Source organism: Bubalus bubalis, chromosome X (genome assembly GCF_019923935.1).
Source record: "Bubalus bubalis isolate 160015118507 breed Murrah chromosome X, NDDB_SH_1, whole genome shotgun sequence".
NCBI classification, from domain to species: domain Eukaryota; kingdom Metazoa; phylum Chordata; class Mammalia; order Artiodactyla; family Bovidae; genus Bubalus; species Bubalus bubalis.
The window spans coordinates 34,796,337-34,868,425 of record NC_059181.1 but is presented as its reverse complement, the minus strand read 5'-3'; the positions used below and the strand labels follow the sequence as shown (position 1 = coordinate 34,868,425).

The following is a 72,089-nucleotide window of genomic DNA, read 5'->3' as shown; positions in this document are numbered from 1 at the left end:
CTAGTCAGTATGTCTGGGACAGGACACAAAAATCTTCATTTAACAAGCTCTCTAGGCAACTCACAGAATAATATCTGTAAGTACAACATGCTACTCAAAAGAGATAGAAATAAAGAATAACAATAAGGTCTCTCTTTCTCTCTCTCACACATACACACACATACATACACACAGGCTAAGCTTGTCAACCAGTACTAGGGCTTGTGTCTGTAGTTTTGTCTGGATAGTTCAAAATGCCCAGCTCTCCTCTTCTCCAACAAGTTCAACAAACTTATGTTGAACACGGGGCTCTTTCTTTCTGGCTTCTAATGTTCAGAAGAGATTTGAGTCACAGGAGGAAAAGGAAAAGAAACATCAAATGGTAGATCCAGTCAGAACCTGACAATTCGTGAATACTCACTAAATCAAAGTGGGGGTAAGGCTCTAACAGACCTCTCTTCTGCTACACAGTGTGCTCTTTACCTGTGTTTAATGAATTTTTACTATGATATTATGAGGTTGCTATGTCCATCCTGGTTGTACAGAGGAAGAATCTGGGGCTTAGAATGCCAAGTATCAAACGGATGTGAGGAAATATTTTTGAGGTCGTTGTTTTGTTCACTATCTGGACTGTGATAATGACTTTACGGATATACACATGTGCCCAAAATTATCGAACTGTATGTTGTAAACACATGCAGTTTATTATATGTCAATTACACCTTGCTAAAGCTGGAAAAAACAAACAGGATGCTACATAACATGTCTAAGACAGCACAAACAGAACAGTACTTCTACCGTCTCACCTCTGAAATCTGGGTTCTTACTCAGCAAGCCCTGCAGCAGAGCCCAGGGAAGGGGTGACAGCCCAGCTGGGATGAAGGGAGATAGAGGAAAGATGACAATGACCACGCATTCTGGTTTTCCTCAGAATATTAGGTGGTGTTGGAGAAGACTCTTGGGAGTCCCTTAGATTGCATGGAGATCAAACCAGTCCATCCTAAAGGAAATCAGTCCTGAATATTCATTGGAAGGACTGATGCTAAAGCTGAAACTCCAGTACTTTGGCCACCTCATGCGAAGAGTTGACTCATTGGAAAAGACTCTGATGCTGGGAGGGATTGGGGGCAGGAGGAGAAGGGGACAATAGAGGATGAGATGGCTGGATGGCATCACTGACTCGATGGAGGTGAGTCTGAGTGAACCCTGGGAGTTGGTGATGGACAGGGAGGCCTGGCGTGCTGTGATTCATGGGGTTGCAAAGAGTCAGACACGACTGAGCAACTGATCTGATCTGATCTGATCTGATGCTGAAGCTGAAGCTCCAATACTTTGGCCACTTGATGTGAAGAGCTGACTCATTAGAAAAAACCCTGATGCTGGTAAAGACTGAAGGTAGGAGGAGAAGGGGAGGACAGAGGATGAGATGGTTGGATGGCATAACCGACTCAATGGACATGAGTTTGAGCAAACTCCGAGAGTTGGTGACGGACTGGGAAGCCTGGTGTGCTGCAGTCCATGGGGTTGCAAAAAGTCAGACATGACTGAGCAACTGAACAAGAGGATATTAGGACCTCCTCCTGACGTGTAAACCAAATTCAGGAGAAAATGAAGCCCAAACTATGCTGTCTGGATTCCAAATTTCCAGGTAGATCTGCAGTGTCATTTGTTTTTGGGGTAGAGATGTTGGCATCCTTGGCCCGTTCACCCCCAGGAATATCTCTTCTCAAAGAGAAAATTCTCTGCCATAGCAGAGGACAGCTATTGTATTGGAGGCAGCTGTGAGCCCAAGGAGACAGGGATGACTATAGGCCTTGGAAAAGGGAGGAACAGTGCAATCTCAAAACTGCTGAGTGGAGATCTCTGTTGGGGCTCAGAGTGTGAATGTCGTATCACAGCTGTAACCCCTGGCTCATGTGGCAGAGGGTAGATGCTCAATAATTAATTTGAAATAAATGATCCAATGGATTTCCATCTCAAAAAAATGAAATCCTAATGGCTATTTTGTCATTAGATTTATGTGGAAATGTTACAACACTGTAGATACAGTACCATTTTTATTTTGAGAAAAGTAGAGATGAATATCTAAAATAAAGTGTGAAAATGATCTAAAGATTTCTATTACCTATGCTTCCCCTCTGAGCTGAAATCATATCATTTACATTATAATCAACTTTTCTCTGCAACTGCTTTTTGCAGTAAACCTCTGGGTTTCACTAGGAACAGGCTGATCTGTATTAGCAGACGAAATAACATCACATTAGTGTTTAGCTTGCTCTGCTTGTTTTCCTACAAAACTCAGCTCACCACAACTTCTCTAAAGAAATAAAACATTTCCATTTCTGTAAATATTCATAATTAGTCAATTTACATATTTATTGATGGGTAATGGATATTTTAGACAGTCTAACTATATTATACATTATAGGACACAAATCAAGTAAATCACAAGGTATGTGTGTGGAAGTAATTTCAAAAATGTAAAAAAATTTTATTTTTCACTATAAAATTGTTGGTTTAAATTAAAACAGGGATCATTTTATTCTTTAATAATGGAGACTTACAGAAATCAAAATGCCATTGCAAACTTGGCAATTGGCCCAAGTTTTTTCCTTGTCAGTTTCACAGGTCACACCATGCTTGTATGATGGATAATATGAATTCATTGCATTGGGAGGTCTGAGGCTGTTAGCTTTTAAAACCGCTCTTAGCAGACAAGTTCAATCAGCATAAAGAGCACAATGAGGCACGGAACTGTTACGTTGCATCAAGCAGGAAAGTAATTTATTCCTTGACACACCTGAAAATGAACAGATTCACTTCTGAGGCATGAGAACATGTATTCTACAATGTAGGCTAAGATTCCTTTAGTCTGACTGATAAAGTTTCAAAGTCATATTGGGAAGTATGCCTGTTTAGATGGTTTGGGTGTAAAGCTTATGATAATAGGAGGGGATAGAGAATACCAGAGACAAGGTAGCCAAAACAGATAGAAATCAGGGATTTCACAGTAAAGGAACCATTGCTATGAAACTGTTGAGACCCTTTTCTCTCCTGTCCATGCTTGGGACATTTTGCCATTCCATGAGTTACTGTTTAAAAATGTGCTTATGGTGGAATTTGAACTTTTGATTAAAAAAATCTAATTGGTTAATAAAAGTCATCAAATTGGCTCTATAATTCATTTGAAGAAAGAGTTAAACCTCTGTTTTCTTTGTTGTCTCTTTTGCATCATAACAACATTAGGCTTATTTTTTTCCTTTGCCATTTTCCTGCAGTGAGATTCTTTTCAATTTAATCCTCTTTCATCTGTAATTAGTAGTGGTTAACAACAGCTTGATATTCTCTCTCTCCCCCTTTCTCTCCCTCTTTTGCATAAACACAATGATGTGATTAGCAATAAGCATTTAGTAATCCATTTAGGAAAATGTGGAATGTGGAAGAATTTGGTTTATTGTCCTGTGTGGCTACCCTGTACTAGTCCTCCTAGCCCTTACCAAAGGGGGAAGATTAAGGCAGAGATAATTAACTTTTGCTACTGAAGGGGCCAGAAGGTGTGCTGTGGAATGCAGTTTTCGCCTTAAGTAGATCATATTTTTATGGATGAAGCCCACTGAGATAAGGAAGGGGAGACGAGCAAGGTGACGAGAAGCCATTTTTCTAGTGTTGAAAGTGACACCCCAGGAGCTAGAGTCACCAAGAGGCCACTGGACGATGTGGAATGGGAAGCAGATTTGCACTGCAGGTGATGCGGATTAGAGAATCAGCTAGAAAAGAGGTAATTACAGCCGAGAATGACAAGTTGACAAGCACAACTGAGAATGTGCAAATGCATAGACAGCAGCCAACTCAGAGCCTCCACAGGCTGTGGCCAGAGACTCCGAGGCTGTTCCCAGCATAAGCCTCTCCAGGCATGTTCTGAAGCCTCATCTTAGATCCTAACAACTTGCCACATCTCCATCTTTCCCTCTGGAATTCCTGCCACCACACTAAACACAGTCACACTTGATAAAAGCCGAGATGAGAGCCTCTTGCTGGACAGCTGACTTTACCTCTCACACATCCCTCTCAGTTGGCAGGTCCAACCAGCCACCAAATTAAAGACACCTGCCTGCAACACTCATGAGGGAGCCTCAGGGGCTCTGCCCCTTCCTTCTCAACATCTCAGCACATCATGCCCGTCTAGACTGGTGAGCACCACAGAAAACTGCATGTGTCTGCCAAGTGAGAAGGAATAATGAGGAAAGCTCCAGTTAGGGTGAAACGAGCCCTGTTTGCAGCATCAGACAAGTGAGAGGAGAAATCTGTATCCTGCCCCAGGGAGAACTTCCCACACTTACGTCACCGTCCGCTCCGACGTCCTCATTTCATCTGTGTCCCCAGGAGGGCTCCGCTGCACACCGCAGGCCTCTCTTGTGCTCCCACCCGTGATTTTCACAACATTTGAATATTAGCACTTCTAATAATGTGTTTAGTTAGCACACAGCTTAGAAATTCATAGCGTCGTTAACATTTAAAAGTCTAACACGGGTCTTTTCAAGATTCCAAATGTTTTCACTTGGCTTTCATTTCCTAGGGCAAAAATTGTCTGTTAAAAAAAGAATCACATCAAGTTTGTAAGATATATGTGAACTATAATATATGCATACACATCTTACATGAAGAAGATGTGTATGCATCTTACATGGTACACAAGATGCCTGTATGTTACAGAATACATAAATATGATATATTAAGTATTATACATGATATAGAGCAAATATATAGTAGATATGATAGATTTAGTATATGTGGGTAATACATGCAAATATTAAAGATATATATAAGATGTATGTACATATTATGTATGTACAAATATGTCTCAAATTTTGTCTGGGTGTGTACATAAATACTTGAGAATTATGTGACAGGGCAGTGTGAGTGATAACAATAACTACTGATTAGAAAGTACATATTTTTCTTTATAAATCACCTTTGCTTATTCACATATACATTGAAATACTGCCAACAGACAACCCTCTTCTTAAGGTGAATATTTTGTGAATTATTTCTCACTCTGTCTAACAAGAACAAGAAGCAAATCAAAATAGTCATCTGTCTCTTATAAATTGACGTAAAACCTCCTCAGTAAGCCCATCATTCCAGTAAACACAGACAATCTGCTCCTTTAGAGCAATCCTAACTACTGTCATAATTTCCAATCTTCATTTTGAAACGTCAGAACATATGAAAGACCCTAAAAAGAGAGGGTCTTACATCTTTGTGGGATGATGTAGTGTGTAGATCCCCACAGATTCCTATAAGAAGGTAGTGAGAATAAGGAAAGAGAGGAAACATTCTTCACTGTAGTCATGACAGCCTAGGAAAAGCCAAGAAGCCAAATGACTGGGACCCAGGGCTTAGAAGGAAGGGGCCGTCAGGGAGGGACCAAGTAAGTCACAGAGAGAGTTCTCACTCAGATGGCTCTGAGATTGTGTGTCCAGTTCAGCATTCTGAGAAGGGGTGACTCGCTCACGAATCAGGACCGTGATCTGCAGTGCATTGACTCAGGGAAGCCGATATGGAGCCACAGGAGAGATTGCTGCAGCCCTCATGTGCCTCATCCTCACAGATGGCAGGTAAGGCACCCCAAAGGAAAAGACGGTATCGCTACAGAAGGGAAGGGATGCAAGGAGTGAGAATGAAAGAATTATATATATATCAGTCGTGTCCAACTCTTTGCGACCTCATGGACTGTAGCACTCCAGGCCTCCCTGTCCTTCACCATCTCCTGGAGCTTGCTCAAACTCATGTCCATTGAGTCAGTGATGCCATCCAACCATCTCAACCGCTGTCATCCCCTTTTCCTCCTGCCTTCAGTCTTTCCCAGCATCAGGGTCTTTTCTAATGAGTTGGCTCTTTGCATCAGGTGGCCAAAGTATTGGATTTTCAGCTTCAGCATCAGTCCTTCCAATGAATATTCAGGATTGATTTCCTTTAGGACTGACTTCCTAAACGTGTGTGTGTGTGTGTGTGTGTGTGTGTGTGTGTGTATCTATAGTGCAAAACATGTTTAGGAAGCCTTTTTATTTTTCCAAATGAAAAGTTATTGTAAGAGCCGTCAAACTTATAAAACCAGGGCCTCTAAAATCTTTCTAGAAGAAAACCTACTTTTCACTTCAGTAAAGGGGAAAAGTCAGCACTAAGTATGAATGAGGTACAACGGCCATGCATAACCTGGAAGGGCATCAAAGGAGAGGAAGGCTGAGTTGACACTGTCCTGAGTCAGCTCACAGTCGCAAAGGCCGAGGACCAGCAGGTGGGAAACAGTGGTGGCTGTGGTCAGGTCTCCTGGAGCAACTCGATCTGCTTTAAAGAGTGAGCAAGTGGTCGTAACTAACCATTAGAAGGATGCATTGTAGAGGGAGTTTAAGTTACAGAAAAAAGAAGTCCTATTCTTATAGTATTCCAGGTAATCCATTTATATTTGAAATTTAATGAAGATTAGCAGGGAATAGTGACCATCTGACCCCTCCAAATCATACTATGATAGATTTTAAACATAATATATATTTTATAAAAGATATGAGATCTTTAATGTTTTTACTGTCGTCAAAGATACACAACATAAAATTGATCCTTTTAACCATTTTTTAGTGTGTACCTCAGTAGCACTGTTGGAGGAGGTCACTAAGAGGATGTAACCGCCAGTTGACCCACAAGCTGGATCCAAGCAACTGGAGGCTCCTCACCCCCTCTCCTGTCATCAGAATGTACATTTTAACCACCATTCCCATACCAGAAGCACTTTCAAGGGTGTAGCCTTGACACAGTATATTAAGTCCCCTGCTGCTGCTGCTAAGTCGCTTCAGTCGTGTCTGACTCTCTGCGACCCCATAGACGGCAGCCCACCAGGCTCCCCCATCCCTGGGATCCTCCAGGCAAGAACACTGGAGTGGGTTGCCATTTCCTTCTCCAATGTATGAAAGTGAAAAGTGAAAGGGAAGTCACTCAGTCATGCCCAACTCTTAGCGACCCCATGGACTAGAGCCTACCAGGCTCCTCCATCCATGGGATTTTCCAGGCAAGAGTACTGGAGTGGGGTGTCATTGCCTTCTCCATTAGGTCCCCTACATATGAACAAATTTCATTCCAAGAGTGCATTTATAAGTCCAATTTGTTTATAAGCTCAACAGTTAACCTAGTAAAATAACACAATCAGCTATATAGTATTATAGTATAATAGGTTTATAATACTTTGCTCACAGATAATACATTAAAAAAAAACAAAAAAATGAAGAAAACTTTTTAATCTTACAGTACAGTACCTTGAAAAGCACAGTAGTACAGTACAACAGCTGACATACAGGGGCTGGCATAGAGTGAACAGGGAGGAAGAGTTACTGACTGGAGGAGGCAGATGAGGTAGGAGATGAAGTGGAAGATGGTACAGCTGAAGGATGGTCAGCAATAGGAGATGGAGGGCAAGCTGCAATTTCACTCATGCCTGACATTGATGGAATGCATGTTTGCATTTTTGAAAGTTCGCAGCTTGAAGGTTTGTATGTGGAGGATTTACTCTACTGTGTTGTTGAGACTTCTGTTCTGGGTGTGTGACTAAATCAGGTTAAGTCCTTTACATAAATTTTATTAAGATTCTAGTGAGACCTCACACCAGCCAGAATGGCCGTCATCAAAAACTCTATAAACAATAAATTTTGGAGAGGGTGTGGAGAAAAGGGAACCCTCTTGCATTGCTGGTGGGAATGTAAACCGATACAACCACAATGGAAGACGGTATAGAGATTCCTTAAAAAACTAGAAATAAAACCACCATACGACCCAGCATATACTAGCATGTACCCATTACTAGGCATATACCCTGAGGAAAACAAAACTGAAAAAGACACATGTATCCCAATGTTCACTGCAGCACTATTTACATTAGCTAGAACATGGAAGCCACCTAGCTGTCCGTTGACAGATGAATGGATAAATAAGCTGTGGTACATATACTCAATGGAACATTACTCAGCCATAAAAAGGAATACATTTGAGTCAGTTCTAATGAGGTGGATGAACCTAGAGCCTACTATACAGAGTGAAGTAAGTCAGAAAGAGAAAGATAAATATCGTATACTGACGAATAAATATGGAATCTAGAAAGATGGTACTGATGAATTTATTTTCAGTGCAGCAATGGAGAAACAGACATAGAGAACAGACCTATGGACACGGCGGGAGGGGTGGAGGGAGAGGGTTAGATGTATGGAGAGAGTAACTTGGAAACTTACAATACCGTATGTAAAATAGAAAAAAAAAAAAGATTCTGGAGAGAGGGTGAGGAGATCTACTTGTTTTGTGGCTGCCTAAGATAAGTCTTGTATTTAAGTTTCTTTAATTTTTAATCTATACCTACTAATCAGAAGCGGTTTGGCTCTTTCTCTGATATCTCTTTGCCTTCCATGTTATGGGTGCCAGGTTGCAAACCAATAAGCATGAAACATTCACACAGTTGTGTAACATAACCTCCATTACCTCTAGAGCTTTTCATCTTCTCAAAGTGAAACTCCATACTCCCCATTTCTCCCTCCTCCCAGACCCTGGCAACTACCACTCTAATTTCTCTTCCTATGAATTTGACTACTCCAGGTACCTCAAGCAACTACAGTCATACAATTTTTGTCTTTTTGTGTTGGACTTAATTCGGTTAGCATAAAATACTACAGATTCATCTATACTGTAGCATGTATAAGAATTTCCTTCCTTTTTAAAGATGAATAATATTCCATTGTGTTTATAACCTGCATTTTGTTTATCTGTTCATCTGTTAATAGATATGTGGGCTATTTCTACCTTTTGGCTATTGTCAGTAATGCTACTATGAACACTCTTTCATTACCTTAAATATTAAACACAAATGAAAATACTGATTGGTCACACAAAATGACAAGATTGATGTAACTTTTCTTTGCTTGATTAATCACTATGATAATATTGATCAATTTGAATCTACCCTTTTAACATTCATACCACTGAGGGCATTAGGAACTTCTCTAAGAACACGTGTAATTGAGTCCTGTGTGTTAAGACTTTTTGTCTAAAGGGTTTTTTAAATTAACTTGTGATGTTTATATAAGAACAGATAATAAAAATACGCTTATTTCAAGATTCCATGTATAGTATTAGAACTCGACACTGACCACAGAGTTTCAGACTTAAATCACCCAATAGAAGATTACTCAGGAGTATTTTATTCCAGACATTTATAATTGTCCATCATATATAATAAAAAGCCAACTGAATTTTAGTTAATTTTGTTACTGTTTGTAAAGTCTCCACAGATGTTGTATCCCCTTAGTGCCAACACTCAGGATAGGCAGAATTCTCCCACAGCTGACCCTTGGTAAGTCTGCAGGATGGAAGTAGCTTTATTATTCAAGGTGGTCTCTGACATGGAAGCTAACATACTTTTCTAAATTTTACTCTCAAGGCTAAAAATGTTTTGCAAATGGAATTCTTATATTTTGGAGAGCTCTGCCCCCATGTTTGAAAACCGTATAAAATAAAATAAAAAAATTACCTGATATTTTTCTTCATCTGGTAAGAAATCATACAATTTGCCTTAAATATTTTCTAGACTGACAAACTCCAAGTAGAAAAGGCAGAAGACATAATCCATTCTTTTCCTCAGCTTTTGTTTTTCCTGGTGGACAATTTGTAGACTCTACTTTTGAGCTTGTTTATAATGTATGTTCCATATCAGATTTGTCCCTACTTTCTCCTCACCCCACTTAAATGTAGATAGATTAGAGGAAGGAAATACTACACATCCAGTCTACTGCACCTAACTTAACATCTCTCCTGCTAAGTGGCTTTGTTCTCACACAGAGAATTGATGTGACTAATTTACCAGTGGTTAACTAGACACTAAACAGCATTTTCTTTTCATTGGTGGATAAGCTTGATCAGGTTGGTAATGTTTCATTCATTACATGGCACACCCCTACAATTTTTGGATCCTTGCCCAGGAAGGTGGTTGATGTAGGTCACTCTCTACACTTTACCACTTTACTGATGACCTCTTCTTTTGATATTTTGAAAAATATCCACTATTTTTTGAGGTTGATGTAATGCCTACCATCATAACACGACTGAAAGTTAAAATTATTTGTAAATGATGCCTTATTCTGCCACTTTGAAAAAAAATTATAAAGATATAGACACATTATAAAATGAGATCCTTTTGGAAATTCAATATACTTCAGTAAAATTAAATATAAATGACAAGATTATGGAGAATTGAAATTAAAAGTGAGACCTACTACCCACAGAATGACTGATAATTAAGATGTAAGGTGACATATGTGATAAGATGATGAGGTATTGAATGCAGCAGTAAATTAAGAAGAGAATGAAAGGAATAACTAGGTCAGTGAAATCAATAAACAGATTTGAAATTTCCCAAACAACTGCTTTTAATCAGCATGTGTTTTTGTTCATTTTCTCTTCAGATATTATTTAAGCCCAGAACAACATATGAGCTAGCCATTTCTACATCAATTTTATGCTTTAAAAGGAGCTTCCCAATAGCTTTACTTGAACATGCTTTTTCCAGGAAAACATATGAAACAAAAACCTCAAGGGTCATGTACCTTAATTTTCTAGCATTTCAATCAACATCTTAAGGCTGGTTCTTCCTTTAAAAGAATGAAGACAATTGATATTTCACTGTGTTCGTGGTACTTCAAATAATCATACGTTGATAGATTTTCATACTTAACCACGTGGTTAAGGGAAGCTGAATAGAAATTAACAACACGTGGGGCTTTGTGAATACTCTATTACTTTTTAAAAAAGGAAAAATATATTTATTAAAAACTATTTTAGAAAACTCTGGGGAGCTAGTAGTGATAGAAGCACATTTTAGTTTTGATGATGTGACATTTTCCTTAAACTTCTGAGTTTTAAACTAAGCACTTAGTATAAGACACACTAACAAATACACGTAACCGTGGGACCCTGTGGAGGAGAAGGCAGGAGCTTTATCTTTGGGTACCAGACTACTCTCCTATTCCAATAGCTGATTTGATACATAATGTTACCAAATGACAGGCGATGAAAGAAGGAGTGGTGATTTTATCAAATACTGCATTAACCAGGTAATTAACACTGGATGTTACAACAAACCACCCCAAATCTCAATGGCCTAACCCACTGAAGATTTATTTTCAGTTCAATTCACAGGCTGATGGTAATATTTAAGGATCAGGACTTTGATAATTTCCATCTTGTAATGCCAGCATCTCCTAGAGATCCTCGGCATACTCTGGTGCATCCCAGTGCATCCAGACAGACAGACAATGAACAATGAAATTTTTCTTACCGCTGAGCCTGGTTATAGAGCATACCACCTCTGCCTGCATTACACTGTCCAGAACCTGGTTTTATGACCCTAGCCAAAGTGCAAAGGAGGCTGGGAAATGTAGTTTCCCAATGTACCTAGGAAAACGAGACAGTGAGCATACGCCCAATTTCTATCACAAAGAGCACTGCTAAAGGAAATTTCTGAAAAAGGATGAATAGCACAGAAAGATTAGTGGAAATATATTTATATACGTATTGCAGTTTACCAAAAAGTTAAATTTATGTCAATTGGTATTTCTTTTTTTTTTCCTGTTACACAACAATCATGTAAAATAGGCAATAGATTTCACAAATTAAGAAACCAAGATTCAAGGGGGGGGGGAACTCTTAAATTCATACACATTTAGTGTCATGAACAAAAGAAGTCAGATCCGTTCTCGGACACTCTACAGCATTCTCTGCAGAACCATGAGCCTCTCTGAAAGCCTAAAAACAACACTGGACGCAGAGCCTGTGGAGTGTCTCTATTTAGTGGACAACGCTTTTCTCTTTCTATTCCAAGTGAAAAAATTTTATGAATGTCATAGCCAGTTTCTAGGTTAAGAGCAAAGTAAATGTCTATACCTAGGAAATCTCTGCTCTGAGAAGAGGACTATTTGTCCCAGAGACAGAGTTGGTGCTGCAGTGGGTTAGATGGGCCAGGTAGAGGCCATGCCTCAGTCTGTTCTATCAAGGCTGCCCAAGGGAGAGACTAATCAAGGCTTTTGACTTAAAATAATAGAGAATTTGGGGTATCTGGGGATATTGATATTGTCAAATTAGCCATAGACCTGGAATTAATTTGAGTCAAACTGCCATCCTTTATCTATTGTGACTTTCAGTCTATTAGAATCTGTAAGCCTATTATTTCATTTGGAAACTGGATATCATGATGTGTCCTCTAAATAACTCATAGATATGATGAGAGAATAAATAAGTTAGTGGATGTAGAAACATGTTGATTATACAATTATATCCTGTGACTTGAATACAGAGCTGGCTGGTTTATTGAGGGAGCTCAACATGTTGGCATTACAAACACAAGAGGCTTTTATCACTGTTGTTATCATTACTTCAATACTGGTCTTAAAAATGTGCTCTTGAATCCTTTTCTTTAATCATATCTTGGGACACTTCCATCATTGCTGGTTACTATTGGTTATTAAAGCAGATTAATCCAATATAAAACTATAAATCTCATAACCTAGTCAGATTTCTCCCAGAAGTTTTCACTTGTAGATTCTACCTCTCCAAGAAAGTGGGAGTAAGGAAGATAGTAGTAGAGTAGAACAAGGGTTTCCATGTCTAACTTGGCTACATTTGTAACTCATCTCGTATTTTATTTTCTGATTTACTGGGTAACTCAAATGGGACCCTAGTGACCTCTTTTGGCCCTTTTAAAAAAATATGTGTTTTTTCATTGGGTTACTGAGAGAGACCTATAGGGCCTCCCCAATGCAGAAATCTCTGAGATATGAAAGATCTCACACAAACTCATTCTCCCCATCATTGCAGTCCCCATCAGCTCCCCACCAGCAGTTTCTTAAGGCTGGAGTCTTGTCTATCTTCAGGTATTTCTCTGAAGTAGAATGTGAACAAGATGACAAAAAAGTCAGCTATCATCCACGGTGTCCACTGAGCCCATTACAGCCTCATATAACCTTGCTACAACTGATGGTGAGAGCAGAGGCTAATTTACAACTGCATACATTCTCCATTCTGCAGCGCTCTGTTTTCAATTCTCTTCTTTCCTACCATATAGGTTGGAGACAAAGCAGCAAGTCCATTTCCTAAACACACAGCAAACTGAGGAGTTTATTTCTGACTCTCTTTATTACAGCTCTACACTCATAATTTCTACACTTTCCTTTATTTTAGGGAAGCACTGCCCTTCACCCTTCAGTACATCAGTGCTGGGAAACAACAGATTTTAGGCTGATCATCCTGGTCGAAGTGACCAGGGGAGTGTGACTTTTTTAGGCTGATCATCCTGGTCGAAGTGACCAGGGGAGTGTGACTTAATGATTAATTAATTGCACACAGTGACTATGACTATTTCATTTGTGACATATCTGCAAGGAAAAGGATCTAAGTGGAATCTCGGGTCCTTGAACACCAAGTTACTGAGCAGAAGACAGGCTGGTGAATTAACAGTGCATTTTTAACTCATCATTGGCTTTCGGGGACTGAGGTTCATATTTAACCCTGCTGGTTTGAGAAATGTGTAGCAGTGACTTCAGCAGGGAACAGAACGTACCTTTGTAGGATGTGGAGTGAGACTGATTTCTGCCTCCAGTGGAGAGAACTGGCCAAGTACACTGAGGAAAAGCAATATACTTAGGAACATTTATGTTTCTATTTATCTCTCTGAGATGCACCGGCTTTGGAGGCTCTTACTCAATCAACTCTTGGAGAAACCTTCCCTTAATCTGTGGCCCATTTTTTTTTTTAATTTTATTTTATTTTTAAACTTTACATAATTGGCCCATTTTATCCTATATCCAGCACTGGGCAAGAAATTAAGTTTATATGCAGTACAGTATTCTTCTGTTTTCCATCTCTTAAGCCCCTGGAATGGATGCACTGATGAGCCCCACCCATCACGTGGCTTCATCCCTTTATTGGATGGAACACACAGAAAATCATGATGGCCAGGTTCCCTAAGGGCAGGGCAGTTACCCATGCCTGGGATTTGGCATGGCAGGGTGAGCCTGGGCATCCACACTGATTCCCAGTGTGTGCTCTCCTCTTTCCCCAGATGCCCACAATTATCTTCGCAGATGACTAGAAAGTGGCTTAAGTTTCCTTCATGTGACTTCTCCTAGTGAACACCATGCATGTCCTTTAACACAATACCAAGTGAAAGCTAGGAGACTGTAATATATACTATTTAGCTCTTTCCACTCCTCCTTCCAAGAATGTTTTTATACCCATCCCTGACTGTTCCAAAGCACCAAAAAAATACCATATGCCAGACTTTCAGCCTTCCAAGCAAACTATAATAGTTTATTACTAAGACCATTGTGATTGCTCCCTCTTTGTCCTGCATGCGACTCTTTGTGACAGCATGGACTGTAGCCTGCCAGGCTCCTCTGTCCATGGGATTCTCCAGGCAAGAATACTAGAGTGGGTTGCCATGTCCTCCTCCAGGGGATCTTCTTGATCCAGGGATTGAACCTGCATCTCGTCTATCTCCTGCACTGGCAGGCAGATTCTTTACTACTAGTGCCACCTGGGAAGCCCTTTGTCCTAGCCTGATGTTATAATATTCTAGCCTATCCAAAGAGACCACAGTCTAGACAAACAGAGGTATTTGGATGAGTGTTCAAATAAATTAATAATAAATAAGTAAATAATAAATTAATATCGAGGTAATACTGAACATATTCCTCTATTTCTCTTAACAATTTTGAAAATAATTTCAGATCCTTGTACCTCCCCTGAGCAAATGCAATGGTTTATTGATGAGTCTTCCTTTGTACAATATTGTCAGTTTTCAACATCTTCTCCATATTGTTACTAAGCTGTATTTGCTAAAATACAAATATGATACTGCTGCATTTCTACTTAAAACATTTCATTTTCATCCATTATTCATAGATTCAGTGTCAACAGCATAAAGAACCAACCCTAGGGTCTGGTTTTCATTGGTCCTCAATGTCATACCACAATCTGAGTACCATCTTCTGGCACCACTCCTTATACATTAAGTTACTCATCCATAATTGTCAAGACCAGCTTGACAAGCAGGGTTTCTGAAAGTGTGATACAGTGAGAGAATGAGAAACGGGGCACAAGAATTCAGAGAAAAGCGAGGATCAGGGGACCAACACCACTCCAAGGTGAAGGTGCCAAAACTGAATCCAAGCCAGCTTTATTATACTTTCAGCCATGAATGAAAGAATATGCAGGGAGTTAAACTATAACTCATGTGGCCTTCAGGGCCAAAGAACAAAATGATCATTAACCATTGAGTAATTAAGAAACAGTAATCAATAACAAATCAGTAACTAAGACTAATATTCTTATCTATAGATTTTCCACCAGATACGTAAAACATGTGACTCTGAGACACCAGCTGAGAAAGTCTGGGGTCAGTTTTCTGACCCCAGGATCATATCTTATTTTCAAGATTATGAACTGTTCCCTCTGGACTTGTTCCAAGAGTCTCATGCCTTATAGCATCCAGTTTATCAATAATTATAAATTTCTTTTGTGGCTCTTGCCGGGGCCTGCTTTTCTTTTATTCTTACTGTCTCCTACACATAATAGACTAGTCTTTTTTATGCCTCTATAATTTACCTCCTGAATTTCCTTCTACCTTTTCCATTTCTATATGGTTGAAATTTTATTCAAGGCAAATTGAAACCTGCCTTATAAAGGCTTTCTTACTGATCTCAGGCCATTTCTTCTTCTTCTGTATTTCTAGAGTCTTTTATTATAATATCATTATATCACTGATCACATCTTGATGTATTTATATGGCATCCATGTTCTTCCCCAACTGGGTATGATCTCCTTTAAGACAGGCCCAGCAACTCCTTCATCTTTGTGCTCTACATTAGAGACAATTCCCAGCACATCATAGATGCTCCATAATTACTGGAAAAAGTAACAAAGAATTAAAAAGTCTCAAACCCAAAGATGAATCATCATTTGGACATTGTTCAGAAACCTATCTGCAGCAAATCCCAATACACTACTAACAGAGTACAAATAAAGAGTATATTGTGGAATGCAATTTGGAGCTATGTATTAAGTCTGAAAGCATTCTTACTCCTGGAGTCAGAAACACTACTCTACAAATCTGTTATCAGAGATGTTATAAAACAAACAGAAATTGTTCAGTTGCATTTAACTTACAAAATAATTTAAACAAAAAGTGGAAACAGGCTGCTTCTAGAGCTCGAAGGAATACTGGAGAAGGTTAAAATATTGAAGCAAGAATTACAGTACTGAGGGCCAAGGTAGTATAATCCAGGGCTCTGCTGGACTCCATCTATCATTCTTCTCTGCTAGTTTCACTTGATTTCATTCTTCAGGTAGGTTTCCTCCTGAGGGAGAAACCATGGCCCCAGCAGATGCAGATCCCCATCCTTCTCTGCATTAGCAACTTAAGAGACAAAAGAGCCCTTTTTATCCTATTCTCCTAGCATCTATCAAAACAAAACATGTATTGAGTTGACCTACTTAGATCATGAGAACACCCTGTGCCTAATCACTGTTTCCAGGAGAGTCGGATGGAAAGTGCTGGTGTCCCAAGACAAGGATGCTAGAAGTTTACAAATAAATGCATAAGTGAATCATACATCCACTGTGAGTCAGAGGATTATGTTCAAGAGCACACATCATTTTACAATATTAAAGAAGTGGTTTTAAAAAGAAAACAACTAAAAGCCTAGATGCCTTAGTGGCAATGTTGATTGTGTGCGTATGCTGAACCATCATATAACCATCTCAAAATTGTGTTTTTCTAGAATTTTTTTGAGTATATGAAAAGATGGATATGATATTATAGCAAAAACAAAACAAAAACATACTACATATTTTCAGAAAATGCACTGAAAATGATCAAAATTTAAGACATTAAATTACTGGGGTTTTATTTCTTTATAATTTTCTGGGCATTTAAAATTTTGTACACTGGCAATTAATTTTATAATAAAATAGTTTAAAATACATGATAAATATCAGGAAATAGAAATACAATGGCTATTCTTAGCACAATCAGATGCGAGTTGGTAGTCTTGGTAGAGAAACTATGTATTAATAGATCCAAAGGTACCTCATATGGTAAAGAATTTGTCTGCAATGCTGAAGACCTGGGTTTGATCCCTGGGAAGCTCCCCTGGAGAAGGAAATGGCAATCCACTCCAGTATTCTTGCCTGAAGAATCCAACAGACAAAGCCTGGCAGGCTACAGTTCATGGGGTTACAGAGTCTGACATGGCTGAGTGACTAACACACACACACACACACACACATGTACACACACACATTACTTTCATCAGTTGTTGTTCAATCACTTAGTTGTGTCTGACTCTGCAGTCCCATGGACTGCAGCACGCCAGGCTTACCTGCCCTTTCTCCAACACCCAATACCATCCTCCTTTTAGGTCCAGTATAGTTTTTAAAGGTTCAGAATATAGGAGGTATATATTTGAGTTTCTTACTATGTTTTAGGAAATTGGGGATATTGTCTAAGACTCTCCTGGAATTGATCTTTGAGCTCAATCATCCATTCTGCATCCAGGCAGCATCTTCAAAAGCAAAGCCATATTACCTATTTTAATTGACAAAGTGAGTTGAGGCAAAGTTGAAAATTCAAATATGTTGTATAATTAGTAGCCCTAGACCTCAATGTCAAATGGTAAACTTATGAAACAATGAACACTGTAAAGAGAAAGCTCTTGTTTATGAACGTTTTCTATTGCCTCCATTGGAAGAGGTAGTGTCAAACCCCATGAAATGACAGTGTAAGGTGAAAGTGTGAGAGCAAGTCAAAGAAATCCAGTTACTCTTCTGTCAAATTCAAGAGAAAGGTAAAGTGATGCAGAAAGGAGGGTGATATCCAAAGAATATTAGAAAGAACTAGTGAGGTCAATCTTACTCTTGATGAGATGGTTAAACAGTGATGATCAAAAATGACAACAGACTTCCACTTCTATTCAAGATCTATTAATGGCCTGAATATATAATACCTTCCTACATGAATGAACTAAAAATACCAGCCAAAATACATGAAACAAAATTATTAAGGTACTGGTATCAGGCAAGAAAGGACTGTGATTCCTAAGGCTTAGGAAACAAACTGGTTAACCTGACTATTGATAAAATGGGCAGGGTAAAGAATGATGCTTTTTAAAGGGGTACCAGATTTCCGAGGCAAAAACATCAAACAGGTCACATACTATCAAAATTGATGGAGGCATGTGAGCAAGCAAGATAGGGATAAGGGGGGTGATGCTTTTGCTGGAGTTTTGGGGGTTTGTTTGTTGGTTGGTTTATTTTTTTCCTGTTTGATTTGTTTCTGTGCTCTCCTGTCATATTCTGAGTTCAGGGATCAGATCCCTAAAAACAATGCAATTTGTGGTCAAAGATCAGTGAGTCAAGGGCCAGGAAAGATTTATTTTAAAAAAATGATACATAGCCTTCTGACAGCTGTACATTTAAAGAGAGATGAATTCTGCAAGGGAGCTCAAACCAAAACAGCTGAATGTAAAGACAGGCCCATTTTCACTAGAGGGTTGATGAGACATATTTTATTCTACCTTATGCTAAATCTTTATAACTCAAACTGTAGTGAAAGAATGGCAATTGCCCACTGAGTTGAGGTAGTAACTAAATCCCAGTATGCCGTCAATTTTCTAACTAATAGAAGATGTGTAACAAATAGTCTTCATTTGTCCTTCATTTGAAGTATTTTCTTTTTATCATTACAGAAACATAAGACAATTAATAAGCTATTAAAATCATTTAAATATTCATAAAAAAGAAGACAACTTCTTTAGTTTCACCATAAACATACAGGCACCCCTTCCCACTAAATGTGCTCTGGTCTTTATGGCTTTCATTTACTCTTTTATAGCTGGAATTTCTGCCAAGTTTCTAGTGAAATAAGATGTGTTTATGACTAAGACTGAATTTCACAGCTTCAAAAAACTTCAACTAGATACTTTAAAAACTTGGTATCTGAAACTAGATACCTGAGAAATATGTCTCTATGAAACTTGACAAGTGAAGATTTACTTTCTAATCTTGCAATATGTCCGGTGTGGGCATGGATGAAGAGAATGAGCTCACGCTTGACAGCCTTGAACACTGCGTATCACAAAGGCCAGCACCAAGCCCTACTGTAATACACTGGCTGGCCGGCTAGTACTGTCACCATGGAATCCCAGTGGCTTTCATCTGTGGAATTTATAATTTAAAGGCCATTTAAGAGAACGAACATCTGGAGAGAGTAGCACAGAGTGTGCCAAGAATTCTAAGAACCTTTTGACCCTTTCAACTTTTCCACAGATTTCATGAGACATCAGTATGAAGAGGGCAGGAAAGGGACACTGCTAAGTTGGCCACAGGCTCTGGCCTGCAGGCTGAGGCAGGGACACAAATGCTCTTTTCTGAAGAGGACTTTGATAAGTCATCCACTTAGTGATATACATGACTGTCCTATATATTTTTTTTTTTTTGATCCATGAAAGAAGAACAAAAATGTCTTTCTAAAAAGGAAGTAAGAAGACATGCTGCTAAGTCACTTCAGTCGTGTCCAACTCTGTGCGACCCCATAGACGGCAGCCCACCAGGCTCCCCCGTCCCTGGGATTCTCCAGGCAAGAACACTGGAGTGGGTTGCCATTTCCTTCTCCAATGCATGGAAGTGAAAAGTGAAAGTGAAGTCGCTCAGTCGTCTCCGACTCTTCGCAACCCCATGGACTGCAGCCCACCAGGCTCCTCCACCCATGGGACTTTCCAGGCAAGAGTACTGGAGTGGGGTGCTATTGCCGTCTCTGAAGGCATAGCTTCCCTTTAAATGATGGAAGCACTTGAGCTACGGTATTCCTTAGCATACACTTAATCTGTAGATAAACTCCCAGAGAGTTGTAAAAATCAAAGAGGCACCAGTGTTCAACTATCAAGAAAAATCAGTACCACCGGTATGGTTTCTAAGTGAAGCAAATATGGTTTGGGAAGATGAGGCTGTCTAAAAAAAAGAAAATTGAAATAGAGGCATGGGGATAATAGCAGTTTTATTAAGTGCCTCGGAGACAACTCAGATCTGTGGTATTTGTTGAAAACAAATGATATGTATATTTTGTTGAAATGGCAAGCCAGGTCTGGGCAAGATCAGGAGACAGTATTAAGGTTGCAAAAAGAGTTGAGTACAAGCTTTGAAATTCAAACAAATGAATAAATGATTTAAATAGTACAGATTTTTGTTTGTGCTGGTACCATAAAGCATTCTGCCTCAATGCAAATCATAGAAGGCTGTAGGCAGTGCATGTCATGGTGCCAGTCAGGAGAATCTATCATTCTTTGTAAAGTGCCATTCTTTGCTTTCTGAGACTGTGTGTTGCATTTTATTGTTTAAGGCTACATTCATAATGCATTACTGCATTTTTCTTTACTTTTTTTTTTTTTTTACCACTTAAGGATACAGTATCTTAAATCTATGTACTTTTCTTCTGTATATGTGTACTGCCCTCATAACTGTACTGTAAAGTCCCTTGAAAAGAAGATAAGACAGTGAGATATAGATATCAGAGAATGATTTTCAGTAAACTGATTAGGGAAATGGAGATTAACACTGATGCTAATGTAATTTATATGAGATCTCCTCATATGTTCCTGTCATCTGCCAAGGTCATATGGTCTCCAGAGGACAAACCCCATATTGAGGAATGGGTCATTTGCATCTAAGTGGTCAATATTAAGTTTGCAGAATTATTCACACATCTTACAGTAAGTCCTCTACATACGAACCTCCAAATTGTGAACTTTTAACGATACGAAAGTGCCTCTGGTTCCAGCAAGGAACCAGAACTTGTTCCATCAACAGCATGAGTGGAATTGCAGCTTGCCCTCCATCACCTATTGCTGATGATCCTCTAGCTCCCACCCTCTTCCCCTCTCCCACTCAGTAACCCTTCTTGCCTGTTCACTTGCTGCCAGCCCCTGTATGCCAGCTGTTGTACTGTACTACTGTACTTTTCAAGGTACTGTAAGATTAAAAACTGTTGTGTGCTTGTTTGCTTTTTATGTATTGTGTGAAAGCATTATAAACCTCCTACAATACAGTACTATATAGCCAACTATATTAGTTGGGTGCCTAGGCTAACTTTGTTGGATTTACAAACAAACTGGACTTACAGACACACTCTCAGAATGGAACCCGTTTGTATGTAGGAGACATACTGTATTATCTTTTGGATGCTTGCAGGGCCATTAGTGATATCCCCTGTTTATTCCTGGTATGGATAATTTGCGTCTCTTTTTTGTCATTCTTACTAAAGATTTATCCATTAATTTTTTTTTAAAGAATCAGCATTTAACTTCATTGATGTTTTCTATCTTTTTTCTGTTTTCAAATTCATTGATTTCTTTTCAGTTATTTCCTTCCTCAGCTTGTGGTGGTGGTAGTTTAGTTGCTAAGTTGTGTCTGACTCTTGTGACCCCATGGACTGTAGCCTGCCAAACTCCACTGTCCATGGGATTCTCCAAGCAAGAATACTGGAGTGGGTTGCCATTTTCTTCTCCAGGGGATTTTCCCAACCCAGGGATTGAACGTGGGTCCCCTGTATTGAAGGCGGATTCTTTACTGACTGAGCTACAAGGGAAGCCCTTCCTCTGCTTGATTTGGGTTTATTCTTTCTTTCTTACATTCTTTAAGTGGGAACTTAGATTATTGATTTGACACTTCTCCTTTTACCAAATATATGTGTATTGTGTTATCACTTTCTATTTTATCCATGGTTTAGTTATATGTCACAAATTTTGATATGCTGTATTTTCATTCATTTCTAGGTCATTTTAAAAAATCCTGTTTGAAATTTCCTCTTTGACTCATTGATTGTCTAGGAGTATGCTATTTAGTTTTCATGTCTTTGGAAATTTTATATTCATTTTTAGATTCCACATATAAATGAAAACATACAGTACTTGTTCTTCTCTGATTTGTTTCACTACACATCATACCCTCCCAGTCCATCTATTTTGTTGCAAATAGAAAATTCCTATTCTTTCTTATGACTGAGTAATATTCCATTGTATATAAATGCCAGTTCTTTAATCATTCATCTGTTGATGGACATTTAGATTGCTTGCATAACTTGGCAATTGTAAATAATACTGCTATGAACATTGGGATGCACATATCTTTTCAAATTAGTATTTTTGTTTTCTTCAAATAAACACCCAGGAGTAGAACTGTTGAATTGTATACTAGTTATATTTTTAATATTTTGAGGAACCTCCATACTGTTTTCCATAGTAGCTGTACCAATTTACATTCCCAAAAAGAGTGTACAAGGGTTCGCTTTTCTCCATGTCCTCCCCAACACTTATTTGTTGTCTTTTTGACAAGAGTCATTCTGACAGGTATGAGGTGATATCTCATTGTGGTTTTGTTTTATGTTTTCCTGATGATCAGTAATGTTGAGCATTTTCAAGTGCCTACTGGCTATCTATATGTCTTTGGGGAAATGTCTGTTCAGGTCCTCTGCCCATTTTTTAAGTCAAGTTGTTTTAATTTTTTACACTGAGTTGTATGAGTTCTTTCTATATTTTGGATATTAACCCCTTATCAGATATATCATTTACAAATATCTTCTCTCATTCAGTAGGGTGCCTTTTTATTTTATTGATGGATTTTCTCACTGTTTAAAAGATTTTAAGTGCCATTTATTTTTTTCTTTCCCTTGCCAGAGGAGACAGATAAAAAAAAAAAAAATTACTAAGGCTGTGCCAGAGTGTATTGCATACAATTTCTTCTAGGAATTTTATGGATTCTGGTCTCATACTTATGTCTTTAATCCATTATAAGTTTATCTTTGTATATGGTGTGAGGAAATGTTCTAATTTAATTCTTGTACATGTAGCTATTCAGTTTTCTCAGCATGATTTACTGAAGAGACTCTCTCCCCCATTGTGTATTCTTGCCTCTTTTGCCCTAGATTAATTGACCGTATGTGCATAGGTTCTTTTCTGGGCTCTATTCTGTTCCACTGATCCATATGTCTGTTTTAATGTTGGTATCATATTGTTTTGATTACTGCAACTTTGTAGTATATAGTCTGAAGTCAAGAAACATGATACCCCGGCTTTGTTCTTTTAATCTCAAGATTGCTATGGCTATTCAGGGTCTTTTGTGCTTCTATGAATTTTTGAAATTTGTTCTAGTTCTGTGAAAACTGCCACTGGTAGTTTGATCAAGATTGCATTAAATCCTGAGATTGCTCTGGGTAGTATGATCATTTTAACAATATTAATTCTTCCAATCCATAAACATACACTATCGTTCCATTTATTTGTAACATCTTCAATTTCCTTCATAAATGTCTTATAGTTTTCAGCATATAGGTCTGTCATCTTCTTGCTTAAATTTATTCCTAGGTAATTTATTCTTTTAGATGTGATTATAAAAAGCCTCTTGATGAAAGTGAAAGTGGAGAGTGAAAAAGTAGGCTTAAAGCTCAACATTCAGAAAACTAAGATCATGGCATCCGGTCCCATCACTTCATGGGAAATAGATGGGGAAACAGTGGAAACAGTGTCAGACTTTATTTTTCTGGGCTCCAAAATCACTACAGATGGTGACCGCAGCCATGAAATTAAAAGACGCTTACTCCTTGGAAGGAAAGTTATGACCAACCTAGATAGCATATTCAAAAGCAGAGACATTACTTTGCCAACAAAGGTCCGTCTAGTCAAGGCTATGGTTTTTCCTGTGGTCATGTATGGATGTGAGAGTTGGACTGTGAAGAAGGCTGAGCGCTGAAGAATTGATGCTTTTGAACTGTGGTGTTTGAGAAGACTCTTGAGAGTCCCTTGGACTGCAAGGAGATCAGCCCTGGGTGTTCTTTGGAAGGAATGATGCTAAAGCTGAAACTCCAGTACTTTGGCCACCTCATGCGAAGAGTTGACTCATTGGAAAAGACTCTGATGCTGGGAGGGATTGGGGGCAAGAGGAGAAGGGGACAACAGAGGATGAGATGGCTGGATGGCATCACTGACTCGATGGATGTGCGTCTCAGTGAACTCCGGGAGTTGGTGATGGACAGGGAGGCCTGGCGTGCTGCGATTCATGGCGTCGCAAAGAGTCGGACACGACTGAGCGACTGATCTGATCTGATAAATGGGACTGTTTTCTTGCATTCTTTTTTCTGATTGCCCATTATTAGTGTAGAGAAAAGCAACATATTTCTGTACATTAGTCTTCTACTGTGCAACATTATTGCATTCATTTACTACTTTTAACAGTTTATCTGACATAGATTTTAGAGTTTTCTATTTATAGTACCACATAATCTATACATATTGACAGTTTTACTTCTTTCCCTCCATTTTGGAGGCCTTGTAATTTATTTTTCTTATCTGATTGCTGTGGTAATGACTTCCAATACTATGTTAAACAAAAATGACAACAGTGGACATTCTCATCTTGTTCCTGATCTTAGACGAAAAGCTTTCAGCTTTTCACCACTAAGTCTAATGTTAACTGAGTTTGTTATAAATGGCTTTTATTATGGTGAGATATTTTCTGTGTATACTAACTTTGCTCAGAGTTTTCATCATAAATAAATGTTGAATTCTGTCAAATGCTTTTTATGTTTCTATTAAGGTTATTATGTGATTTTTATCCTTCCTTTTGTTAATGTGGTGTATTATTTGGATTGATTTGCAGATATTGAATAACCCTTTCATTCTGGAATAAATCCCACTTAATCATGCTGTGTGATCCTTTTTATGTCTTGTCAAATTTGGTTTGCTAATATTTTGTTGAGTATTTCTGAATTTATAGTCATCAGAGATATTAGCCTATATATGTTTTTCTTTTTTTGTATCATGTTGGATTTTGGTATCAGGATAATGGTAGTCTCATAGAATGAGTTTGGGAATGTTCCCTTTCCTGAACTTTTATTTATGGTTTTGAGTGGTTATCTTTGTATAGTTTTTTTAATAATTGCTCTTAGTGTCATATTACATATGTATAACATCACAATCTTCTGGTGTTACCATTTTACCAGTTTGAATAAATGAATTTAGTAAAGTCACAGGATACAAAATTAATACAGAGAAATTCCTTTCATTCCTATACACTAACAATGAAAAATCAGAAACAAAAATTAAAGAAACAATCCCATTCGCCACTGCAACTAAAAGAATAAAATACCTAGGTATACTTTTTAATGGCCGAGTAATACTCCATTGTGTATATGTACCACAGCTTTCTTATCCATTCAGCTGCTGATGGACATCTAGGCTGCTTCCATGTCCTGGCTATTGTAAACAGTGCTGCAATGAACATTGGGATACACGTTTCTCTTTCAATTCTGGTTTCCTCGGTGTGTATGCCCAGCAGTGGGATTGCTGGGTCATAAGGCAGTTCTATTTGAATCAGTTCTAATGTGGTGGATGAAACTGGAGCCTATTATACAGAGTGAAGTAAGCCAGAAAGAAAAACACCAATACAGTATACTAACACATATATATGGAATTTAGAAAGATGGTAACAATAACCCTGTATACGAGACAGCAAAAGAGACACTGATGTATAGAACAGTCTTTTGGACTCTGTGGGAGAGGGAGAGGGTGGGATGATTTGGGAGAATGGCATTGAAACATGTATAATATCATATATGAAACAAGTCGCCAGTCCAGGTTCGATGCACGATACTGGATGCTTGGGGCTGGTGCACTGGGACGACCCAGAGGGATGGTATGGGGAGGGAGGAGGGAGGAGGGTTCAGGATGGGGAACACATGTATGGTGGATTCATTTTGATATTTGGCAAAACCAATACAATATTGTAAAGTTAAAAAATTAAATAAAATTTAAGAAAATAAATAAATAAAATGAAAAAAATAAAAAAATAAAAAAAAAGAATGAAAAAAAAAAAAAAAAACCTAGGTATAAATCTACCTAAAGAGACAAAAGACCTGTATGCAGAAAACTATAAGACAGTGATGAAAGAAATCAAAGATGACACAAACAGTTGGAGAGATATACAATGTTGTTGGATTAAAAGAATCAATGCTGTGAAAATGATTATACTACCCAAAGCAATCTACAGATTCAATGCAATCTCTATCAAATTATCTGTGACATTTTTCACAGAAAAAAAACAAAAATTTTACAATTTGTATGGAAACACACAAGACTCCAAGTAGCCAAGGCAATCTTGAGAAAGAAAAATGGAACTGGAAACCTGGCTTTAGACTATACTACAAAGCTATAGTCATCAACACAGTACCATACTGTACCCCGATGTTCACTGCAGCACTATTTACAATAGCCAGAACATAGAAGCAACCTGGATGTTCATCAACAGGTGAATGGATAAAGAAGATGTGGTACACACATACAATGGGAATATTTCTCAGCCACAAAAAGGAATGCATTTGAGTCAGTTTTAATGAAGTGGATGAACAACCTAGAGGGGTGGGATGGGACATAGGAGGGAGGGTCAAGAAGGAGGGGACATATGAATACCTATGGCTGATTCATGGTGATGCATGGCAGAAACCAACACAATATTTTAAAGCAATTATGCTTCAATTAAAAATAAATAAAATGTTTACCAAAAAAAGACAGGGCAAATATATGTAAAGGAGTATTACTCAGCTATAAAAAGGATCAAAGTTGAGTTAGTTTCAGTGAGGTGGATGAACCTTAGAGCCTGCTATACAGAGTGAAGTCAGTCAGCAAGAGAAAAACAAATACCTATATTAACAAACACACACACACACACACATATATATGAAGTCTAGAAAAATGGTACTGATGAACCTATTTGCAGGGAAGGAATGGAGACACAGACGAAGAGAATGGACTTGTGAATACATCTGGGGAAGGAGAGGGTAGGAGAAGTTGAAAAAGTAGAATTGACATATATACACTATCATGAATAAAACAGATAGCTAGTGAGAAGCTGCTATATATAGGGAGCCAAGCCTGGCTCTCTGTGACGACCTAGATGGAGTGGGATGGGGAGTAGGGGAGGGAGGCTTAAGAGGGAGGAGACACACATTTAATTATGACTGATTCACAATGTTGTTCAGCAGAAAACAACACAACATTGTAAAACAACTTTCCTCTAATTAAAAAATAAACTTAAAAAAAGAAAAAAAATCTTACTTCCCTTTACATCTTTTACTCCCTTCCATTTATAACATCTGCTTATTAAAAAGCAGAGACATTACTTTGCAAACAAAGGTCCATCTAGTCAAGGCTATGGTTTTTCCAGTAGTCATGTATGGATGTGAGAGTTGGACCATAAAGAAAGATGAGCACTGAAGAATCGATGCCTTCAAACTGTGGTGTTGGAGAAGACTCTTGAGAGTCCATTGGACTGCAAGATCAAACCCGTCTATCCTAAAGGAAATCAGTCCTGAATATTCATTGGAAGGACTGATGCTGAAGCTGAAACTCCAATACTTTGGCTGTCTGATGCAAAGAACTGACTCACTGGAAAAGACCCTGAAGCTGGGAAAGATTGAAGGCAGGAGGAGAAAGGGATGACAGAGAATGAGATGGTTGGATGGCATTACCAACTTGATGGACATGAGTTTGAGCAAGCTCCAGGAGTTGGCGATGGACAGGGAAGTCTGGCATGCTACAGTCCATGGGGTCACAAAGAGTTGTACACGACTAAACTGAACTGAATTTATAACATGATTATCATATATTTCCTCTACATGCATTCAGAACCACATCAAACAGTATTATAGTTTTTGATTCCACTGCTATCCATAATTTAGAAAACTCAAGAGGAGAAATATTTACTGCATTTATTTGCTATCATAATTTTGCATATCATGCATTTGAAACCTTCCTGATGCTCCAAGATTTCTTCTTTTTTTTTTTTCTTTTTAGAAAACTTATTTTAGGTACTCAAGGTAGGCATGCTGGTGAAATTTGGAGGTTTTATCATATCATAGATTGGGAATGCTGTCTGTAACTACATGAATATCTGTGTATATATGGCCTAAGTAAATAATAGTCAATTCTCATGAATTTTCCATGTGTAGTTGGAAATAATATGAATTTTTGATTCTCAGAGTTTGATATTTATACAAGATCCACCTGATTAATTATATTGCTGAGTTTTCTTACAGACATGAAATTTTTTGGTTTACTTAATCTGTTTTTCTGAAAAGTAAATTTCCTGTTGATACTCAGTTTTCCTGTATTTCTCTTTATATTTTCAGTTTTTTTCTTATGAATTTGTTCTGCTGAGTTATTAGGTGTATAAATATTAATAACTGTTTTATATTCATTAGAATGTCACCTTAGCATTACAAAAGTATTCTTATCTGTCTCTTTTTATGTTTTGTTTGATATCTACTTTCTCAGATATCAGGTTTAGGACCTTTACTTTCTTTTTATTTGCATTTACATGTTTATCCATTGTGCATTTAAACTATTTTATTAGCTGTCTTTTCTTTATACATCATAGTGTTATGTTCTACTCTGTGACTCTTATTTTTTCTCCATAAAGTAGGCATGTGAAGACTAGTTGAATATTTTTGAAGCCTAGTTGAATATTGTTTAAAGTACATAGATAAATATAGTTTTGAGCTATGCCATTTATTTTATTCTGTTTCTCTGTCTCTGTTTCTCTCACATGCACACTTTTTGGATTCTTTTGGTATACAGTAAAATGTGTATTTTTTGCTGTAGTTGATCTCAATAAAATATGACTTTTTAATAATATTTTATTCCACCTAATTTTTAGCTATTATCTTTTAGTTCTGCATTATGAGAAATATTGAAATTAGCTAAAACTATCTGCTCCCTACTATCTAATGTGAAGTGACATATTTTTATTCAGTTAATATCTATAAGGCCATAAAGTGAACTTATTCTATTTTATTTACACTTTCCTCATAACCCTATCACTCTTAATGTTTATACTCCACATATGGTGTCAGGAAGCATAATCATTAAATACTATCCTTCCTTCATTATAACTATAATTTTGATTTATGTCTATAGGTAAAAATGAATTTAATGCTTCTGCTGACACTGCTCTAGTCATTTTAATTGACAACTTATTTCTTTACTTGATTCTTCAAGAAGAACTTGTAAAAAGAATATTCTCTAAGCCTTTATTTTTGAAGGTAAGTTTGGGTGGTATATTAATTTCCTAGGGTTGCAGTAACAAATTACCAGAAACTGGGTGGCTTTAAAACACAGAAATGTATTTTCTCAGTTTTAAAAGCCAGAAGTTTGGAATCAAAATGTCAGCAGGTCTATACATCTTCCAAAGGCTCTAGGAGAGAATCCTTCCTTGCCCCTCCTAGCTTCTTGTAGCTCCTGATGTTCCTTGTCTTGTGGCAGCATTATGACCATCTCTGCTCCTGTCTTCATATGGTTTTATGTCTTGGTGTCTTCTTTGTAGGACAGATGTCATAGCCAGATTGCCCTCACATTCTTGTTTGTTTCTTGTACGGACACATCATTGGATTCAGGGTCCATTCTAAATTAAGTGAAAGATTTTAAGATTCTTAATACATCTGCAAAGACCCTGTTTCCAAAAAAAAACTCACATTCCCAAGTACTAGAGTTTAGGACTTAAATATGTTTTGAGGGTCATTATTCAATCATTATAATTCACCTTCTGATCCCCAAAACTTTATTTCTGTCCCATGTGCAAAATACATTCACACCATCTCAACATCTCCAAAAGTCTCAACCTCATTACCACATCAAGTGTAAGTTTAAAATCTCATCTAAATATCATCAGCTCAGAAAAGTCCCAAATCTCATGTTCTAAATCATAAAGTAATTAGTCTCCAATTAAAATAAATAAATTTATATTTTAAAAAAAAAACAGGTATGAATGAGACTCTGGCTATGATCATTCTGGGCAAAACTGCCCTCCATTTGAGTACCCGTGAAACTACACATTATCTGCCTCCCAAAGAAAATGGTAGGTCAGTCATTGGTTAAACAGTCTTGTTCCCATACAGAGAAACTGGAGGTAATAAAGGGGTCAGTGGTTCCAAACAAGTTAGAAACCCAGCAAGGAAAATTCCATTATGTTTTAAGGCCTGAAAATAATCCTCTATGGCTTTCAAGTTCTATCTTTTGGGCCCATGGAAGCTCTCTGGTTCCACCTCTCTGACTTCTCTCTGTATTCACAGTTCTTCCCTTGGAAACATGGTTCTTGAAGCATATCATATGCTTGAAGTTCATAAGCTCTATCAGCCTGTCTCCTGCCTGCAGAAGTTCTGAAGTTTGATTGGCCTCTTTGACTTTGTCCTGTCTCTGTTCCCTTCAGTTCGAGCTGGTGGCGTTTTTACTGATATAACATTCTCAAAAAACACTGTGGTTCTCCCATGTATTCCATGGGGATCTATGCCATTAGACAAGAAGATCCTCCACAAATTTTCCATTGGTAACTCTTGCACTGGCTTCTGCTCAGATCATTGAGTATATCCATTAGTCACACACCTAATCTCTCCAACAAAGGTTGTCCAGGAAATCCCATGACCCTGTCTTCAGCGAATGCTTCTCCAGCAGTGAGTTTGCTAATTTTAGCCTCATTTGCAATCTGGATAGGTCAAAAATCTCCCAAATCACTGAATATTGGTTTATTTCTGCTTAATAGTTCCTTCTTCAATATAGTTCTTTCCTCTTGTATTTTACTATAAGCAACAAGGAGATACCAGGCTATACCTTCAGCACTTTTCTTGGAAATCGCCTCAGCTAACATGTTTTTGTTGTTGCTGTTGTTCTGCTTTGTGAACAACAGAACACAATTCAGCCAAGCTTTATGATATTTTATAACAAGGGTCATCTTTCCTCTACTTTCCAATAACATGTTCCTCATTTTCTTCTGATACTTTGTAAGAAGTACTTTTGATGTTCATACGTCTACTAACTCTCATCAAGGCAATCTGGAATTTTTCTATCATGTACCTCAAAATTTTGGAAGCTTCCACCCATTATCTACTTTCAAGGCCACTTCTACACTTCAGTATTTGTTATAACAACACCCTACTTCCAGGTACCAAAATCTTATTGGCTTCCTAGACCTGTCTTAAACAAATGACCACAAACTTGGGTAGACTAAAATAACAGAAATGTATCCTGTCACAGTTCTAGAGGTCAGAAGTCCAAGAAGTCCAACATCAAGATACAGAAAGAGCCACATATCCTCCAGAGCTCTAAAGAAAATCCTTCTTTGCCTCTTCCAACTTCTGGTATCTCTTGGATTTCCTTGGCATGTTGTAGTATAAAAACAATCTCTGCCTCCACCTTTACAATCCCTTCTTTTTAATGTGTCTATTTATCCTCTTTTATGTCTCTTATAAGGATTGGAATTGGGGATCCATCTATATACAGAATCATGTCATCTTGAGATCTTTTACTTAATTATATTGGCAAATATCCTATTTCCAAACAAGGTCATATTCACAGTTACTAGGGATTAGGACTTGGACCTATCTTTTGGGAGTCACTACTCAACACACTACAGATGGATATAGATGTAGTGTAGATCTTAGAAAAAGCTAGAGAATTTCAGAAAAACATCTGCTTCATTGACTACACTAAAGCCTTTGACTGTGTAGATCACAACAAACTGTAGAAAATTCTTAAATTGATGGGAATACCAAACCACCTTACCTGCCTCGTGATAAACCTGTATACAGGTCAAGAAGCAACAGTTAGAACCAGACATGGAACAATGAACTGGTTCCAAATTGGAAAAGATTATGTCAAGGCTGTTTATTATCACTTTGCTTATTTAACTTATATGCAGAGTACATCATGCGAAATACTGGGCTGGATGAAGCATAAGCTGGAATCAAGATTGCTGGGAGAGATAGCAACAACCTCCGATATGCAAATGACAACAACCGAATGGTAGAAAGCAAAGAAGACTTAAAGTGCCTCTTGATGAAGATGAAAGAAGAGAGTGAAAAAGCTGGTTTAAAACTCAACATTCAAAAAATGAGGATCATGGCATCCAGTGCCATCACTTCATGGCAAATAGAGTGAGAGACTTTCTTTTCTTGGGCTCCAAAATCACTGCAGATGGTGACTGCAGCCACGAAATTAGACACTTGCTCCTTGGAAGAAAAGCAATGACAAACCTAGACAGTGTATTAAAAAGCAGAGACATTACTTTGCCTACAAAGGTCTGTCCAGTCAAAACTATGGTTTTTCCAGTAGTCAAGTACAGATGTGAGAGCTGGACAATAAAAAAGGCTGAGCACCAAAGAAATGATGCCTTCAAACTGTGGTGCTGGAGAAGACTCTTGAGAGTCCCTTGGACTGCAAGGAGATCAAACCAGTCAATCCTAAGGGAAATCAGTCTTGAATATTCACTGGAAGGACTGATGCTGAAGCTGAAGCTCCAATATTTTGGCCACCTGATGTGAAAAGTCGACTCATTGGAAAAGACCCTGATGCTGGGAAGACTGAAGGCAGGAGGAGGAGGGGACGACTGAGGACAAGATGGTTTGATGGCATCACAGACTCAATGGACATGAGTTTGAGCAAACTCTGAGAGATGGTGATGGACAGGGAAGCCTGGCGTGATGCAGTCCATGGGGTCGTAAAGAATGGGACACGACTGAGCGACTGAACAACAGATGGATTTATAAAATCCTTTGCTATCTTTTTATTTTGAGTCTCTTAAGTCTATCATTTCCTGACATAAAGTGGAGATGTTTAAAAGCTTGATGACAATTTCATTCTTTTCTTTGTGAGTTAATCTTTTTGCCTAGATGACTAATAAGTGATGTGTTTTCCTCTAAAATATAAATGTTTTAGTAAAATATATCTCAGTGTTGAATGTTTTTGTATCTCAGTGTTGAGTGTTTTTGTATCAGTACGTAGTATGCCCTTTCAATAAGTAGTTTTGACATTTTAATTCAAGCAGTTTTCTTGAATTAAAAATTGTGTTAATTTTATTGTTTTTTATTCTTCCATTGCTTTTTCTTTTTCTTCCTATTATATGCATTTTGGATTTTTTCTTGTCTTCCATATTTATCACTTTCTCTAGACTCATTATGTCTTTCTTAATTTTTAATTAAAAATTTTTCTTTTAATCTATCCATTTTAAGGAAATTTCCCTGATGCTTATTTACTAGTATTTCTCAGTTTACTCTTCACTTCACTTTTTAAAAAAATTACTTCTCTTTCAGCTCACTTCCCCTGTCACCTGGTTGAATTTTCTAATTCAGACTCATCTTTTTGTTTTATATTTTCTATATGATTTTAATTAAAAAGTTAAAAGAGTAAAACATTATAATATAAACTTTAAATTGTACTATATTTTTAAAATATTTATTTACAGTTTATCTGTTCTGTAGCCAAAAATCTCTAAAGTTCCTTCATTTAATGCAATGATGTTATTTTGCTTCCCAAAATCCTCCCCCTCTGAATTTAACAATAGATTTTTAAACAGTGTTTAAATAATCAGGCCAAGAACTATTATTATATTGTATTTAATGACTCAACTTCACAGGATCTTTTAAAAAATAGTCACATCATGTCATAGTATGTACACATTTATTTGTATAGAGTATGGCTGAATATCCAAACATGTTTCATGTAGTAATGAATTAGAATGACATATGCCAGCTATCAGTTATGGGCCAAAATGTATGATTCTCTCAGCAAGCCTACAAAATTATTACTTTATCCATTTTATAGAAGACATGTTTAGATTTGGAAATATTAATTAACTTAGCCAAGATAACTCAGCAAGCAAGGGGCAAAGCTCACATTTGGTTTAAAAATCCAATCTTCTGAGCCACTCTTAGGAAGCCAGTTGCCTAGGTAATCCTCACTTCCATTTCAAGGATGCAAGGTGCTATTTTAGGAGTAGTTCCTTCTTCTCTGGAGTACTCTATCCAGCATCCTGGGGCATTAGCAATTATTCTGTACAAGTCAAGCCCTAGTTTTATTTAACAAGATCTGGTAAGATAGGATTATAAAAGAAATTTCATAAAGCATATGTGCACACGTACACACTATTAAATAGTAATTATATAGGTGACTAACACCAAGAAATTTACCAGGAAAATTTAAATCTTAACTGTCTAGCAGCATATTAATTTTACATTCAAATACATTTTCAATCTGACCACTTCCCAGCACCTCCACAGCTATCATGTTTAGTCCAAGATACTCCCATCTCCCTTTACTTTTCTTCAATAGCCCCCTAAATGGCTTCATTACTTCCACTTTTGCTGTACAGTTAATTTTCCACATTGCGGCCAAGATGATCTTTAAGAACATAAACCAGATCCTATCAATCATCTTTCAAAATTCTCCAGTAGCTGCTTTAACAGACAATAAAAGGTAAGTCCTTGTACTAATCTGACAGGATTATTTTATTTTTAATTGTTGATTTGTAAGAGTTCTTTATAAATTCTGGATATAACTACTATATCTGGATATAAGCACTATATCAGAATTATGAATTAAATTTTTCCTCATTCTTCAGTTGTCTTTTCACTTTCTTTATGGTGTCCTCTGAAATACAAAAGGTTTCTTTTGCTGCTTATACTTTTAGTGCCATACCTAAAAAGGATTTAACTCAACGTCTAAAGAATATTTTTAAGATTATTATAATTTTAGCTCTTATATTTAGGTTCCATGATCCATTTTGAGTTATTTTTTGTGTATGGTATAAGAAAGGAAGTACAACTTGATTGTTTTGCATGTAGATGTCCAGTTGACCCAGCACCATTTATTGAAAAGACTTTTCTTTTCCCATTTAATTGTCTAGGCATAATTTTTAAAAACCAAATAACCATAAATGTAAAAATTTACTTCTAGATTATCAATTCTCTTCCATTGACCTGTGTCTCACCTTGCCAGGACCTGACTGTCTACGTTACTGTCACTTTTACACTAAGTTTTACAGTTCAGGACGGTGACTCTTCCAGCATTTTTTTTTTTTTCAAGATCATTTGACCATTATACCTCCCTTGAATTCCCATGTGAATTTTATGATCAATTTCTGCAAAAAAAGTTAACTGGGATTTTGACAGGGACTGGATTAACACTATAGATCAAATTATGGAAAACTGACATCTTAACAATATTAAATCTTTTGTTCCATGAACATAGGGGGCCTTTCCATTCACTCAGGTCTTCTTTAATTTCTTTTAAAGACAGTAGGATGCATGTTGATGTATGGCAAAACCAATACAATATTGTAAAGTAAATAATAATAATAATAAAATAAAAAAGAAATAAAAAAATAAAGAGTACTTTGTAGTTTTCAGAGTATGAGTTTTATACGTCTTTTTATTAAATCTATTCTACATATTATATTTTCCAATATGCTATTATAAAAGAAATTTTTTAGTTTTAAATTTTCAATTAGAGGATAATTGCCTTACAATGTTGTACAAATTTTCTTAATTTTTAGATTTTTTATTGCTGGGGTACAGAAATAAAATAGATTTTGTGTACTGATCTTACAACCTGGCTGAAATCACTCCTTTATTAATTCTCTTTTTTTAGTGGATTCCTTGTAAGTTTCTATATACAATATTGTGTCATCTGCCAAAAAATAGTTTTACTTCTTCCTTTCTAGTCTGGATTTTTTTTTTAATTTTCTTGCCTAATTGCCCTAGGCAGAGGCAATACTACGTTAAGTAGAAGTGGTGAGAGTGAAAGTCCTTGTCTTATTTCTGATCTTAAGGGAAAGACATTCAGTTATTTACCAATAATAATTCCAGTGTTTAATGTGGACTTTTACTGGATGGGTCGCATTTTCTTCATTTCTTTTCTTGGATACTTAACATTTTAGATACTATGAATATATTGTAGCAGCTCTGGATACTAGTCAAAGCTATGGTTTTTCCAGCAGTCATGTATGGATGTGAGAGTTGGACCATAAAGAAAGCTGAGCACCGAAGAACAGATGCTTTTGAACCATGGTGCTGGAGAAGACTCTTGAGAATCCCTTGGACTGCAAGGAGATCAAACCAGTCAATCCTAAAGGAAATTAGTCCTGAATATTCATTGGAAAGACTGATGCTGAAGCTCCAATACTTTGGCCACCTGATGCGAAGAACTGACTCACTGGAAAAGACCCTGGTGCTGGGCAAGATTGAAGGCAGGAGGAGAAGGGGACAACAGAGGATGAGATGGTTGGATGGCATCACCGACTCAATGGACATGAGTTTGAGCAAGTTCCAGGAGTTGGTGATGGACAGGGAAGCCTGGTGTGCTGCAGTCCATGGGGTCGCAAAGAGTTGGACACAAGTGAAGGACTGAACTGGATACTAATACCTCCTCTTGGGTTCACTGGTGTTGCTTGCTTGTTTTTGGTTTAGTGGTTTCCCTGTACTATTTTAGTGAAGCCTATTTCCCCAGCAGGTTGTATCCTATGATGTAGCTCTTCAGAGGGTACAGCCTTGGACATGCACACATTCACCCTGGGGTAACAATGACTTCAGCAGGCTCTCTTTGTGTCTTTCCCTGATCTCTCTAGGCCCTCTGCTATGGCTGGATTCACATGCAACTGTTATACTGATGTTGCTATGGTTTCAGTACTGCCCTAAGGCATAAATTCCTCCACAGTCTGATCTCATTAATAGTTATCTCTGTAGAAGTAATCTTTGAGGCCAGTGTTTGAGGTCTGTTCCCACCCTAGGAGGACTCTTCTTAGCAACCTCCTTCACTGAGTCTGTCTGATACACATCTAGCTGGTTTAGTTTAGCTTCCTGTTCTCACTGTGCAACCAGCTTTTTTGTAATTGTACCATTAAAAACCTCCATGGGTTTGGGGAGTTCCCTTAGCCTTCAACTACCCATGTTTTGTTCCAAATGAAGTAATTTCCCTTAGAAAGAGCTTCAGAGTTCTCTAGTTTTACAGCCTGCCTCTTCCCCTGAGCAAAATCACACTGATCCAGTGCTGAGGGCCTGAAATGTGGCCAATTCAGCAGGGACACCTCTGCCTCATGAGCAGGATACTGGGCTGGCGTACCATCCTCTGGTCTTCTTGTTTCACTTCTTCTAGCACAGGACCTCCACCCCCTGAGGGAGCTGGGGTGATAGTAACTGGAGCCCCAGTATCGCTGACCTGCCAACGTTGGAGTGAGGCTCTTTCCAAGAAGTGGGAGCTGGGCTGAGGAAGAGATCTCCCAGGTCTCTCAGTCTACTCTTTTCTGGAACAGAGTTTCTGAAACTTCAAGCTGCTGGGATGGAGAAAGGCTGGTGGCCTGTCCCTCTGGGTGAGATACCACTGTCCTGAACTGGAACCTGGAGACAGAAAGCCCAGTGTCTTGTCCATATCCTGTCATAATGGGGCTCCAATCATACTGAGTTGGGAGGGTAACACTGGGAAGAGCTTGTGGTTCAAATTTCACAGACTCTCACTGTACTTACTGAGATTTGGTAGTCATTCTTGAATATTGTTTTAAACTTGATACACATTCTTAAAACAATTTTCAGAGATTTTAAATGGCTGCTCTGAGACAATACATAAAATTTTCACCAGTTATGGCTGTTTCACCAGAAAAAGAATCCAATACTCATCTTCTCATGTCGTCATTCCAGAAGTCATTTTGTAATTCTTAATAAACTATCTTCGAGTTTGTGGTTTTAAATGGAGCCCCGTGGATCAATGGAAATGTGATAGTGTTTGAAACCTCTACTCATATCACCCCAACTCTCATCACCTCCTGGTCTCTCTGGTAAAGCCTAATCCCCACCCCCAGTGCTCTGAGCTCCACAAGGGCTCTCCTTCCTCCCACCCATCTAGCAACCACTGCTGCCTTCTACCCCATGGGATGTGGGCCTGGACAGACGGACAGAGAGGACTGGAGTCAGATGACTGTGCTCCACGGCACTGTGGGGGTCAGAGCTTGGCGATGGCTATCCATGCCCCAGCTATCAGTGCCACAGCCCATTTAGAGTCAATTTGGAGGTGCTAAGACCTTCAATCATGCTCGTTTCAAGCAAAAATCAAGTGAGCCCCAGGATGGAGGTTGAAATCCCTTTGAGACTGCTCATCTGTGAACCATGGGAAGCTAGATGCTTGGCTGAACTTTCCCACCTTCTAAAGTCTTACTGGTTTAGCTACTGGTGGGAGATGGACCAGAAAGCCAGTGGACTACATGTGCTCCCAACCTCAGGTCAGGCTTCTAGGAACCTCTGAAGGTTTGCACCTGCCCTGTCTGTGTTCTTACAGGAGGAAAGGTGATGTGAATGAACAGAAAATGAAAAACAAACAAACAAAAAACACCATGGCAGGTTGAGAAAAAGACTGTGGAAAGAAACACTTATAGGCTGTCTCCTCTGCCTACAATACCACTTCCCCTCATCCTCCCTTCTACAGCCTGGTGGTCACTCCTATGTATTCTTAATGTTTTGCCTTAGATGTCACTTCCTCTGAAAATCTTTCTCTCCAGTTTGTATTAAGTATTGCCACATGCTTTGATATAGTCTCTCCTTTCCTCATCTAATTACCTATGTTCAAGTGTCTCAATTATATCCTATCAAAATTCTTGAGGGCAGAGATTATTTTCTTGGTCACCACTGTACCTCTGAGTTCTTCCACAGTACCAGGCATCACATGTTGAATACATCACCATTAAATGATGATTAAATAGACAGACAAGCCTTTCAGATGTGATGTCTGGGCTTGTTTCTGAAAGAGGACAAGGAGATGATAGGAGGCAAGGTGAGAGGAACATGGAAAGGCATATAGGAGGTGTGATGTATAGCCAGTACATCTAGGGAGTGGGCCAGTTGTTCCCTGGGACTGGAATGTAGGGCACAAGTTGATGTGTACAGATACTTTGTGCACAATATTAATAAGACTGGCCTCCATCTGGAAGGTAACATGGAGCCACTGGAATGATTTAAGACGTAAAGTTAGCACATCTTGGTGAGATCACTCGGAGAAGGCAATAGCACCCCACTCTAGTACTCTTGCCTGGAAAATCCCATGGATGGAGGAGCCTGGTAGGCTGCAGTCCATGGGGTTGCTAGGAGTAGGACACGACTGAGCGACTTCACTTTCACTTTTCACCTTCATGCATTGGAAAAGGAAATGGCAAGCCACTCCAGTGTTCTTGCCTGGAGAATCCCAGGGATGGGGGAGCCTGGTGGGCTGCCGTCTATGGGGTCACACAGAGTCGGACATGACTGAGGCAACTTAGCAGCAGCAGTGAGATCACTCTGGGTCCAATATGAGAAAGCTTGGCTATTATGGCCACTGGCTTACCTGGTAGCTCAGAGGTTAAAGCATCTGCCTCCAATGCGGGAGACCTGGGTTCGATCCCTGGGTCAGGAAGATCCCCTGGAGAAGGAAATGGTAACCCACTCCAGTATTCTTGCCTGGAGAATCCCATGGACGGAGAAGCCTGGTAGGCTACAGTCCAAGGGGTTGCAAAGAGTCAGACACGACTGAGCGACTTCACTATTCACTACATAGGAGGAAAAGAGAGCCTGGATTAGGGCAGTGGAGGTACTGAGGAAAGAATGGATTAAAGTGGCCCTAAAATCAGACTCAAGGATTGATGGAACATGGGATATGAAAGAAGAACGCCTACAAGTGCTCTAACTTAGATGTCTAAGTGATAGAGATGAAGTAAGTCAGGGTAGAAGAAGAGAGGGAAGAGGGGATGTGAGGTCAGGAGCATAAGAGAAGATCAGGACTTTGTTGTGTATATACTGGCTAAAATGCCTTTGGGATATGTTGGAGACAGGGTAACTTAATGTCAACCAAATATATGTGACAGTGGGTACCCAGAAGTACTGTTCCATTTTGGGGACATAACATATTTGTAAGTTGGGGACATAACATATTTGTAAGTTGGAGTCAGTTTATATTTGGATTTGTAGTTGAATATTGGGGTTGACATTGACAGTATAAACATGCAACACTTTAAAAAATAATAATAAGGAAGTCACACTGCAAAGATCCAGCAGAAGATGGACTTAAAAACTGTTCCTCTACCTCAGTCCTCAACTTCCTCCATCTCTCTGGATTTATACCTATAATGTTTGGTTCTTTTTTCTTTTTCCTGTTTCATGTCTCCTTATTCATGGGAGAATGGAAATGTTTCATGTGCCTTGTCTGCACTGGAATTATCCCCTATGTTCTGAAACATCATATTGAGTTAGGTGACCTACAAGGTCACAGACTTTTCCTCCATTACATTGTGTTGGCCAAAATATTCATGTGGATTTTTCCATAAGGAAAAATTTTCCAGTATTACCACTGCATGTGCACAAGTGTGCACATGACTGTACACACTTAAACTCACACACATATCACTTGCTTCAGAACTGCTAGTCTATCTTCAATTCAATTCAGTGTGCTAAGGTACCTTAAACCTCCAAATCTTTGGCCATGCCGTTCCATCTGCTGGAGATTCTTTTCCTCCTCTTCTATCTGTATGCCGATCTTTCTGGCTAATCCTTACTTGTCCCTCAAGAATGAGCTCACTTAATGCTAACAGGTTCCCACAAGCATCTTTACAGTCCTCAGGTTCAGTCCAAAGGTTCTCCCTTATCATCTTCACATACAGCATGGCAATGATCGATGTTCTTCCACATGTCGTCTTCTCTATGTTGAGCATCTTGAAAGTCAGGGCTGCTCAGTGCTTGGCCTTTAATATGTACCAAAAGAGGTGATGCTGAAGAATGAGAGGCTATGGGTGAAGGTTTAGGAATACCTTCAAAGTGCTCTCAGAATGAGGAACAGAAAATCCACAAGAAGAAAAAAAGTCAACAGGGAACTAATAAAATTGCTTGGGATAGTTCACTAAATTTCTACACCCTTCTCATAAAAAAGGACTTGATGACTTAAGTTAAAGCATAAGTTGCCAGAATTAACAGGCCCAGATTCAGTTTTATTCCCCAGGAACAGAGTTTTAAATTTCATGTAAAGAAATCAACAGGAAGCCTAATATGCTGGTCATACTTATTGGTAGGTTATTTGCAGGGATGTTCTTATAACTTATTATTCATCAACTGCTTATTAGGAACAAGCAGTTTCCACCCTAGCCAGGCACCAGCAGCCTGGTAGTTGGCAGCTGGATAGCATCACATCTACTAGACCGAGAAGGCAATGGGTTTTCTCTGCTTCCCAGTAAGAACAAACAGACATCTGCTGCCATGAGGGGCTGCTGTACTTGGTGTGCAATGATCAGTAAACCAGGCACTGAAGTCTTGAGTTTTATTCTCCTCACTGCACTCACAAATGATTCATCTTTTCACGACCATCTGTAACAAATCAAGAATAAAATAACAGAACCTCACTGCTAAAACCACTTGTGATTACCAGGGAGAAAATGGGGATTCACTGGCCACAGGAGATTATACTTAGAGAGAGACGTGAAAACTGAGGCATTTGCAGATTCAGCCTATATGCCCTCGTTTCCTCAGCACAAGCTCCTTGAAGATGTTTCTATGATGCAAAAGTCAATCTCTCACATCCAACTCAGCCCTTTATGACCTGTTCAAACACCTGTCATGTGGAGAGTCACTCTTTCTGGGTGTGGTATCATCATCCAAATACCTCAGTATTTCAGATTATCCCCCTTTGGTCATGCAAACCAAAATGCTATTTTCAGGATTTTTTCATCCCATCATCAAGATTTTTCCCTTATTCTGCTACCTCCTCCAGTAATTTTTTTTTTTTTATTGCTTTAGAGTTCATGGGTAATACTACTTTTGGAAAGAGATCTGTAAATCTTCACATTTCACTTTAGCACCAACCTGATGTTACATAAAAGAAAAATCTGTAATCCATCATATGAAGGGAAATTAGGATGAATGCAGCATACACCATTCTATAAAATGGCTTTTCCTGCCTGTGGGGAATAAGTTAACAAAATTGACCTGAATAGATGCCTAAATGGAAAACAGTACAAACAAGATTCAGCTGTATATAGGAGGGATGAGACGAGGAGGAGAAAAACTGCAGGGCCCAAGCAATTGTTTTAAACCAAGGACTTCCAGGTGAATGATCTTTAAAAGAAAAATGATCAGGTCCAGATAGAAAACTATGTATTTAACTACAAACAAGGCTGTTTTAAACTTTCTCCTTGAAGTGAAAAAATATCAGACTGAAAAATGATTTTAAGAAATACATCGTGTGATATTAGAATCCATCCATATCTACCTGCCTCAATTAAAACATAGGCCCAGTGGATTTGGGGTACTTGCCTCCCAATCTATTTTTATCTCATGAAATACTATTAACATCCAAAGCATAAGCAGCAGTCTTTTGTGCTTAGAATAAGGAAAACACCCTTTCCCTTCAGCTGATATAACCACACTGCCTTTATCAGAGTGAGGATCTCAAGATTTTGAGCATCCCAGGTGTTAGAAAAGCTGCGTATGGCTGCATACGATGCATTCTGCCAAACATGAATGAACCTGCCAGGCTTTGCAAGTCTAGAAATATCTAAAGCTGTTCTCAGCAGACATTCTGGAAGCAATTTAAATTTCTGAGGGCTTTGAAAATATGTATTTTTGGTTATCTCACATGGGAAGCATGCAGCGACAAAAGCCTGCTGTCTTCTTCCCAGTCCACTGGCTCCCCACTCCTAGCAAGCACAGATAACTTTTTTCAGTAGGTTTAAATTCCCCTCAAGCCCTTGCCATAAGACGACTTTCAAGAGAGTCATTGGGAAAAGTTCAACATGATAAGGGCTACAAGCTCTCTAAAGTCCCCTGACTCTATCCTAGTACCTGGTCTAAGGGTTAATGATAAAAACTGGCAAGGCCACAAGTTTTTGCCAATCTGAACTCAACAGACCGTCTAAATGGCCACAACTGACAGGAACCCAGAAAGGTCATCCTCCCTTGGGAAGCAACTTAAGTCCCAGCAAACAGGACTATCTCCCATCTACCAACAAACTCAACCACGTTATCATGGCAAGAATTTTACCTGCTGTCATCAACTTGGCAGCAAGAACCCCAAAGGGAATTTGCTCAAGCCCTTAATTTTCAGAATGTTCTATTAGCTTCACTGAACAGAGACTGGGATTATTTAGCCAATGTAGAGGATATTACAATTAGAATAAAAGGCTTCATTCATTGTGAGATTAATGTGTTCCAGGTACCATGGTATCTCCAGTTTTATTGAAGGGAACATTTCATTGAAAAATGGGCACAATAAAGGACAGAAAGGGTATGGATCTAACAGAAACAGAAGATATTAAGAAGAGGTGGTGAGAATTATACACAGAAGAAATAAAAAAAAAAAAAAGATCTTAATGACTCAGATAACCATGATGCTGTGATCACTCACCTAGAGCCAGATATCTTGGACTGTGAAGTCAAGTGGGCCTTACGAAACATCTCTATGAACCAAGCTAGGGGAGGTGATGGAATTCCAGAAAAACATCTACTTCTGCTTCACTGAATATGCTAAAGCCTTTGACTGTGTGGATCATAACAAATTGTGGAAAATTCTTAAAGAGATGGTAATACCAGACCACCTGACCTACCTCCTGAGAAACCTGTATGCAGATCAAGAAGCAACAGTTAGAGCCGGACATGGAACAATGGACTGGTTCCAAATTGGGAAAGGAGTACGTCAAGGCTGTATATCATCACCCTCCTTATTTAACTTATATGCAGAGTACATCATGAGAAACGCTGGGCTGGATGAAGTAGAAGCTGGAATCAAGATTGCCGGGAGAAATATCAATAATCTCAGATATGCAGATGACACCACCCTTATGGCAGAAAGTGAAGAGGAACTAAAGAGCCTCTTCATGAATATGAAAGAGGAGAGTGAAAAAGTTGGCTTAAAACTCAACATTCAAAAAATGAAGATCATGGCATCCAGTCCCATCACTTCATGGCAAATAGATGGGGAAATAATGGAAACAGTGGCAGACTTTCTTTTCTTGGGCTCCAAAATCACTGCAGATGGTGACTGCAGCCATGAAATTAAAAGATGCTTGCTCCTTGGAAGAAAAGCTATGACAAACCTTTTGTTGTTGTTCAGTCATTCAGTCGTGTCCAACTCTTTGCAAACCCATGGACTGCAGCATGCCAGTCTTCCCTGTCCTTTCACCATCTCCTGCAGCTTGCTCAAACTCATGTCCATTGAGTCGGTGATGCCATCCAACTATCATTCTCTGTTGGACCATTATCAGCAAAGTGATGTCTCTGCTTTTAAAAACGCTGTCTAGGTTTTTCATAGCTGTCTAGGTTTGTCATAGCTTTTCTTCCAAGAAGCAATGACAAACCTATACAGTGTATTAAAAAACAGAGACATCCCTTTGTTGACAAAGGTCTGTCTAGTCAAAGCCATGGTTTTTCCTGTAGTCATGTATGGATGTGAGAGTTGGACCATAAAGAAAGCTGAGTGCCGAAGAAATGATGCTTTTGAACTGTGGTGTTGGAGAAGACTCTTCAGAGTCCCTTGGACTGCAAGAGGATCAAACCAGTCAATCCTAAAAGAAACCAATCCTGAATATTCATTGGAAGGACTGATGCTGAAGCTGAAGCTCCAGTACCTTGGCCACCTGATGCAAAGAGCTGACTCACTAAAAAAGACCCTGATGCTGGGAAAGATTGAAGGCAGGAGGAGAAGGGGACGACAGAGGATGAAATGGTTGGATGGCATCACCGACTCAATGGACATGAGCTTGAGCAAGCCCTGGGAGATGGTGAAGGACAGGGAAGCCTGGTGTGCTGCAGTCCATGGGGCTGCAAAGAGCTGGACACACCTGAGTGACTGAACAGCAACAACAAGGCAATACGCACGAGTCACTTGATATTATATATCCCATTTTTCGTATCAGAAGACTGAGGCTTAGGGAAGACACATCACTTCTCCATCATCGTGTGGACTAAAAACTGGAAAATCAGAACATAAACTTGGGCAGGGGGACACTAAAGCTGCTGCTGCTGCTGCTGCTAAGTCACTTCAGTCATGTCCAACTCTGTGCAACCCCATAGATGGCAGCCCGCCAGGCTCTCCCACCCCTGGGATTCTCCAGGTAAGAACACTGGAGTGGGTTGCCATTTCCTTCTCCAATGCGTGAAAGTGAAAAAATAAAGGGAAGTCGCTCAGTCGTGTCCGACTCCTAGTGACCCCATGGACTGCAGCCCACCAGGCCCCTCTATCCATGGGATTCTCTAGGCAAGAGTACTGGAGTGGGGTGCCATTGCCTTCTCAAGCCCTGGGAGATGGTGAACAATATAAATATATATTGTTCATTTTCCCCAGCAGTCTCCACTCTACCAACCCCAGCCCCGCACCAGCCATGATGTGGAAGCAGCACCTCTAATCTTATAATACCACCATTTTCCCTCTTCTACTACAACAAAGGATCCTGGTAGAGGCTGCCAGTCATTTGACATAATGACAGGGGCAGACTCTGTGCCAAGGAGTCCGAGTCCCCAGCTTCCCTGGGATGTGGGCTCTGCTTGGCCCCTCTCTGATGGTGAAGCTGTGAGGACAAGAGCTATGAGAGTTGGGCTGAAGAACTTGTGGAAGATGGATTACAGAAGATAAAGGAGACCACCATGGAGAAGCAGAGCCTGGCAGAGAGAACACCGTGATGCCCCCTGTCTCAGAGGCCTGGCTGCACCACTTTCCCTTCCCTTGGTTGTTAGAGTGGATCAAGTTCCATTTTGTGCCTAAACTTGTTCAAGTTGAATTTCTAGTATAGTCCCTAAGATCTTTAAGATAAAACTAAAGACTCTCTTTGCTTTTTTTCTTTTGTTTTGCCTTGTTTTAATCTTCTCCTAAAACAGTGTCTGGCATGGAGTAGAACCTCCAACATAAAAATGTAAAAAGTAAAATAAAATGAAAAGTAGCATAGAATATTACCCCCTACCTCCTCTTTCTTGAATGAATGGTCATGGTAAGGTGATATGTTAAATACACTAAAAATCAGAGCAAAACAATTACTTCTAAATGAAAATGAGATATTTGACTTTTATGAAGGAAGATCAGACCTACATTCTTTACTATTTCAGCAAATTTTCACAAAAGATAAGGGAAGTCTTTGAGATATGCTTCAAAGAGGCAGAAGAGGCAACAGGCAAGCAGATAAATCCAGACAGGAAACATGTCATGATGCAGATACCGCCTGTTTAATGATTAGAATCAAGTCATTGGGAGAAGAGAAATAAGTGTCATATTCTGACTATTATTATAGATAATCTTTTTTGAATTCTTTCTATGAGCCCAATAAAAGGTATATAATGAAATTTTCACAACCCTATCAATAAGTATTCCAAGTAGCAGTGACAGTGAATGCCGCTCAGTCTCGTCTGACTCTTTGCAAACCCACGGACTATATATAGTCCATGGAATTCTCCAGGCCAGAATACTGGAGTGGGTAACCTTTCCCTTCTCCAGGGGATCTTCCAAACCCAGGGATCAAACCCAGGTCTCCCACATTGCAGGCAGATTCTTTACCAGCTGAGCCACAAGGGAAGCCCAAGAATACTGAAGTGGGTAGCCTATCCCTTCTCCAGTGGATCTTCCCAACCGAGGAATCAAACTGGGGTCTCCTGCATTGCAGCCAAATTCTTTTACCAAATGAGCTATCAGGGAAGCCCTCAAATAGTAGTTCCATCCCTAAATTTGCAGCTTTCCTGGTGACTCAGTGGTAAAGAATCCACCGGCCAATGCAGGAGACACAGGTTCAACCTCTGGGTCTGGAAGATTCCCTGGAGGAGGAAATGACAAGCCACACCACTATTCTTGCCTGGGAAATCCTATGGACAAAAGAGCCTGGCAGGTTTTAGTCCACGTGGTCGCAAAAGAGTCAGACATGACTTAGCAAGTAAACAACAACTACCTCAATTTAGCAAAAAAGATAACTGAAAGAGAGACTTTAACAAAGTGTCCTACAAGTAACTTCTAGTCAATGGTGAGAACAGGTTGGCAGAAAGCAATCAAAGTCAATGGCCCATGTCCAGTTTAACAAACTGTTTTAACGTATTTAGTATTAGAATATGTGCATGTGTGCATGCTCAGAAGCATCTGACTCTTTGCGACCCTATGGACTAGAGCCCAGCAGGATTAGATAAAAGCCAAAAAACAAACAAAAAAGGCAAAACAACAAGCAGAAGATGATATAAGTAACTGAGGTAATGTGAATAGTATTGCTTAATATCAAGGGAAATTAAAAGTCACAAATAATAAATCATTAAATAACACAATATGACAATACATACAAAATATCATTTTCAGAAGTTCCTAGACTATGGGGAAGGAGAACTGTTTAACTTCAAGGAGATTTAAATCTGGTAGGTATAATATCCAAAAGTAATGGATTTCTAAGTAGTTACTGCATGGGATCATAGTTCTGTCTCCTATTTTAATCCTTGATTCCATTAGAAAAGCCTTGATTAAAGCATTATTAGCAAGCCCTATGTCTGTTTGGTCACTGGAGACTTCTGTGCATGCTTAGGGATACTTTTCCAAAGCCAATAAGATGTAGAGAGCTCTAACACATTAGCTCCTCCCAGGATAACTTCATGTTGGACCTGACAAAACCCAGGGAAACACTGCAAGTGGTTCATGCACCTCCTCACAGCTCATTTAACCTCCAAGTGGTTCTCCATGACTTGAGGACTTTCCTCTCTTACCAGACTCAAGGCTCAATTTTGCTATGTTCTCTAATTATTGCAGATCATGAAAGCAATTTCTATGGTAGATTATATTGACAAATTCTCTTCAACTACCTCCTTTTTCTTTATCATTCATTTTGCTACCTCTTTTTGTTGTTGGAGTTTCAGCACTTCCTATAAAATGGAGGTTGATGGGCATTGGCCAGCTATTTTCATTAGATCTAACTTTTGTTTCAAATACTCCATATGAAGTTCCCAGACTCAGAATGTATTCAACATATTAAGCATATGTTATAAGGATCATGAAAAGTGTAATAGACAATTCTGGGTCAAAATTTTAAAAATTAGCACTACGTTTCTTATTTATAATTTACCACTTTTTTGATTACCACTCAAAAAGAACTTAAGCACAAGCTAATAGCTCTCCAATTACCCTCCTTGCCTGCAGCCTGTCCTCTCTCAATCTTCTAAATTCAATTGCATAAAGTAAAAATCATTATTAAAATGTAAAGAAAAAAGTTAACCATGTTCCCCAAAGCACCATTTCTAATAAGCCCACCCTATACAACCAAGTAAATTTATATGGATAATATAAATAGTTTTTAAATAAAAATCAACAGTACAGTAAAATTTAAGTAGAACTTGAGATGTGATTATTCAGTGTTTCTGAACAGAGGCAGACCTTATTGATTTAGAAGAAAAGCAAGAGTATGCATGAGGGAAGATCAAGTTGGTTAACTGCTTACATTGTTTCCCACTATCTTAGCAGATGTCACCCACTTCTCAAAAAAATTAAATGAATGCATGTTTTTCACTAGTTCATATAAATTTTTTCCTATTTGCTGAGTGCTGTTTAACTTCCCTTCATAATACCCTGTGAAATATTATAAGGACATCTAATTTTAGTCTTAATATTAGTGGGTAGGACTATGGCTAAGCAACTCATCTCCAAGTTACAGAGAGGCTGTCAGAACGTAAGGGTATTCAAGTCTTCTGCCTCTCAAGTTGTCACTTGGCAACACACACAAAAAAACTTTAACTATGGACATGTCTGCTGCTGCTGCTAAGTTGCTTCAGTTGTGTTTGACTCTGTGCGACCCCATAGACGGCAGCCCACCAGGCTCCCCCGCCCCTTGGATTCTCCAGGCAAGAACACTAGAGTGGGTTGCCATTTCCTTCTCCAATGCACGAAAGTGAAAAATAAAGTGAAGTCGTTCAGTTGTGTCCGACTCTTCGCGACCCCATGGACTGCAGCCTACCAGGCTCCTCCATCCATGGGATTTTCCAGGCAAGAGTACTGGAGTGGGTTGCCATTGCCTTCTCCGATGGACATGTCTGTTGCTGCTAAGTCACTTCAGCCATGTTCGACTCTGTGTGACTCCATAGACGGAAGCCCACCAGGCTCCCCCATCCCTGGGATTCTCCAGGTAAGAACACTGGAGTGGGTTGCCATTTCCTTCTCCAATGCATCAAAGTGAAAAATAAAGTGAAGTCGCTCAGTCATGTCCGACTCTTTGCGACCCCATGGACAGCAGCCTTCCAGGCTCCTCCGCCCATGGGATTTTCCAGGCAAGAGTACTGGAGTGGAGTGCCATTGCCTTCTCCGATGGACATGTCTACATTATATCAAAATAGCAGATTGACTCAGCTGGGGGGAAGTATATGCATATTTATGGTATTGTATTGTCAAACATATGAACTGACAATTTTTTAATATTTTCATTTTGATTTGGGTGTTGTGAGGATACAGTTGAAATGTGAGAAACACTAACTTAGTAACTGAAATTCAGAGAAGCCAATTTTGAAAAGCACTCATTATGTTGATCATCCACACATATTATACTTTTTGATATACACTTATTAAGAAAACTTGTTTCCTATCACTCCTATAAGTCCTTTTAATGACCATCATTGTCAAGCTTTTCCTATGCTTCAGATACAGTAGACTGTGAGATGCCACTAATTTCTTAAGATGTAATAGTTTCAGAGTAATGCATAGAGAGTAATGAGTAGCTTCATTTGTATCAGGGTGACAGCTTGGCTCTCTTTGATTTTACATAAATCTTAACTGGAGAGACTGCATGTAATGCGGTGAAAAAGATACCAAGCTTGGGAGGCCTCCTTGTTACAGCTCTGTCATTACCCTAATGGAAGAATGTAAAAAATATCATTTATCCCCTTCCAGTTTCTTTTGCCTTGTCACTTTCAAAAGAAGGGAGAGAAGGCAGAAGAGAAAGAGATTGGTAAGGAAGTTCAAAAAGAAAAGGAGGGAAAAAAAAAAAAAGAAAAGGAGGAAAGGGAACACACAAATGGAAGGGAAAGGAAGGAATTAATAAAAATAATGGAGGGAGGAAGAAACAAAAGGAGAGATAAGACAAATGTATATGGCTGAATAATGGTCCCCCAAACCTTGTGGCTCAGATGGCAAAGAATCTGCCTCAAATGTGGGAGGCCTGGGTTCAACCCCTGGGTTGGGAAGATCCCCTGGAGTAGGGCATGGCAACCCACTCTAGTATTCTTGCCTGGAGAATCCTCATGGACAGAGGAGCCTGGTGGGCTACAGTCCCCAGGGTCGAAAAGAGTTGGACATGACTGAGTGACTAAGCACAAAATATTAGGATGACATCCTGAAACCTGTACACATTACTTCATATGACAAAATGGATTTTACAGACGTGATTAAATTTAGAATCTTGAGAAGGGCATATTATCCTGGATTATCTAGGCAGGCCTAATGTCCTTACAGAGAAAGACAGAGGGGGATTTCATGCACAGTGGTAGGCTATATGAAGATAGAGGCAGAGATTGGAGTATTGACTGAAGAGTTCCAACATTAGAAGCTGGAATAAACAACATTTTTTCCTCTAGACTCTTTGGAAAGATCATGGCTCTGTGGATACCTTGACTTTGGCCCAGGGTTACTTGATTTTAGACTTTTGGCCTCCAGAACTGTGAGAAAATAAATTTCTATTGTTTTAAACCACCAAGTATGTGACAATTTGTAACCAAAATTGTCACAAGTAAGCAAAAACAAGTAAGGGGTTAAAAATGTGTAAATATTATTATTATTAGTCTGCTGGGATTGCCGTAACAAAATATCATACATTGGGTAGCTTAAACAACAAAAGTTTATTTTCTCATATTCTGGAGGCTAGAAGTTCAAGATCAAGGTGTCAACAGATTTGGTTTCTTCTGAGACCCACCTCCTTGGCTTGCAAATGGCCACCTTCTGGCTTTGTGTTCATGTGATTACTCCTCTGGGTGTTTGCATCCCTAGTGTTTGTGTTAAATTTCCTATTCTTATAAGAACATCAGCCAGACTGAATTAGTACTCCCCTTTAGGGCTTTGTTTCAACTTTCTCACCTCATTAAAGGGCCTGGGGGTTAGGGGTTCAACACAAGAATTTCAGCAGGACACAATTCAGCTCATAAGAACACATAAAATTCTTACATTATTTTCTGCTTCACTCAACACATCCACTGAAACACAAACAAAATATGTTCAATCTCTTCATTTGTTCAGCAATCATATTAAGCACTATATGCCAACTGGCATGCTTTCTGCTCAGAATAACGTGATAATTGTGACAACATACTTCCACTCAAATTTTCAGAGTACAGCATAACTGGTAAAATCATTACAGTAAAGTGATGTGTTTTAAGTATAGTCATTGCTTAGAAAGAAGAGAAGTTGACTGTGTCTGAGGTTTGGAGGCAGTAGCCTATAAACACCATAGATAAGAGAATTATTGATTTGCATCAGGAATAGGGTTAAGACCTCACTCATGGAAGAACTAAGGAATGGCGATCCTCAGAGAAAGAAAATGTTCAAAATATGGACGAGAGAAACATGGAGACTTTAAGTAAGTCAGTAGATGGTAGATTCTTGGATTTGAAAGGATATTGTAAGAAATGAGGTAAAAGTCTATTCATTAAAGGTCATTCTATTAAAAAGCAGAGACATTACTTTGCCAACAAAGGTCTGTCTAGTCAAAGTTATGCTTTTTCCAGTAGTCATGTATGGAAGGGAGAGTTGGGCTATAAAGAAAGTTGAGCACCAAAGAATTGGTGCTTTGGAACTGTGGTGTTGGAGAAGACTCTTGAGAGTCCCTTGGACTGCAAGGAGATCCAACCAATCCATCCTAAAGGAAATCAGTCCCGAATATTCATTGGAAGGACTGATGCTGAAGCTGAAACTCCAATACTTTGGCCACCTGATGCGAAGAACTGACTCATTTGAAAAGACCCTGATGCTAGGAACGACTGAAGGCAGGAGGAGAAGGGAACAACAGAGGATGAGATGGTTGGATGGCATCACCGACTCAATGGACATGGGTTTGGGTAAACTCTGGGAGTTGGTGATGGACGGGGAGGCCTGGCGTGCTGCAGTCCATGGGGTTGCAAAAAGAGCTGGACACAACTGAGTGACTGAACTGAACTGATGCCATCCTGAAAGCTTGAGTTTTCTTGCAAGCAGTGAATAGATGAAAATATTAAGCAAGGAAGTAATATTATTATATTTTTACTTTAGCAAGATATTATGGAGGATGAAGTAGTATGGTGAAGAACTGAAGTGAAATAATGTGGATGGAGTTAAAAAGTAAAGAGACCAAAGGAAAAATGATCAGGGCTTGCATTAGGGAATGATCAGCATGAATAAGGGAACAGTATGGATGTGAGGGATGTAAAGGAAGATAAGTGAATTTAGAACTTGATATAAAATAGAAGGGGTGAACAGAATGAAGTCAAGCTTCCTTGGATGATGATATCCTCAAGCTATATTGTTCTATAATTGATTTATGGTGGAACTAATAAAACTCAGGTTTGGTCATGTTGAATTCAACGAACTTGTAGAATATCTAGGGGTGAGGCCTATCTGATTGGCAGTGGGATATACAGATATCAAGGATCCAGGAGCCATATCTGTGACAGAGATTTAGATTTAAGACTGACCCAGCTATAAAAGGGTATTAATAACATTACTGTAGACACAGTCATTTAGTGAGAGTTTGTGGAATAACAATTAGTACAGGGTTATCCAAGAAATTCTGAGGGAAATCAACTATTCAGATATAAACAGTGAAAAAAATCAAGAGTGGTCAGAGTAGCTGGAAAAGAACTGGAATAAAATGGTACCCCAAGAAATCAAGGCCAATAACATTCAAGAAGGGAATGAATTCTGGTGTCAAATGGAGAATAAGGTAAGGAATATGACAATTGTGCCTACTGCATTAAGAATTACAAAATCATTAATATTGGCAAGATTAATTTCAATAGAGTCATGAAGAAAAAATAATTACAGTGGGAATAAAGAAAATGGAAAAGGAAAAATCATTTTTTTTTCAGCTGGCTTTTAAAGGTTTTTGTTTTATGACTAATCCATAGATACAGTATTTTATAAAATATATCTACACATTGCATCACATTCAAACACAAAAGAAGCTTAAACGTTTCATTTTATGTTTCCCCCTATATTTCTCTCCTTAGATGTAACCACCATTAGCAACTTGATGTGTAACCTTATATTTTATTTATCATGGCTTTATGCAAATATATGTATTAAGCACATATTTATTTTTAAGCAAAACATAATATCTAAAAGCCATACAGAAAAAGATTGACAGAACAAGACTTAGCAAAAGAGATTTTTGTATTCTAAAATAATTCATAAAGTTTGAAGATAAAAGGCTGTAAAACATCATTTTTGTCATAGTCAGCAGATAGGAATGGATAGCCAGAATGAGTTGATATGTGAATACTCAAATGGAAAAGCCAAACAATTCAACAGAAAAAGGGCAAAGACTATAGACATGAAATTCACAAAAAAAGCAAATATAAATGATAGATTGCTATATTAAATATATTCAACCTCACTGATTATCAGGGAAATTCAAAATTAAACAAGAGTTTTATTCACCTATAAGATTTACAACAAGGTAATAGCTTGTTGTCACCAATTATTGCTGAAGCTATAAGTAAAAGGGCACTCCCACATACTCTTGTGAGAGTATCGGGAAATTTTTAAAAGGCAATTTTTGCAATATCTATCACCAATGTTAAACACACATATGCTTGGCCCAGCAACCATCCTTCTAAAAATACATATATATATATATACACACACAAAAATATAATTACTAGATGGTCACTGCTACATTATTTGTAGTGGTAAAAAAAAGAGAATAGAGAATCTAGAAGTCCATCAAAAAGGGAGTGGTTAAACAAATCACATCCTCCACTGAAGGAGTCACAGATACTAAGAGAAGTGTGAAACCCTTGTTTCCACACAGCCAGGATCAACAATGCCAAGGAGAGTATCATGGAAATTCAGCAGCTGTCTAAGGTCATATCCTTTACAAGACTCATGGCCTGACTTGGGGGATGGAAGAAATGGGCACTGAGATCCTCTTCTGTTACAAGCATGAGGTATCAATGGTAAGGGAACAAAGAATGAGGACTATGGATGGGGACCAAAAAAAAAAAAAAAAAAAAAAAAAAAAAAAAAAAACAAAGGGAAAGGGGAAAAGATCTCAAAAGTAGAGGAACAAAGGGGCAGAATTAAGGAAGAAGAAAGCATCCAGATGATTTTTTTTTTTTTTTAGAAAACCAGAGTCTGTAAAACATTTAACTAAGTAATTCAGTAATGGGTTAATTTTTCATTGGGCTATCCTGTGCATATGAGATTGACTGCAAACGGGTATCCTATACAAGTAGGAGGTCCTCTCATCTAAGATTACTTAAAAAACACTGGTGTAGAATAAAATTTGTGAGGAACATTACTCTTCAGAGAATAGCCCAGCAGGAAAACAGAGATTTGATCACATAATCCAGTCATTCTAAACTTTTAGCTAGCATCAGAGGGCTCATTACAATACAGAATGCAAACTCTACCTTAGGCAACTAGCAGAAGAAGAGTTAAGTAGATCTAAAGTAGTAAGAGAAATGAAAATTACACAATTAAAGCAGAAATCAATAGAAAATAGAGAAAAATCAATTAGAGCAGAAATCAATAGAAAATAGAGAAAAATCAATGACAACAAAAGCTGGTTCTTTGGAAAGATCAACAAAATTGATAGCCATTCAGTCAGAATAACCAACAATAAAAAAGATAAGATATTAATCAATGACATCAGGAATGAAAAACCAGACAACATTACTGATTCCACTGGCATTAAAGTATTAACAACTCTCTGCCCTTAAAGTCAGTAACTTAGATGAAATAGATCAATTCTAGATGAAATACACCAATTCTCTGAAAAACATTAACTACCAAAAATCACTCAAGGAGAAATGGATAACCTGAATAATTTCAAATCTATTAAAGAAATTGAATGTGTAGTTAAAATTTCTCCTCCCCTTCCCCCGACTCTCCCCAAAGAACCCTACAGTCCAAGTGATTTCACTATAGAATTATCACCAAAAGTTTAAGAGAATTACTTCCACACAACCTCTTTGAAGAAACAAGAGAACACTTCTAAATTCATTTTATAAATCCATCAGTACCTTCATACCCAAACCAAAGACATCAAAACTCAATATAGCTATACACTAATATCTCTAATTAATACAGATGTAAAAATCCATTAGAAAATATCAACAAATTGAATCCAGCAACATAACAAAATTAAAATATATCACAACCTAAGGAAATCAACCCTGAATATTCATTGAAAGGATTGATGATGAAGTTGAAGCTCCAATACTTTGGCCAACTGAGGGGAAAAGCCAACTCACTGGAAAAGACCCAGATGCTGGGAAAGATTAAGGACAAGAGAAGTGGGTGATAGAGGAGAAGATGGTTGGACAGCATCACTGACTCAATGGACATGAATTTGAGCAAACTCAGGGAGATAGTGAAGGACAGGGAAGACTGGTGTGCTAGATAGAGTTTATGAGGTCACAGAGAGTCAGACACGGCTTAGCGACTGAACACCAACAAGATGGGATTTACCACAAGAACTCAAGGTTAATTCAACATATAAAAAATTAATATAATTCAGTGTATTAAAACACTAAATTTTAAAGTAAGTACAGAAAATCATTTGACAAAATTCCACACTCATACATGATAAGAACACTCAAAAACTAGTAACAGAGGGGAGTTTCCTTATTCTAATTGAAAATATCCACAAAAAAACCTACAGCTAACATTATACTAGAAGGCATCAGATTGAATGCCTTCACCTTAAAATAAGGCAAGGCTGCCATCTCTGACCACGGCTATTCAATATTTTATTAAAACTACTATCTAGATTAGTAAGGGCATCCCAGGTGGTGTTAGTGGTAAAGAACCTGCCTGCCAATGCAGGAGACCTAAGAGACGCAGGTTTGATCCCTGAGTGGGGAAGACGCTGGGGAGAAGGAAATGGCAACCCACTCCAGTATTCTTGCCTGGAGAATCCCTTGGACAGAGAAGCCTGGTGGGCTACAGTCCATAGGGTCACAAAGGGTTGGACATGACTAAAGTGACCTAGCATACATGCAGATTAGTAAAGCAAGAAAAAGAAATACCAGGTGTACAAATTGGGAAGGAAGAAATAAATCTTGATTCTCAGATAACATGACCGCCTACGTAGAAAATCCCAAAGAATCGACTATAAAACTAGAACTAATAAGTTTAGCAAGGTCACATATTACAATGTCAATAGGCATAAGTAAGCTGCATTTCTAAATATGAGAAAAAATAACTATAATTTGACATTAAAAACTGGTAATTCCATTTATAATTGCACCCCCAAAACGAAGTACTTGGGTACAAATCTAATAAAATATGTGCAGAATCTATATGTGAAAAACTGGAAAACATTAATGAAAGAAATCCAAAAATTAAGTCAAAAAAGCTATATATTATATATATAAGAAATATATATATATATATTAAGTGTACCAGAATCTATACTGATATAATTAATTAATTAATTAAAGGAAGACAAATTTTCCTTACAGAATAATTCCAAGTAATTTATGTCAATATGACCCAGAAAGTGCATCTGCATTCTCCCCACTTCCCTTGAATGTAGGCTGGATTTAGTGACTTGATTTCAAAGGGAAGCGTATGGATGGAAGGCAGAGCAATGTTTTTTTTTTTTTTTTTTTATGGTAACGTATCTCACATTTTATTTTTTTTTCAACTTTTTTTTTAATTTTTTAACTTTACAATATTGTATTGGTTTTGCCATATATCAACATGAATAATGGAAAAACCTAGCATAGCAAACTGAGTCCAGTAATCAAGGTTAAAATCACCAGCATTAAGTCATGTTGACAGTATGCACAAATTCATATAATGTCATTAGAATGACATTTTACCTATGTGGTATTCTTTACAAAATCCCTTAGCCTAGTCTAATCGTGAGAAAACATCAGAAAAACTCAAATGGAGGGACATTCAACAAGATACCTGACCAGTACTCCAAAAAACTGTCAAGGTTATAGAAAAAAAGGAAAGTCTGAGAAATTATCACAGTCCAGAGAAGACCAAGGAGACATGACAAATGTAATTTAGTACTCCGGATTAGATTCTGGAACAGACAAAACAAAACAAACAAAAAAAAATCCATTAGTCATAGTCTAATGAAATCCAAATGAAGTCCATAATTTAGTTATTAGTAATGTGCCAGTGTTGGTTTTTTAGTTTTGGGAAGTGTATCATGGTTTTTCAGATGTTAATAATAGGGGAATCTAGGTGATGGGGATACAGAACTACTTTGTAAAAAAAAAAAATCTAAAATTATTCCTTAATTTACTTAAAAACATTCTTACTTCCAAACTTAAATAAAAATGGTCCTTAAGACTCCTACACACACACACACACACAATATACACATAATATATACACAGAGACACAGACTGCTGGGCTTTAGGAAGTTGCCCCCGATAATTATCCTAACTTGGACATTTCTCCTAATGGTTCTCACTTGCCTCATCTGGCAGTACAGGCTATGGAACTCACCACACAGATTTTTGGCCTCCTGTCTCTGTGTTCAGAGGGATCCAAACAAGGAGCCAAGAAGACAGGGTTTGGGCAGATACCATGGTTCACCATACTACTGGACCTGGTGATACACATCTGTTCGCTATTTACCTGCAAAGTAATTAAACTCTATACAAACCCCTGGGATGCCAGGGCTTTTGAGGTCCAAACTTTCTTGCCATCTGTGTTTTCTGAGAATTACCGGGAGACAGATTATGCTTGGAGGGCATGCTCCATTGTCCAAACAGGCATTTATCAATCAGCAAATTCAGTGATCTCAAACTCTCCACTGAGTAAACATCACAGTTCATTTTACAGGCTTGGAAGACACTTTATGTTTCCAGGAGCAGGCTCAGAAATACTTTGGGGAATGTTTTGTACATGCCATCCTGCCAAATCCAACAGACAAGTAATGCTCACTTTCTACTCACCGCCAGATTGTGTTCCAAAGCCAAGACCAGGAAACAGACGGTTTGCTGCCTTCAACGGAAGGAAGGTTCAACTATTAGAGGCAAATGTTTGAGTAAATAAGCACAGCTATTAAGTTGTTTGGGGTAGATACACAACAGGGCAGCCAAAGTTCTGACGTGGGTAATGGCGGAAGAGCCCCAAAGCTTCACTTTCAGGTTATACCAGAAGTCAGCTTTGAATTCGAGCATATATCTATTTATTAGTTACCCATTATCAAGTGTCCATAAAGCGATTCAGGCAACTTGGAAGTGGCACCTGCTAAGCGCATTTTTAACAAGCATCTTAGATGATCCTGAAGCACACAACAGTGTTAAAACCACTGACTCAAGCTGTGCCTACATCAGACCCGATTCCAGCCTTAGCTGCCTCCCATTTGGTCTTTGGGAGCTGGAAGATACCACAAAAGAACTGTTAGAAGGAAGCCCAGGAAAGGTAACATTTGAGGCACACTGGAAGTGTATTACACATGCTCTTGAATTTTTATTTTATAAAGCACAGAAATTATCTGAGGGGATTATTTTTTAAAAACAAGGTAATGGAACGTACCCCTGACATGATGAATCTGCATGCTTGCTGTGGGAGAGTCATAAATACTTTTCAAAAGCTCTGTGATCAATTCTAATGCATGTTTGTGAATCACTGGTGTTGAGCTAGCTGAAAGCCCCTTTCCGTTTCTCATCTCCAGTTTTAGAGCTTCCAGCAATAGAAAAATATTGTGTTTTTCTATACCTGGAGTTGCTATTGTCACCGGGTTCTCAGGCAAGCCATTTAACATATCAAAACTTCAGTCTTCTCAAAGGAGACAGACTAATACAGATACCCTAATAAAATGTTATCCCCTTTCCAGTCATCTAATTAGCCACAAATTTTTGTTTGCAGGTGTGGCAGTAGACAATATTTTGATAATAATCAAGGCTTTTCTTTCTCACATTTTCTTGATAATCTGAGATCCCTCACCCACTGAGTCACTGGTATTAATAATTATAAGAGGCAGAGTAAGGCTAATCCAGCTGAGAATAAAGAAACCGAGTTTCTGAGTAGATATTTTAAACTGGCAGAATACACAAGTTATGAAAACCTGGCACTCTAGTAAACTCAGCCTTGAAGGAAGCAGACCTAGAGTTTATGCTGTATGTATTCTACTCAAAGGATTGTAGAAGGATGTGAGAAAAGAAAAAGAAATAATTGATAGACATAAGAAAGTTAAAAGGTGGAAGTTAAAATTTTTCTTTTCTTTAGGAAAAGAAAAAGAAATAATTGAAAGACATGATTAGTTCAGTTCAGTTCAGTTCAGTCGCTCAGTCGTGTCCAACTCTTTGCTACCCCATGAATCGCAGCACGCCAGGCCTCCCTATCCATCACCAACTCCCGGAGTTCACTCAGACTCACGTCCATCGAGTCAGTAATGCCATCCAGCCTTCTCATCCTCTGTCGTCCCCTTCTCCTCCTGCCCCCAATCCCTCCCAGCATCAGAGTCTTTTCCAATGAGTCAACTCTTCACATGAGGTGGCCAAAGGACTGGAGTTTCAGCTTCAGCATCATTCCCTCCAAAGAAATCCCAGGGCTGATCTCCTTCTGAATGGACCTGTTGGATCTCCTTGCAGTCCAAGGGACTCTCAAGAGTCTTCTCCAACACCACAGTTCAAAAGCATCAATTCTTTGGCACTCAGCTTTCTTCACATGATAGATATGATTAAGGAAGTTAAAATGTGGATTAAATGTCCCCAGGCTGTTTCCTAGGGTTTAGGATTAGTGGGATCCAAACCTAAGAGGCATTAGAGAAAGGTCCTTGGAAAAATCCCATGGCTACTTTGGCACTTCAGCTTAGAGTAGTTATGATTGTATGTTCTCAATGTGGTGGCTGGGGAGAATCCAAAAGTGGTTTACACGTTTCAGAGTGGCAACTTGGTTAGACCCCAAAATGAAGAAAAAATAAACACACATACTGATCTGTAATAAACTGAGCAACACAGAACAGAGGGGCATGGACGTCTGAGTCACAGAGGCAGTGGATAGATGTCAACTAGTAATACCACTTAAGATTATTCACTTCAGTCAAAGTCAGTGTTTAGTTGGTTCCAGTGTTAAGTTACATATAATAAATAACATGTATCCCCTAAAAGTGAGCCTATTTATAAAGCCTCTTGGAACACAGATGACCTCTAAGGCAAATAAAAGGAAAGGAGAAACAAGAATTTCCTGAACTAGGAGAGTGCTACCCTAAAAGAAGTTGAGTTTCAACCCAGAATTTACCTGACAGAATGTGGTCCACCAGAGAAGGAATAGCAAACCACTTCAGTATTCTTGCCTTGAGAACCCCGTGAACAGTATGAAAAGGCAAAAAGATAGGACACTGAAAGATGAACTCCCCAGGTCGGTAGGTGCCCAATATGCTACAGGAGATCAGTGGAGAAATAACTCCAGAAAGAATGAAGGGATGGAGCCAAAGCCAAAACAACACCCAGTTGTGGATGTGACGGGTGATAGAAGCAAGGTCCAATGCTGTAAAGACCAATATTGCATAGGAACCTGGAATGTTAGGTCCATGAATCAAGGCAAATTGGAAGTGGTCAAACAGGAGATGACAAGAGTGAACATCGAAATTCTAGGAATCAGCAGACTAAGATGGACTGGAATGGGTGAATTTAACTCAGATGACCATTATATCTACTACTGTGGGCAGGAATCCCTTAGAAGAAATGGAGTAGCCATCATAGTCAACAAAAGAGTCTGAAATGCAGTACTTGGATGCAATCTCAAAAACAACAGAATGATCTCTGTTTGTTTCCAAGGCAAACCATTCAATATCACGGTAATCCAAGTCTATGCCCCGACCAGTAACGTTGAAGAAGCTGAAGTTGAACAGTTCTATGAAGACCTACAAGACCTTCTAGAACTAACACCCAAAAAAGATGTGCTTTTCATTATAGGGGACTGGAATGCAAAAGTAGGAAGTCAAGAAACACTTGGAGCAATGGGTAAATTTGTCCATGGAGTAGAGAATGAAGCAGGGCAAAGGCTAGTAGAGTTCTGCCAAGAGAATGAACTGGTCATAGCAAACACCCTCTTCCAACAACACAACAGACGACTCTACACATGGACATCACCAGATGGTCGACACTGAAATCAGACTGATTATATTCTCTGCAGCCAAAGACGGAGAAGCTCTATACACTGAGCAAAAACAAGACAGGGAGCTGACTGTGGTTCACCTTATGAACACCTTATTGCCAAATTCAGACTGAAATTGAAGAAAGTGGAGAAAACCACTAGACCATTCAGGTATGACCTAAATCAAATCCCTTATGACTATACAGTGCAAGTGAGAAATAGATTTAAGGGACTAGATCTGGTAGACAGAGTGCCTGATGAACTATGGATGGAGGTTCGTGACATTGTACAGGAGACAGGGATCAAGACCATCCCCATGGAAAAGAAATGCAAAAAAGCAAAATCGCTGTCTGGGGAGACCTTACAAATAGCTGTGAAAAGAAGGGAAGCAAAAAGCAAAGGAGAAAAGGAAAGATATACCCATTCGAATGCAGAGTTCCAAAGAATAGTAAGGAGATAAGAAAGCCTTCCTTAGCGATCAATGCAAAGAAATAGAGGAAAACAACAGAATGGGAAAGACTAGAGATCTCTTTAAGAAACTTAGAGATACTAAGGGAACATTTTATGCAAAGATGGGCTCAATAAAGGACAGAAATGGTAGGGACCTAACAGAAGCAGAAGATACTAAGAAGAGGTGGCAAGAATACACAGAAGATCTGTACAAAAAAGATCTTCACGACCAAGATAATCACGATGGTGTGATCACTGACCTAGAGGCAGACATCCTGGAATGTGAAGTCAAGTGGGCCTTAGAAAGCATCACTATGAACAAAGCTAGTGGAGATGATGGAATTCCAGTTGAGCTATTTCAAATCCTGAAAGATGATGTTGTGAAAGTGCTGACTCAATATGCCAGCAAATTGGGAAAACTCAGCAGTGGCCACAGGACTGGAAAAGGTCAGTTTTCCTTCCAATCCCAAAGAAAGGCAATGCCAAAGAATGTTCAAACTACTGCACAATTGCACTCATCTCACACGCTACTAAAATAATGCTTAAAATTCTCCAAGCCAGGCTTCAGCAATATATGAACCGTGAACTTCCAGATGTTCAAGTTGGTTTTAGAAAAGGCAGAGGAACCGGAGATCAAATTGCCAACATCCGATGGGTCATCAAAAAAGCAGGAGAGTTCCAGAAAAACATCTATTTCTGCTTTATTGACTATGCCAAAGCCTTTGACTGTGTGGATCACAATAAACTGTGGAAAATTCTGAAAGAGATGGGAATACCAGACCACCTGACCTGCCTCTTGAGAAACCTATATGCAGGTCAGGAAACAACAGTTAGAACTGGACATGCGACAACAGATTGGTTCCAAATAGGAAAAGAAGTACATCAGGGCTGTATATTGTCACCCTACTTATTTAACTTACATGCAGAGTACATCATGAGAAACTCTGGGCTGGAAGAAGCACAAGCTGGAATTAAGATTGCCAGGAGAAATATCAATAACCTCAGATATGCAGATGACACCATCCTTATGGCAGAAAGTGAATAAGAACTAAAGAGCCTCTTGATGAAAGTGAAAGTGGAGAGTGAAAATGTTGGCTTAAAGCTCAACATTCAGAAAACAAAGATCATGGTATCTGGTCCCATCACTTCATGGGAAATAGATGGGGAAACAGTGGAAACAGTGTCAGACTTTATTTTTCTGGGCTCCAAGATTATTGCTGATGGTGATTGCAGCCATGAAATTAAAAGACACTTACTCCTTGGAAGGAAAGTTATGACCAACCTAGACAGCATATTCAAAAGAATTGATGCTTTTGAACTGTGGTGTTGGAGAAGACTTTTGAGAGTCCTTTGGACTGCAAGGAAATCCAACGAGTCCATCCTAAAGGAGATCAGTCCTGGGTGTTCATTGGAAGGACTGATGTTGAAGCTGAAAGATTGATGTTGATGCTGGGAAAGATTGAGGGCAGGAGGAGAAGGGGACGACAGAGGATGAGATGATTGGATGGTATCACCAACTCGATGGACGTGGGTTTGGGTGGACTCTGGGAGTTGGTGATGGACAGGGAGGCCTGGCGTGCTGCGGGTTCATGGGGTCGCAAAGAATTGGACACGACTGAGTGACTGAACTGAAAGAATATATTTTTACAACAGAGCTGAAATGGAAGCTCTAAACTAATTTAATTCAGGCAAAAAGATAAAGATGTATTAGCCCTTTTGTGGTTAGTGACTATACCTAAGATGACTTTGCTTTCTTGATTAAAGAAAATTATTAATTATTAAATATTTCTACTTTGATGAATATTTTAAGCTTCTGTCCAGAATTTGGTATTCCCATTAATGACTATTTTATGCAAAACAGCTCATACAGTATAACTTTTTTGTTTATAACTCCTTTCTATTTCCTGCATAACTTTAAATACAAATGTATAAAACAGCAATTATACATCTATATCAATGTGCACACAATGCATAAAGATGTAATATTTGACAATGATAACAAAGGTGGGAGGAACTATACAAATGAATGAAAGTCATTCAGTCATATCCGACTCTTTGAGACATGGGATTCTCCAGGCCAGAATACTGGAGTGGGTAGCTTTTCCCTTCTCCAGGGGATCTTCCCAGGGATCGAATCCAGGTCTCTTGCATTGCAGGCAGATTCTTTACCAGCTGAGCCATAAGGGAAGCCCAATAATACTAGAGTGGGTAGCCTATCCTTTCTCCAGCAGATCTTCCTGACCCAAGAATCAAACCAGGGTCTCCTCCATTGCAAGCAGATTCTTTACCAACTGAGCTATATAGAGGACCAGAGTTTACACATGCTATTGAAGCTAAGTTGGTATTTATTTTAAGTAGACTGTTATAAATCTTCTATGTTCATTGCAACTCGTATGGTAACAATAAGAAAATATTTTATAAATATACACAAAAGGAAATGAGAGAAGAACCAAAGTGGTGCCCTTCAAAACTTAAACATAAAGGAAAGTATAGATGAAGAAAATGAGGGGAAAAGGCAATAAAAAATCCAAAAAGTAGTAGCAAAATGGCACAAGTATATCCTTCCTCATCAAAAATTACATGTATGTGGGTTAAAACCCAAAAGCAATAAGGAGATTTGCACAATAGACTTTTCTAAATCCCATAGTCCAACTATTAATATATGTTCTCTATAAGAGACTCACTTTGGATCCAAAGACACAAATAGCTTGAAATTGAAAGGATGGAATAAGATGTTACATATGAATAATAACCAAAAGTGAGTGGAGTGGCTATACTAATATTAGACAAAATAGACCTAAATTGCTTAAAAAAAACTTACAGGGGATGAAAGGATTTTATATTGTAACAAATGGATCAATTCATGAATCAAAGCTGAAGAAATTATTGAAGATCTAAAGAAACTGAAGATATTATATGTTCAGGATTTAGAAAACTTAATGCCAAAAGTAATCTAGAAATTCAATGTCCTTAAAAGAAACATTCCTTTTTGCTTGTTTGTTTGTTTGCAGAAATGGAAAAGTCAAACCTCAAACTCATGAAATTACATGGGGCTCCAAACAGCCAAAACAATTTTGAAAAAAAAATTAGAGGATTCAAACTTCTTGATTTCAAAACTAGGTGAAAAACTACAGTAATTCTAACAGTGTGCTACTGGCATAAAGACCAAAGGAACAGAATTGCGAGTCCAGAAAAAAACTAGATGTCTAAAGTCAATTGATTTCTTATAATGATGCCAAGACTACCTGCCTTAGTCTGCTAGGGCTGCATAACAAAATATCACAGACTACGTGGTTTAAAAAACAGACCATTTGTCCAAAGATCAATGTGCCATCAGGACTGGGGTTTCCTGAGGTCACTTTCCTTGGCTTACAGATGGCTGTCTTCTTGCTGTGCCCTCGCATAGTCTTTTGTGTACATGTATTCCTGGTGTCCTTTTTTTCCTTTTATAAAGATACCAGATATATTGGATTAGGGTTTCACATTTATGACTTCATTTAACCTCACCTCTCTTTAAAGGTCTATCTCCAAATACAATCACAGTGGGAGTTAGGGCTTAAACACATGAATTGTGGGGGAATACAATTCATTTTATAACACTGTCCAAAGTAGAAAAATTATTCTTTCAACAAATGGTGCTGGGATAATTGAATATCCTATATGAAAGTGAAATTGGACCCTGACTTCATCTCATATACAAAACTTAACTCAAAACAGACAAAGGATTAAATGAAAAAGATAAAATTATAAAGTCAGTACAAGGAAATACAAAAATAAATTTCATATCTTGGGTTTACCGATGTATTCTTGGATAAGATATCAAATGTATAACCAACAAAATAGATAAACTGGACTTCATCAAAATTAAAAACTTACATATCAAGGAAGCAAAAATACAATCTACAGAATGGAAGAGAATATTTGCAAATTATTTATCTGATAAAAATTTAGCATTCAAAATATATAAAGAATCCTTACAACAACAAAAAGTCAAACAATCTAATTTTAAAAACAGCTGAAAGATTTGAATAGATATTTCTCTGGAGATGATATACAAATGGGTGAGCACATGAAAAGATGCTCAACATTTTTAGTCATTGCTGCTGCTAAGTCACTTCAGTTGTGTCCGACTCTGTGCGACCCCAAAGACGTCAGCCCCACCAGGCTCTCCCACCCCTGGGATTCTCCAGGCAAGAACACTGGAGTGGCTTGCCATTTCCTTCTCCAACGCATGAAAGTGACAAGTGAAAGTGAAGTCGCTCAGTTGTGTCCGACTCTTAGCAACCCCATGGACTGCAGCCTACCAGGCTCCTCCATCCATGGGATTTTCCAGGCAAGAGTACTGGAGTGGGGTGCCATTGCCTTCTCCATTTTAGTCATTACAGAAATGCAAATCAAACAATAATGAGGTGCAACTTCACATCCACTAGGATGGCTGTAATCAATAAAACAGAAAATAACAAGCATTGGCTAGTATGAAGAGACACTGGAATCACTGTGCATTGCTAGTTAGAATGTAAAATGATTCAGCCATTATGGAAAACAGGTCTTCAAAAAAAGTAAAACATAGAACCTCCACCCACTCAACAATTCTACTCCTAAATATGTATATAACCAAGAGAATTCAGAGCAAATACTCAAACATATGCATGCAATTACATGTCCATAACAGCTCTCTTCTCAATAACCATATACAAAAACAGCCCAAATGTATATCAAGGGATAAATGGATTAATACATATACATATAATGGAATACTATTCAGCCATAAAAAGGAATGAAGTACTGATACATGCTATTAACACAGATGAACCTCAAAAGCATTACAATTATGCTAAATGAAAGAAGTCAGACACAAAAGGTCACATATTGTATGATTTTATTTACATGAAAAATTCCGAATAGGTATATTCATAGAGAAAAAGAGCTCATTGGTGTTTGCCAGGGGCTGGCAAAAGACAGGAATGGTAAGCAACTGCTGAATGGCTACAGTTTCCTTTGGGGATGATTAAAATGTTTTGGAAATAAATGGAGATGGTGGTTGCACAACTTTGTGAACGTATTAAATATCACTTAAAATCATAAAATCGTTCACTTTAACATGATTAATTTTATGTTATGTAAATATCACTTCTATAATAATGAAAAATCTTTGGAATTTCAGACAAATCCCCACTTATATTACCTCAATTAACACCATCATAACATTTGGTGTGCACAGACACAACTTATGCTCCCAGTTAAACACAAATTTTACTATTTTCCAATTTGCAGAGCAAATGATACATAAATTGAACATTTATAGTGAATTCAGCAATTTCTGGATTTTTGTCAGCATTATTCAGGAAATAAATTCTGGATTTTCATCTTTGCCACTTGTTTTCCTCTGGGCTACATAGGGGGATGACAGAGGACAAGATGGTTGGATGGCATCACCGACTCAATGGACATGAGTTTGAGCAAGCTCCAGGAGATGGTGAAGGACAGGGAAGCCTGGCACACTGCAGGCCATGGGATTGCAAAGAGTTGGACATGACTGAGCGACTGAACAACAATAACATATACTGTGGTTGGTGGAGTATTTTATTAGTATATTGCCACATTACAGTTTGTGTTTGGTCCACAGCCACCTTCCGCTCTCTGGCCTCTGCTGAGATGCCTCAATCCCATCTTGTTGATGGCTCTCTGATGCCAGATCTATGTCATCCTCTTTATGTAAACACTGAGTCCCTTCAAATCCACTGCTGCTGCTGCTGCTGCTAAGTCACTTCAGTCGTGTCCAACTCTGTGCAACCCCATAGAAGGCAGCCCACCAGGCTCCCCCGTCCCTGAGATTCCCCAGGCAAGAACACTGGAGTGGCTTGCCATTTCCTTCTTCAATGCATGACAGTGAAAAGTGAAAGTGAAGTCACTCAGTTGTGTCCGACTCTTAGCGACCCCATGGACTGTAGCCTACCAGGCTGCTCCACCTATGGTATTTTCCAGGCAAGAGTACTGGAGTGGGGTGCCATTGCCTTCTCCTCAAATCTACTGAGACTTCCTCAAATTGTCTCCTTTCAGAGACACTAGGAAAATCTGTCTCATTCCCAGAGAGCCAACTATACTGCAAGAAATTTGGGGATGCAAGCAACTTGGGACAGTCATAATTGCTTTACAATCACACCTTTCCTGTGGCCATTTCTACTATGAGGCTGTAGATGTTGGCATGTTGCACTCTTGGAATTCCAAATGAGAAGTGGTCAATAAGTCATGTCTGATCTTATTTCATCATACATTGGCTCCATCTAGCAGCATCCATCCCTTTCTCCAAAACGTGTACCAATGCCTTTCTCTCCTCTCCCAGTTCTCCCTTCCCTCCCACTGAGCTGCACTTCTAGGGTAGAAAAGACCAATGCTTTCATAGTTATGGGTTCTCTGCAAAAGTGTTATTTGGTACTTTGGGTCCTACCTCTCAGGTGTTCAAACAGAGCTTTTGGAAGTCAATAAACATTTTCTTTTCTCAAGCAGCTCAACTCTTATACTCAAAAACTTTGGACCTCAAGAATACTGTTAGAATTCTAAAATTCATTGGAAATGGAGTTAATTTTTTTGTTCTGTGCCAAAATGCTACATTTGTTGAATTTTAATTTCTAGTTAAGGTGGGATAAATTATTTAGATGAATTCTATTGCTAAAAGTAATTTAAAACACTTGATAAAATTTATGAGCCATCACTTAAAATATACCAAGGAGCAGGTAAGACCATGGAAAACTCCAGGGCCAAGGTTGTACTATAAAGTGAGAAGCTTAGCAGAGAAGAAGACAATTGGTCTCACCTCCCTTCCCCTCGATCATGAGAGGCTTTGTGCTTACTTTATTTTGGGAGTTAGATTCTTGGGCTTGAGTAGGAATGATGGAAACAGGGAAGGAGGATGGAAACAGAGAAGCCAAGACTCAAGGTGTACCAAGGAGGAGAGTCTGTGATCAAAAAAGGGCTACATCCTTAGTACTAGAGAAAAGCAGAACTAACTTTTACACAGAGGGTGCAGGAAGGTTATCTTGGTGTTGAGAGAAAAAAACAAAATCAATTACATATTCCACAGATTTGTTGTTGTCTAGTCACCAAGTCATGTCTAACTTTGTGACCTCATGGACTGTAGCCCACCAGGCTTCTCTGTCCTTGGGATTTCCCAGGCAAGACCACTGGAATGGGTTGCCTGTTTCCTTCTCCAGGGGATCTTCCCTACCCAGGGATTGAAACCATGTCTCCTGTAGGAGACATGCCCTGGCAGCGGGTTCTTAACCACTAGCCACCAGGGAAGCCCTACCATAGATCTACTAAGGCCAAAAAGCATTACAGGAGATAGAGAACTCAAAAAAGCTGAAGGAGGGACTTCCCTGGTGGTTCACTGGCTAACACTTTGTGCTCCCAATGCAAGGCGCTCAGGGTTCAATCCCTGATCAGGGAACTAGATGCTGCAACTTAGAGTTCACATGGCACAACAAAAGATCCCACATATCACAAAAGATAGAAGATCCTGCGTGGCTCAACTAAGACCCAGTGCAGTCAAATAATTTAAATAAATAAATGAAAACTTTAAAAAGCACAATGACTCATTTCATCAGTAAGATAAAACAGCAGGGGACTTCCCTAGTGGCTCAGTGATAAAGAATCTACCTGTGTGTATGATAAAGAATCCCCTGCCAGTGCAGGGTACACAGGTCCCTGATCCAGGGAGATCCCACAGGTCTGGGAGCAACTAAGCCCTTGCACCTTGAATCTCTAGAGCCCACGAGGCACACCTACTGAGCTCACGTGCCCTAGAGCCAGCGCTCCACAGCAAGAGAAGCCACCGCAATGAGAAGCCGCAACCAGAGTAGCCCCTGCTGGCTACAGCTAGAGAAAAGCCCACACAGCAAAGAAGACCCAGCACAACCAAAAATAAATAAATAAAAATCATATATATATATATATTAAAAAACAGCATAAGCTCAAAACACACACAGCCAAAATATACACAATTATAATAAGAAAGGGAGAAACCTCATAGGAGGTTTTTAGCATACTCCTCTTTCGGTAACAATCACACAAAAAAATCAATTGGAATATGGAAGATCTAAACACTATTAACAAACATAGCCTGATGGTTATGTGTGTGTTCATACATAAATCACCCAACAACAGTACAATATAGTTTTCATTAACATGAAGAATATTTACAAACGTTGACCATAAAGTTGTTACTGTAACTTAAATGTTATAGTAACAAAAGGGCAGCAAGTAACAAGCATAATAGACACGATGTTTTCATGTCAGTCTCAGCCTGTCCATAGCAATTATATCAGCTAGAAATGCCTGGGGCGCTCATTTGGGCCCATACTATTTGTGAGAGCCCCACAGGGGTTTCGCCAATGAGGGCCAGTGTCCTGGCTGCGCTGACTCTTGTGGTCCTTATTATGACTGCAAGATGCAACTCGGCAACAGCTATAGGGGAAATTTGAAAAAAAACTAAGCTTATTTACTCACAAGTGCTGGAGAATACGCTGCACGCCTGGGCCACACATTGAAACCGCGGGTAGAGATGCAGAAAGAGCATGTGCGCGCCGTGAAAGACACAGAGAGCATGCGCGAGCAAACGAGCACTTGCAGTCCTGGGTTCCATTTTATTGGGATCTGGTGTGGCGTACTTAGGGTTTCACAGGTTAGCTCTTAATTGGTAAATATAAAACGTCAGAGTGGGAGTTAAAGCGCTGCTGCTGCTGCTGCTAAATCACTTCAGTCGTGTCCGACTCTGTGCGACCCCATAGACAGCAGCCCACCAGGCTCCCCCGTCCCTGGGATTCTCAAAGCAAGAACCCTGGAGTGGGTTGCCATTTCCTTCTCCAATGTGTGAAAGTGAAAAGTGAAAGTGAAGTCGCTGAGTCGTGTCCGACTCTTAGCGACCCCAGGGACTGCAGCCTACCAGGCTTCTCCGTCCATGGGATTTTCCAGGCAAGAGTACTCGAGTGGGTTGCCATTGCCTTCTCCAGAGTTAAAGCGCAGGAAGGTAAAAACAAACGGTCAGTCAAATGGTTAACCAGAGCTTTCTAAAAAGAGGCATTTCATGGCTGGGGCGGGCCTGGCTCTTCACATAATTGTGTGTTTATTCAACATGGATGTCTCTGAAGCAGATGCCTCGACAATCAGCTTAATGTCAGGCACATATACATTACAATCAAGAAAGTTCATTGTCAGGTGCTTACACTACACAATCAGCTTGACTCTTGGTGGTTTTGATTGGTAGGGAAATAGGATGATTACACAAGTATTCACTTTTCAATTTTCTATTAAACTATGTGTTTGTGTTTTATGGATTTTTCTATAATTGCATTACATTTCACAATAAAGTTGATTAAAAAATAAGGACAATCAATACTTTCACTTTCTTCCCAAGTGATACAAGAGGTTTAATGTACTTTAATTTATTCCCATCTCAGCTTGAACATGATTATTGCCACACATTTAATTCTATATATAAATCCACTAGATATTATTAATATTTTAACACAGTCAACGTGCACCTACCTATGTACTTACTATTTTTTGCTTTTACTCCCTTCTTTCATCTCAGACCTTCCCTCTGGAATCTTTTTCCTGTTTTTCTGGAGAGGTGTATCTATAGTCTTAACATTCTGGCAGCTTCTAGTTATTGATGACATGTTTACATTTTGATGATTTATTACACTGTGTATGTATGTTTTAGGTTTTCAATGTGTAATATATTAATATAGTAATTAAATCAGAGAGGGTAAAAAATAATAACCTTAGATTTTACTTCAAATAATTTTTGTAAATGCTAGTTTAAATCTCATCCCATATTTGGCTGAAGAGAACATACATGTTTTTCTGTTATCTCCCTCCTCAGTATGTATTTTGTCACAATAAAATATTTGTTTAATAAATTACAATGCTTTCCTTAGACACCACAATATACAAAGAGAAACAGAACTGATCCAGTCAGTGTGATATATTTTTGAGAGTTGTGGATTTGGAATCTGAAGTTTTATAATTCAGATCTGGACATTACCATTTTTGTAGCTGTCTCAATTTACAAAAATTCTTTATCCTATCTTAATTTCAAATAGGACTTCCCTGGTGGCTCAGACAGTCAAGAATCCGCTTGCAATGTGGGAGACCTGGGTTTGATCCCTGGGTTGGGAAGATCCCCTGGAGGAGGGCATGGCAATCCACTCCAGTATTCTTGCCTGGAAAATCCCCGGAGCCTGGCAGTCTACAGTCCATGGGGTTGCAAAGAGTTGGACACGACTGAGTGACTAAGCACAAATTTAAAATAACTAATATTTATAATTGAGAAAATAGTACCATTTGTGCCCATTTCACAGAAATGTTGAATGGTACTAATGAAACAAAATATGTGAATCTACTTTATAAAATGGTTGAGTAACATGACTTTAAACTAGTATTATTTATGTGGATATG

General features: G+C 38.7%; 1 long non-coding RNA gene across 1 annotated transcript; it reads right to left on the bottom strand.

The window, feature by feature from the left end:
- Positions 1-29,263: 29,263 nt before the first annotated feature.
- On the bottom strand, positions 29,264-70,417 carry LOC123331814. The gene is made up of 2 exons (XR_006548606.2): positions 70,137-70,417; positions 29,264-29,562 (listed from the first exon to the last, which is right to left on the bottom strand). It is a non-coding gene; the product is annotated as an uncharacterized LOC123331814 (long non-coding RNA).
- Positions 70,418-72,089: the final 1,672 nt, after the last annotated feature.